General features: G+C 43.1%; 2 protein-coding genes and 1 pseudogene across 2 annotated transcripts; all 3 read right to left on the bottom strand.

Moving 5' to 3' along the window:
* Nucleotides 1-4,363: 4,363 nt before the first annotated feature.
* On the bottom strand, nt 4,364-30,305 carry Bves (blood vessel epicardial substance). The gene is made up of 7 exons (XM_035439097.1): nt 30,080-30,305; nt 27,379-27,503; nt 24,474-24,661; nt 23,591-23,699; nt 17,692-17,859; nt 16,429-16,570; nt 4,364-4,758 (listed from the first exon to the last, which is right to left on the bottom strand). Exons 1-7 carry the CDS (start codon nt 30,303-30,305, stop codon nt 4,631-4,633), a joined length of 1,086 nt encoding a protein of 361 aa, XP_035294988.1. The 3' UTR covers nt 4,364-4,630.
* Nucleotides 28,334-28,452, bottom strand: LOC113834253 (annotated as a pseudogene).
* Nucleotides 30,306-48,000: 17,695 nt separating the features above from the next.
* Nucleotides 48,001-56,070, bottom strand: Popdc3 (popeye domain containing 3). Its single transcript, XM_035439096.1, has 4 exons — nt 56,015-56,070; nt 50,872-51,582; nt 49,846-49,954; nt 48,001-48,733 (listed from the first exon to the last, which is right to left on the bottom strand). The coding sequence occupies exons 2-4, from the start codon at nt 51,354-51,356 to the stop codon at nt 48,452-48,454; spliced, it is 876 nt and encodes a 291-aa protein (XP_035294987.1). The 5' UTR covers nt 51,357-51,582; nt 56,015-56,070; the 3' UTR covers nt 48,001-48,451.
* Nucleotides 56,071-64,180: the final 8,110 nt, after the last annotated feature.

Below are 64,180 nucleotides of genomic sequence, written 5' to 3'. Positions count from 1 at the left end.
CTGACTGGAAAGATGGCTTGAGGTTAAAAAGCACTACTTTTCCAGAGGACCTGGGTTCAAGTCCCAGCACCCACATGGCAGCTCACAACTATCTGTAATCCCAGTCCCAGAGGACCTCTCTGGGACTTCTGACCTCTTCTTCTGACCTCTCAGCAGGCACCAGGTGTGCACATGGTGCAGACATACATGCAGGCCAAACACTCATGCACATAAAAAAAAAAAAGTAATTAAAAAGAAAGCATTAGCTGTTTTCTGCAGGTAAAGAGGTTCCATCAGAACAGGTTTTATGTCAGCTTTCAAATTTTCCAATTACTTTGATACCAGGATCTGCAAGACTCAGGGACTGTCCTGACTGGTATGATGAGGAAGGACAGACGTGTGTACACAGGAGATGAGGTCGGGTAGCCCATGTGCTCTGATGGAGACACAGCAGCAGCAAGCTTGAAGTTTAGCTCATTTACTTTATATATCTGAGTAGGGGAGGTGGATTTACTGTAGTCAGCTGAACAAGGAGGTCTGTGGTGTACATTCAACAAGAAGGAGGCAGCTTTCACTAGTCTCCTCAGGAGGTGCCTATAGGGAAAGAGTCAGGTTGCAGTCATCCAGGAGGAAGCTGTGATTGACAGTTTCTATACACACTGGTCAGTCTTTTCTCAACACTTGTACTTGTACCAGAGAAAGGCTTTGCAAATTTCCATGGGCCTGAAGCGCTGGGGTCCTGACATGCCAACAACATACATGCACTCAGTACTTAATCTGCTCCCCACACTTGGATAGCAACATGGACATTAACTATATGAACCTATGCTTGTTTTGATACAGGAGATGCCAAAGCAGAGAATTAAGGTATTTATTATTTCACTAAAACTAAACTTGGACCTGGAGAGATGGCTCAGTAGTTAAGAGCACTGACTGCTCTTGCAGGGGATCCAAGTTCAGTTCTCTGTGTGCACAAGGCTCAGAAGTGTCTAATTCAGTTCCAGGGGCTCTAACACCCTCTTCTGTCCTCTGTGGGCAGCAGGCGTGCGCATGGTACACAGACATGCAGACCAACACTTACATAATAAACTTTTATAAAACCTTGGAAACACAGTGAAAAAGTGTAGGTTTCTGAGAACAAAATGTCCTCACAGTCCCAGGTCAGGTGCAGGGACCTCTGACTCTTTGGAGAGACCCTTGAATTGCTGGACCTTTTGGAACTAGAAGGGATGTTCAGATGTGACTCTCTGTCCTGGAAGAGAAACTGCAAAGGCTTTGGAGTTGTGTCCAGTCAACTCTTGGAATTGCCTTGCAGCATTCTCTTGTCCTGGCAAAAAGGAGTCAAGACAGCAGACCCTGGAGTCACTTAACAAAACAAAACCAACGCATAGCACTACCTCCCAAGGCTGCTTAGCAGAGTGGCTCCCTTGCCCTCCTAGTTAACCAGGCCAACCCATGTTCATAGACATCGAGTTAAGACCAAGCCCTAAATACAGGAGGCGTGACACAGAAAATACACACATTGTTCTAAGTAGAAATTTATTTGGTAGAATGACAATGTATGAAGTGAATTTGAACAGTAACACTATACTCAGACATACACCTTCAATATAAAGTAAATGTTAATGAAAATGGCACCTGAAAAGTTTCTTCCAATGTGTCTACTTTATGCATTCATGAAATTCAGCTTAAAACTAGATCGAAGATTTACGAGAAAACCTATAAATGGCACTTATAATCAGTTTCCTTACATTATAACACCTACACTATGTCATCACACCCAAGGCATTTTGAGCAGCCGTGAAATAAAAACATAGGTGTGTTTTCCTATAGGTGTGAATTCCAATCACTCTGCTTTGATGACAGACAAGTAGGGAACCAGGAAGGAAAGGGAAGAAAAGCAAAGAGACCCAGTAGGGTCAAAGGTCTCCACAGAGCAGTTGTAGAGATGACCAAAGTGGATTTCAATAAAAATTGAATACTAAGAGCGGCACCCTCGGAGGGGGGGCTCTGGGGGGGGCAACCAAGCCCTAAAGGAGGGACTGGGAGACTGAGAGCCACCACCTTCTAGCCTGGGACCTTTCTTGGAGGACATGCCTCAACCTAAGTGCACTAGGGACATAGAAGTATGCAGGTCCCAACAGCTCTTCCTAAAGACATTTCCAGCATCCAAATGCATGTTTAGGACCTTAATGGGAGCAGGAAGCAGAAACTGATGGCTCTGAGATAAAAAATCAAACAGAAAAAAACCACACAAACTCTTCTGACACACTGAAGAACCTCTGACACACAGGGACTAGCTGAGGACAAGCAGTGCCCGACAGTTAGTGTAAGAGAGTGAAGGAGAAATGGGACTTCAGAAAATACGAGAAAGGTAGCATAGCACCCATTATGCCTAGTGTAAGATAGAGAAATAGAACTGTGGACCTGTATTATATCATGCTATCTGTTTTATAAATATAAATGATCTGAGGGCTTTCAAAATATTTTAAATGACAAACACATTTTGGTATAGATACCATATTAGGTCATACAACTGACTTGATGTTACATTTATACATAGATCAGGGATATAGATAAAATTTCTGCAGAGCATTTTCCGAACACTGATCTCAGTGCTAACTGAACGCTAAAAGCAGAGGGAGACTGGCACAAATATCCTTTAATCTATTAACCTATGCTTTGTGCAGAAATACATTTGCTCATCTGTGTAAGTGAATCTAAAGTTGTTCATAGACCTAACACTTAGAGCTCGTCTTGTTTTCTTCTCTGCTCTCCTGCAGTCAAGGCTACGTGGGAGGCCTAGTCAACAGCTTAGGGCTCCTGTTCTCACAGTCTCTTTGTCCTCTTTGGAAGTATGTCTTTAAAAATAGTTTCGAGTTTCTTACTCAGACTAAGTGGCTCTCTGAAGAGTCCTCACCATGAGATTATGATCTTGGTTATCGGTGACACTGATACACACACATTTCCATGAGAAGAGTAAATGATTCTAAATTCCCCACTTTTAACAGTGTGCTTTTGAAACAGCTTCTTTCCTAGCACTCCAGATACCTCAACTAGATCCAAGCCTATCAATAGAGGTCACCTTTTCTACCACCTGGGGTTGAAAAGTCTGTGGAGTCACCACACACGAAGACTGTGGCCACAGTGGAATCTGATATTCCTGTCTTCACAGGGGGTGTCATTTCCTGAGTGATTGTAAATTAGCCTTATGTGTGGGTGAGCTAAGTAGTTTCATGGAAACTGAGATCCACACTGTCACATCTGTCATGTGCTAATGGAGAAAGTGTCCCCTGGTTGGCAGCCACAGCCTTGAAGCCGAGGCTGACACACCACTGTCTTCATTTTTCCAGAATTAAGAGCTCACTTAGTGAAGCTATTCTGCCTTTTCACTTTGGCTTAGTTCACACCACCACCCAAGAATATTCTCAGAGCTTTTCATGCTGGAGGCTGGCTCAAGTTGGTTTTAGTAGATGAGAAAATCATGAGTCGGCACAGCCAACCAGTGGCCGTGGCTGAGTGTGCCACTGCTGGAGGAATCGAATGATTTTGGCAAAGCCAAGTCTATTGTGACTAAGAATGTGACTTTCTGGAAAGAAGACACACAGCAAGGCCCTCTCAGCATGGCCAAGTTAGATGCCTATGGTCTCAGGTGAGGACTCTGTTCCCAGGGATGTGCTCTAGACCACAGCTATCTGGCCTTTAAAATAATTATTACTGTGAGACAAAGTCTCACTAGGTGACCCCAGGAGGACCTCAAACTCGGTCCTCCTGCCTCAGCCTCCCAACTGCTGACATTACAGGTGTAAGCCACTGTGTCTGGCTCAGTACATCTGCTTCTAGAGGAACAGTCTGGGGTTACAAAAACAGACTGAAGGGCAAGGCTGACTTTCAGTGTGATACTTGCTCAGCCCATCTCCTGTTACTTCCTCCAACATGAGGCCCTTCCCACATCTGAGTATGTGGCCAAGATGGCTCCAAATGACAAGGCTGAAAGTTGAGTTTAGCTGCAAGTTGGCATTGAGCTCAGAAATGCTTACACGCACTCTTACTGCAGGTCCAGGTTTCAGTGTCACTGATAATGGCAGGCAGGGATAAGGGTCATCCAAGGACACTTAGATGAGGGTAGTCACTACCAACCATCTGCAAACCCAAACAAGGACAATGACCTAGTGGGGCAGGGGGCACTTGTGGTCTCAGGACAGGAAAAAGAACCAGACAAATCACACTTTCTCTAAAATTTGTCATAAAAAAAAAATCAACTGAACAAAAGGTAAAATTTTTAATGTGATACCACCCTCAGTTTTTACTTACATTGTTAAATGATCAAAAGAGCAGCTTTTCAAAATTACCAAGACAGAGAAAAAAAATACTTGTGAGACAAAGAGGCACACTTAGAAAAGTGAAAAGGCATTTGTGTTGATAGCTCTAAGATTAATTAAAATAATATTAATATATCTACTGAGAAAATAGAGCAAGGCTAAGTCAGAGTGTTCGCTAACTTAAGGAGCTGACAGGACAGGCAGCACACACCTTCCGGCTGTGGCCCTCCCTCACTTCCCGTCTGACAGGACTGAAGCAACCACCTAAAAGTCACGGCCCAGTGTGGTACTTCTCATCAGGACAGCTTCCATCTTGGTCACATAAATGCTCATCGATGCAGCTGGTGGACTTTAAGTGTATCAGCAGACCCTTGTACAAAAACCTCGTCGTCGTCTTCCACCCCTTCCTCTATTGGCTTCATCTTGGCAGAGGCTCGCTGCTGCGGGGAGGCCACAGCTGTAAAGAAGCACAAAGGGCAAACTGTTGAATGCACATGATGCCCAGCACCTGGGAGATCAATCCACGTGGGGATTCAGGGTTCGTTCTTAGCCCGTTGAGGAAATGCAGCACCCTTGCATGTCGTAATCAAGTGGTTCACTGAGCAACTAAGTCAAGAGTGAGACTCTCAGGCTAAGGACCAGATCCTGCTCCATGTGCTTGGGGAGTACGAGCCTCATGAACGTGCAGAATTACCAGGGCGCTGCTCCAAGGTCTGTGTCTGAATACATATTCCATGTTAGTATCCTCCATGTGACTAATTAATACTGGCCTTGGAAAGCTGTTTTAACTCATATTTCCTTACAAACAAGTTCTGCTTCCAAACTACAGACTTTAACCTAAAAGTACTTTTCCTGCCACCACAAGTTAAGCTACTTCCAGGAAGGAAGTGAGAGAGGAAGCATGGGCATAGAAGAGGAAGGTGTCAGGTGGATGAAACACAACCTGGGGTTGGGAAAGGGGCATCCACAGGTCTTTACAGATGCTAGTCAACCCAAAAGACAATTTATTCACTCACTCATTTACATCCACAGGTCTTTACAGATGCTAGTCAACCCAAGAGACAATTCATTCACTCACTCATTTACCCAAGACTCATGGTACATTCTCCCTATAATGAATTCATGCCTGACAGCATACCAATGACAAACAAACCAAAATTTTAATTGTATGTAGTGTGTGTGTGTGTGTGTGTGTGCATTTGTGCGTGGCATGAATGGAAGTCAGAGGACAACCTTCAAGAGCTTGTACTCTCTCCTAGGACCCTCCCATGAGTAGCAGGGATTGAACTCAGGTTATTGGAGAAAGTGCCTTTGATCTGCTGCGACATCTTGCGGGCCCTAAAGTAAGTTTTTATAAAGTAGACTTAAGATGTGTGATCATCTGTTCACATAACATCAGCCAGAAGTCCCTCTTCCCATCACCACCTTCCCTGGCAAGATCCATCCTATATATAAATGAGTCTCCACCTGCCTTGCCCTACCGTGCTCCTGTGTATCCCTTTGTGCCTAGCCACAGGACTGGTGGCATCCAGTCAGCTACTGCTGAACTGTGTTGGGGAAGAACAAAGGATAACACTTAACTCTTCAAATACTTGGTGACAACAAAGGTGCACAGATAGATCTTAGATGTGAAGCAGACTGGCCACACTGACACTTGCTGACAAGAGTCAGAAACAGCACTGGGGACAACTGTAGCTATCAAGGAGGATGGCAGGCATGTCTCAGGCTTCTCCAGGAAGAACAAAGTAAGGTGTTCTGCACTCAGCCACAACATACAGCTTTGTAAACCACAGAGGCTGCACATATGGTGGCCAATAGCAGACCAGCTGAGGAAGCACTTCCAGGGTCTGAATTCCCACCAAGCTGCCCACAGACTGTGTGACTAGGTAGGGCCCTTCACTTCTTTGTGCCTGGTTCCTTCACTGTGACACCAGACTAGTAAGGACCATGCTTACTGGGCCAGTTCTTAGGAGGCTTCTGTGATTTCTAAGTTCTTAGATTAGTATAGCAAACAGAATGATCACCTTGTTAATGTTTGTGAGAACACTAATCAATATAGTCTTTGGAGGCCAGTGGTCTAAAAGAAAACAACAACAACAAAATTATCAAAACTTATCACTGCCTCATCAGAAATGGGGTATGTTTTCAAACAGCAGTTTGTGTTTCTGAATACCAACTGCCTTGAGTATAGCAAAGTCTTTGCCATGGCTTCCATCATAGCTTCTAGTTATGATTGAATCTCATAAAATATTAACTCAGTCTGAGAATTCATAATCTCATAAAACCCGGAGGACAGCATGCCTAAGAGCATTACACCCGATCAATATCGCACAACATTCAGTCGTGGCTGTCTAAACACATAACAAACACACCCAGTTCGTTTTGATAGAAGCAGGACTACTTGGTCTGTAGTTTTCAAGGCCATTTATCAAACCAGGGATGACAGTCTCTGGTCTATGAGACTTGGTTCTACCTTAGAGCCCAAATGGATGAGTCAACCAGATCTGCTATCTTTTCAGAGAGAAAACAATAGTAACTTCCAATGTTCGAATATAACTGGAAATGGTCATGGAAAACCTTTCAAGAACTTTCAGCTCTTCAGAGAAAGAGTTTTATTCTGTCCCCATGGTATCTTCCTGGAAAAAACAGTTGCAATACTTACTGTGTAGCATTAAAAGGATGAGGAGTGGGCATCTACAACCTTAGGGCAACACACACAGGGCTCTCCAGTGGGTCCAAAGGAGGCTGAGCTCCTAGGAACTCACTGCTTTCCAAGTCCAGCCTAGCCTTTGCCCCGCCTCTCTATCTGGAATGTCCATTCCTGCCCCACCACTGCACCCTCCCCTGGGGCAAACTTCTACCCATTCTTTGTAGAATTCCTTAGCATTCAATGAAAAAAAGAAAAAGAAATAAGAAGGAAAGTAAAGGATATGACTACTCCTAGGTTGGTGGAGGAGAAAGTTTATTATAGATTTGTGTGAGAACAGTGTCAGAGTCAGGGACAGGGACATCTGGGACAGACCAGAGTGGACATGGCCAGACGGAACTCCATGGCCATGTGGAGAGAGGGGAGGGAGAAGGTGCAGCAGCCAGGAGGCCAAAGGTCCAAACGGGCTGGGTAGCCAAAATGTCTGGATTATATAGAGAAGGGCAGTTGGGGAAGGACAGCCCAGCCCTGGGCTGGAGAGTTCAGGGGAGGGGGAGGGGTATGCCAGTCATACCCTGTGGCGGGTAGGGACTGAGGGATGCTGGGAGAACCTGGCAGCCAGGTCTGCTTTGATTTGTTAAGTCGGCATCCCAGCTGTCTGTCCCATCTTGAAACTTCACAAGTGTACTCCTCCCTAATTCCTTATGCAGTCCTCATCTCAGTTCTGCATCACGCTATGGGGTGATGTGAGCCCCTCCCTTACTGGAAACCAAGCATCGCTGAGAGCTGTACCCACCACCTCCTATCCCCGTTGGCCTACCGCAGAATCAGGATGGGCCCCTCACATTTAAATGTATGGTGATTCCCTCTGTGAAGCACTCCACAGAAGCTGTGGGAAACACGGTCACCACACTAAATCCCAATCAAGCCCAGCCCTGGGACTGGGGTAGGTACAACAACCTTCCCAGAAATAAGTAAGTCTGATGCTGGTGAAATCTCACTAGGGCACAGGGACTCCAGCATTCCTCAGCACCCATGGATTTCAACTCTAAAAACATTTCTTAAGTATCTGGTCTTGACCACTACATATGTGGTCTGTTTTGTATCGATGGCAGGGAACAGGCTGTACCTTTGCGGATGGGTGCTTAAGCCTTACCCTCACTGCTGGGTGTTCAGGCCTCACCCTCACATCTGGATGCTTAGGCCTCACTCTCAGGGCTGCTGGAAGACTAATACAACACTACTCAGCACATGGCCAAGAACTGTCTGCTTAGAACCATCAACTGTTAAAGCTTTCCTATCCTCTCAGCAAGAACAACAGCCTGGAAGGGTTTGGGTGCTGGGCTGGGCATGGTGATGCTGGGCTGGGGCATGGTGATGCATGCCTGAAATTGCAGCACCTGGGAGGCTGAGGCAGAGGATGGCAGTGAGTGCAAGGTCAGCCTGAACTACACGAAGAGGATGGGATCAACCACCATAAACACACGGAGAATCTGACTTAGCTGCTACTTGGGAACTCAAACCACCCTTCGGGGCTATGCAACACCAGCACACTGGTGTTTCTACCTTTCCCTCAGACAAGTGAACACAACCTAAGAAAGCCAGGAGAGGCAGCAGAGGACTCCATTCCTCACCCAGGAAGGAACCTTTGGACAGACATCCTAGGAGGACAAACCAGATACCCTGACAGCCTGGCGGGGTTCAGTGTGTGTTCGTTCACTGTGATACGGACTTATTTGTCCTCAAGTTCTGTGGCTGAGTTTGGGAGCTGCTGTGGCTCAGCCCTCCAGCAATGCCACCTCCCTATCTATGTCTCCTCCAGGGTAGACAAGCACAGGGAAGGAATGAGCCAATTACTGCTGCCAACAACTGCCCAGTGCCTCTTGGCTGCCTGACTCTTGGCTAGGAATCAAAGCCACAGAGTGCCCAGTCTGGACAACCATCTCAGTTAGCCCAGGCTTCCCATGCCACTGAGGCTCAAAGTAGATGTCACAGTCAGCAATCTGACAGGGTCATCTGGCCAGGCGTAAGAATCTACCCCTGTCAACACTTGCAAGGAAGCTGGCTTTGAAGAGTAAGGATAGGCCCTGATCCCTAGATGGACTCTCAAACCCCCTGGGAACCTCCAGGCTAGGGAAGACATGATCACACAGCTATGAATTACTCTGTCATATTCTCCTACCAGCTTGCCCAGCATCACATGAAGTCTATGCACTGGCAGACATCTGCCCACAAGTCCCGCCTGCCTCATATGCACGTGAAAGCAGGAGAAGCTGAGGGGAAAGTGGGGCTTCTCCTCATTCAAGTGCCTTTTCCAGTTCCCTAGCCTTCAAGGGCGTGACTCCGAGGTTCAGGCCATCTTTATGATGCTTTTCTGTTCCAAATCAGAAGAGGGCAAATAATTCTTCCATTAATTTTCTAGAAAACAGATTCTTGCATTTTTCTTATTAAACTGCATTCATAGTTGGGAGACAGATAGCTTAATTATGTATTATGCCCAGGAAGAAATCATTATAATTATTATTTTTACTATTAGTTAAAATTACCTTCTAATTTGCTATGCTATGGCTACTAGTCAGCAGTTTCTTATAAAGAGTATATGAAATGAATAGTCTCCAACAGAACTGCATCCCAGACAGGGCATAAAACTGTCAGTCACATGAGAAGTTACCTTCATATTACACCCAGCAGCAAAAGACCTCTGTCAAACAGAATTCCACACCCTTTCCCATAAATACCCCATTCGTGAGAAGGTACGGCTGGAGGAGCCCTTTCTTCTGAGCTGGACTCCAGGTTCACAGATGCCTGGTGACAGAAGAGAATGACACACTGGGTTGTACTCTCAGTGCACTACAGCAAATATGGAAGACAGACTCAGTCACACCCTGAATCCAACAGTGGGCACCTCCACGTGTGCCAGACATCAGAGTGACAGCAACATCTTGGTAGAGCTGTTGAGTCTGTGACTCCTGCCTGCCAACAGATCAGAGCACACCATGAGGTCCCAGTAGGTCCCTATATGTCCTTGCCTGCTCCACAAATAGACACTGGCTGTGGAGATAGGCTGGGCCCTTCACAGACCCCTCTCTGTCTTCCTAAAGTCCTGGGTTAGAGCCACAGGGGCTTTTAGTGTATGGACCAGAGGGATCAGATGTGGCAGTGAAAACTGATGCACAGTGGAGGGGAAAGTCAGCCAGGGAAATTCCATTTGTCAGAACTCCCTGCCTATTAAGCTCATTTCTATTTCTGTGAGCTTATAATTACACCAGGGCCTAAGGGCCTTCCCTAGGAGGAGGGTAAACAGATGATTAGCTGTTTTTAGATCGAGAGTGAAGGTCATCCTGCTGCTTGGCTTGAGGAGGCAGCCTTAAGTTTAAACTGCAAGGAAATGATGCTCTGCAAAAGGAAGTTTTTCTGGTGACTCCTCTTGGCTTGAGAAAGAGGTTTTTTAAGTCATGACACTTTTGTCATCTGTCTGATGATGCTCTTGGGTGTTTTCCTTCCCCTTCTCACGACGTTTTTCCTCCTTCTTTTCAAAGTTATTATGTTTAACCATCTGGCTAACTACTTTAGCAAGTAAAGTAATTAAAAAACTTTAGAAGGCTTAAGACTTTAAGTAAATTATACAATTTTGGATGAATAGTGATGAGGAAGGAATTAAAGGATTTTTGTAAGAATTATCATCCATTTCCTGCCCTATTATTGATAAACACTGCATCCCTTTGTCCTCCCTCAGTTTCCCCTGCCTTTTCTGTCCCCTTCCTTTCCTCCCTGCCTCTTTTGGTTGGGGATCAAACCCTGGGTCTGGTGTTAGACAAGTTCTCTACCACTGAGGTATATCCTCAGCCCCACACAATTTCTTGTGATTGAGGAAGGTGAGTTTGAATTGAAGCTTTCTGAACAATAATACTGAAATGTAGTTGTGGCCTTTACACCCAATTTTCCCTAAAATGATTCAATACTAACACCAGGAAAATAAAGCCAAGACTAGGGGGTAGTAGCGAGGACAGTACAGGCTCATGGCTCTCAGGAAAACTTTCTGTGGCCCACAGCGTCCTTCTCAGGATATTGCCTGACCAGCCAGATGGGTGATCAGATCCTTAGCCACATGGCCCCTAGGTGAGCATCAGGAACCCCACAGCCCCTTTCTGCCTACTAGGAGGAAGCTGAGGAGATGAGAGACCAACCTGGGAGGACAGAGAAGGCAGACTCCAGGATGACAGCCCTGTCACAGCTCTGAGCACAGCCTGTCCTAGAGGAGGCTGGAGGAAGGCTCTGTGACAAGGTCTCTGAGAAAAAGGTCAAGATAAAAGGTGCAGAACTGCCACGTTTGGATGGCTCCCATCTAGAGGCTGAGAGAAGCACAAGCCGTTTCCACAGAAGCAACAGATGATGGAGAAGCCGGGGAACACTGGAGACTTATGTACATTTCCTCCTGTCACCATCAGGCTGGAGGGAGTGGTTCTCAAGTGACATTGCGCCCTTCCTTTTGGCCCATAGACCATGGAGACATTGGACACTGAGAAATTGGACTTTTTCTAGAGATGGCGTGCTGGAAAAGGAAAAGGCTGTGGCCCTGCTATCTACAGAAAAGAGACTTCACACACACATTTGACCATTTGTCAGAACATCCTGCAGGGGAAACTAGAGTGAAGACAACAATGATGATTATCCCACACTCTGACCTAGGCTGGTAGCTATGCATGCTTCTTGCCCTCTCTTTAAACCTAAACCTCCTGTCAATGGCCCCACTTCACTCCTCTTCCCAATGTGGCCGCACTGAAGAAATCCCTGCTTTTCAGTATTGTCTCTAACTGGCCCAGAGGGCAGAGATGTGAGCCTCTCTTGTTCCACGCCATGTGAGCTGGAGCATGGCAGGTGCCGAGAGGCAGGAGGAATGGGGTTCAGATGTGCCTGCACAGAAGAGTAACTACAATTACTGGGTACTGCATACTTCAAAGTAGCCAGAAGAGAGGGTGCTTAAGTTCTTAACACAAACACGAGGTAAATACTTAAGGCAGTGTTCTCCACCTTCCTGATGCTGTGACCCTTTAATACAGTTCCTCCTGTGCTGACCCCCAACCTTATAACTAGCATTGCTAATTCATAACTGTAATTTTGCTACTGTAATGAATTGCAATGTAAATATCTGAAGTGCAGGATATCTGATATGCAACCCCAAATGGGTCGTGACCCATGTGGTCACGAGGATTGAGAACTGCTGACTTATGGGGAAAGCTGTTAGCCATTGTGTTACATGTCAATCAAAAATAAATCTTAGATAACGCATACCTATAAAGTCAGCATTTGAGAGGTGGAGGTGGGAGATCAAGAAGTCAACTTCATCAACATGAACGGTTTGAGGCCCGGGTGGGCTATGTGAGACCCTATCTCAAAAAAAACAAACAACCCCCAAATACCTCCACACCATCCAGATGTCTTAAAGCTCATGGGATAGCTTTTATGTTATGTACAAAAGGAAAACAATACATTTGTAGTTAATATTAGGAACAGCATCTTTTAACAACCATGACCCACACTCCAAAATAATACATGCAGGAAGAATCTACTACCCTGTTCTGCATCAGCCATGGTGTCAATGTTCCAAAGCAGGATACATACAGTTACCAAAGAGAAGTACAACAACCACGAGAGTTTCAGAAAAAAATGAGAACCATGACAGTTTGAAAGGAGGGACTAGGAAGGGTTGCTGTGTCAGGTACTTTCTTGTTGTCCTAGCAAAAATACACCACAAAAGCAAAGGAAGGAGAGAAGGCCTTACTTTGGCTCCTGGTTAAGAAGGGGCACAGTCCACTATGGTGCAGATGGCACAGTGGCAGGAGCATAAGGCTGCTGGTCACATTTCGTTCTAAGTCAAGAAGCAGAGAGAAGACAGAAGATGAGACTGAACTAGAGACTCAAGGCCTACCTCCAGTGAAGGTCTCAAGGCCTACCTCCAGTGACACACCTCCTCCAGTGAGGTCCAGCTCTTACAGGCTCTGAGACCTTCCACACCTGAGCACTCTCTGGGGACCATGTGTTCAATCACCTGAACCTCTGGGAGACATTTCATATTGAAACCACAAAAGGTAGGAATGCTAAGGTCTGCATGTTACATTTGTACATGTAAGAGAAGGAAGTTTGAATGTATCACTTGATGTTTCAAAGATGAACATCAAACAATAAAAACTAGTGACATCACCAAGCTGAGCAGAAAGAGGAAGGAGAGTTAGCTGTGAGCCAAATTAGATCAGAAGATGGTTTAAATGAATAAACCAGTAGTAAAAGTACATTATTGAGCACTCTGAACAACTGTTATTTGGGAGAAGAGCTAAAATAAAGCTGGATGAGATCAACTTTTTATCATAATATCTCCTCTCCAGGGTTACTGATGCATGTTGCCAATGCAGGTTTTTTTCTGTGGGTGTTTAGGCCCACACTCAGGTCCTCATGCCTGCACAGTGGGCACTTCACCAGCTGAAACATCTCTCCATCACTCCTTTAAATGCTTTCATTAAAAAGATTAAATGTGTCTAGCTGTGTGAAATCCTACTATTGTCATCCTACAAGTTGAGAAGCTACTGTGTGGTGACAGTAACCAACCACTGGACTGAGGACAGGGGCTATGAGGCCACACCACAGTCCTCGAGGGCTGAGACTCAAACAGAAGAGGTAAATATCATGTGTCTCCATCCTAAAGTGACAATGAACACTTTTTCAAAGAGTACTGTGAGGATTAGACAGCGGTGATTTAAAAAAAAAATGGTCATAATATGTCAGCCAAGGCAGCAGGTAGATGCCCCCATGAAAGTTTATGCTCAGGCTAATCAGGTGACTGTGGGGCCAGAAGCAACACAAGACCATGGCCAGGTGACTTACCCTCCCCAGCTGCACCTCCTGTCTACAAAATGGGGCACTGCTGTAGGGAGCCGTCCCTGCATTCTCCATTACAATGATGGCGCCTGCAGGCACTGAATGTAAACAAGATTATTGCGCAGGCGCTGGGTAATTTTCCATTCCTTGATCTCTGCCTATTCTGTGGCGTCATGGCCTGATGAGCTGCAGCCAATCATAGGGTGACACGTCCCAGGCGGCGGCTGCCAGCCTTTATTAGGGGACGGGATTCTTGGCTCGGGGTCTCCGCTCTGGTAAGCTTATGCTCTCCTCTCAAGATGCATTAAAGCTTTACTGCAGAAGGATCCGAATGTCCTGTGTGGTTCTTGCTGGCGAGACGATTGCGCGGGACACACTGCTCCTCTACACTCATCGAGTGACTGAGAACTGCCAACCAGCTCTTCCTCCAGGTCCCTCTGTCTGGTCACATCTGCTATTTGTCTGTGATTCACAAAGCCCCTGTTTATAAATCTGCTCTTGTTCTTAGTGAGCATGGATACAAATTGAGTTGAACAGATTATTTCATGAAGCCAGCCTTGAAACTAATAATGCTACGCTGGCTTTTGTATCTTTCCAGGTAATAAATTCATAAGCTATCTAAGAGCAGCCTGTTATGACAGGCCTGTGGCTAGTCTCTGCAGACTAGAATACTAACTAATGTGAGCCAAGCATATCTGCACAACTCACCCATGGGTGACATTGCCTGTGGCACCACCCTGACACAAGGCAAAGGCTTCTTCTCAGTAAGAAATCTCTTATTTTAGAATGTCTTTATACCATCATAAATATTAATTCCCTTTCAGAAAAAATGGTTTAAACTAACAAACTCATTCAAACTTGAGCCCCAACTGATGATATCATCTAACTTAACTCATGGTATGAAAAACAGAGAAACCAAGCAACTATTACTTAATCCAATTAAGTTAAAACAAAATTCTGCAACTTTCAGAAAAATATAACAGGCTCTCTCGTTGCCATGACAGTGTCTATGCTTGGCCACACTTACTAGTGACAGAGCTGCCAGAGATAATCAATCTGTGTGAAAGACAAGGGAACGATTGAGCACCTTGGATGTTACTGTAGGGAGCTGCTCAGAAGACAGGATGGCAAGCGTCCCTTACGACGAAGCAATGCTGACCAGGCAATAAAAAGCAGTCAGGTCACCGAGATGGGACAGTATCATTACACACTTTGGCTAGCTTGAGCCCTCTCTTCCATCTCACAGTTACACATAGAAACTTGAAACATGGCCAACGAAGCAATAGGAGACTCAAGAGTTAACTGGATTATGAGCTACTGAATAACTGAACTGAACTTTTCTCAGACTATCTCAATGCCTGCTTCTAAGTGACAGTTTTAAGCAGGACACGGAGTCTGTGGTTAGAGAATCTTGCCTTATGACAGGTATAAAAATAGAGCACAATTTCAATTTCCTTGAAAGCTCACTTAAAGTTCCTCCTCACCTGTTTGTGAACTGCATGTCTGCCTAACTGCACATCAGCTGTATAAGGCTTGCAGACTTACACAGCATCCTGGCCAAGGTCTTTAGAAATAAAGTCTCACAATGCTCCAAGCCAACTCCAAAGTCCAAGGCACTATTAGACATAATCTACAAGACCACTGCAACCACCCCCACATGACATGAATAATAGAATCCCAGAACAAAGGAAGTTCTACAGCTTCTCTATCAAACTGTCTGACAGGATAACCACACAGGCATCACCTGGCAATGTGTTCAAATGTGAACTCCCAAGATGCACTGCGCCATCAGGAGCTATCACCTGATTCCAAGTGAGCCCCAAGAATATTTAAAAATCAATGTCCTAGGGTTAGGAAGTACTTGGTACTGGGTCTGCCTGACATCCACAAAGCCCCAAGTTTATCCTTAGCACTGCATAGAACCAGGTAGGGTGGCATTCATCTATAGCCCCAGAACTGGGGAGCTATGGGAGGCAGAGGCAGCAGGAAGAGGTTCAAGGCCAGCCTAGATACCTGAGAACCTGTCTCAAAAAAAAATGTGAAAAAGAAATCAGTATTCTATAAGTAAAAAAGTTTACCAGAAAAGGAGCAGGGAGTCCATAAACTAAGAGACTGGGCACACACACGCACATGCCCATTGGTTGTCATAGTAACTGCTCTGGCTGGCTCAGATAAACCAATAAAAAAGCACAAGAAATCAGTTCAAAACTGAGCCTGTTTGAAAATGGTGCCTGCTCACTGGGTGCACACTGGGCTGAACAGCCAGCAGCCAGCTGCTTATAAACTCACAAACTCGATATGACTGTCTTTCATTAGAGCTAAAACCATGAGAACCACAATGCCAAGTGGCTAACCAACCACATGGACCCTTGCACATGGTGTCAATGAGCCAGAATATAAGCTGAACAAATGGCAAAAGAAGTGAACAGTTTCAGAAGCAGAAACAAGAGCTCTAAAGCTGAACTTTGGACTGTGTCAAACACAGGGGCAGCAGCTCCTCAAGGCTACCACGTAGTTACTTGCAAGTAATTTATCTGATCTCAATGTCCACGTGGCTGTTCTGGTGACAGCTATCAGAGCAGTGGAGTCAGTGTTGCGGGGACTCACGGAGAGAAGACGTGCTGGGTGAGCTCCGCAGAAAGTGGTGGAGGCCGTCCTCGCCGTCACTGGAGCTAGCGATGCTGTTCCTCATCTCTAGCATGGAAATCTGTGTGCACAGGCTCATCTGTGGCTCCAACTTCTTAACTTTCTACAAAGTAAAGTTACCAGATGCCTGAGGGTTACAGAGGTTGACTCATGCTTTCCCTATAAGGGGCAGGAACTTTCCCTTGATATAAGTTAGTGCTCTATAAATGTCTGTTGTAATTATTATTGGCTGTCACTTTAAATACCTCATTCCAAAACTTATAAATCTGAATAATCTACTCAGTAAACTGAAATAGCAAACACAAGTTTTTCTTTCTCTTTTGTCGTGTGAGGGATCAAATCCAAGGCCTCGTGTAACAGGCAAGCATTTTTCTGCTGAGTGATGGCCCCAGTCCTACCTTATGGTGAGAAACTCCTGGACAAGGTAACCTATTTGGTGTGAAAATTTGGATGCTTGGCCAGTAAGATGAAGTGGAGTTTATTTGGAGAAAATGACTTACACAGGAAACAAGTCACTGTCCCAGACTGTCACTCCAAGGATGCAGACCCTGCCACTGGGATGCTCTCTGAGACCAGAAGAAAGGGCCTTCCCAGCCCCAATTCAATCCTTTTAACTGGTCACATCTGAACCTGTGACCACGCCCAAACAGGCTGGTCAGCACTACCAGTACAGGGTGGGGGGGTGGGGAGTGGGCAGGGGGTGGGAGGTGGGGGTGACTATCTCACTACAGTAACCTAACAGTAACCATACACAGTATACATGTCAAAGGAAGAATGTTTTAAAAGTTCTCATCTGTAATTGGTTTAATTTCCTTCTAAACAAATGCAGAAAACTAAGCTGCTGGAAGCCCTGAAAGGCCATCACCTGTGTTCTCTGGATTCCTGGGACATGGAGGGGACCCCAAAGCTAAATGTCAACTGTGAGTCTTACTTCTTGCAGTTCTGCCTTTCCATGGGCTCTTCACACCCACTCCCCTCCCTTCCTCCTTAGACACTTGGAAGAGTTCTGGGGAGGTCAGCACTCCATCCCATAAATGTGGTCCTTAATAGTTAGGCCAAGCTATGGCAATGGTAGTAATTGCAAAGTACTTCCTTGCCTTAAAGAAAGAACTTGCTAAAAAATCCCTCCATCACAAATATCCCCTGTGAAACTTATGAACACTTGATGAAAATGCAGGGAAACATACATATTTATTTAAGCAAAAGGATCGGAAAAGCACTTACTTTATCGTTTAAGGTAGGATCATTCAGTGAGTAGAGCTTATTCGTTATGTCTTTCCCTATAAGATACCTAAAAATTTCATAGAGAAAAGGCTCTGACTCCAGAAAGTAAGTCAATCTTTCTCTTGACCAACACAAAAACCTGCAGTTGTCATCTGCAACAATGGTGACCTGTTGAGGAAACAAAGAACTAGCAAAAAGTCCATCTGCACACTCGAATTAGGAGTTTATTAAATTGACAGAACATTAATTGGCACTATCATAGATATATTTATTAAATTAATTATAACATAACATACTATATAGAATTATGTTTTAAGACACACAAATTAATTATAACCTAATATATTATATAGAATTATACTTAAAGACATATAGTCTGTAGACTAAATCCAGGCAACTTCTCTGAGTTTTATTGCTTTGGACAAAAGAATGGCCACCCTGTCAATACTGCTATGGAGGTTCCAATGGGATATATTATTTATGGTAAAATATTTCTTTACCTGCTGCTGTTTACAATGAAGTTTAAAGATAGGCTTTCATGCAAATGCACTAAGGATACAGAAAGAGAGTGTGTGCATGCGTGTGTGTCTGGCTCTGGGACTTGAACCCATGCATGTTCTATCACTGAGCTCGCTGCGCTGCTTACATTGAGCCACACCACCAGCAATGGAGGTTAGACTTGTAAAGCAAGTCGTCTAGGAAAACTTTCTACCCAGATGACTCATTAATAAATGTGAGAAAGACTCAAAGGCTCAGATAAGCTACTGATAAGAACAGCTGGTGAGTGACCTTCTGCCACAGGTTCCAAGGCTAGCTCCAAGGTAGTCTACTGAGCTAGGTCCTCAATCTAGGATAGAACTGAGAAACTATACCCTCCTATGTAAGCTGTGCAACATGGAAGCACAGGGGTAGCCACTGACACAGCACTGGAGAACTCAAGCAATTCTCCAACCCCCTTCTTCATGCTTTCAGGGCCCAGGATCTAGAAGCATGCGAACTCTCTTCAACACTCGCTTGTATGCTATCTTTTCCCTCACGATGACACTCATATCCTAAAGACCAAACTTCTTAGCTGACATGTATGTGTGGACTCCTGAGCACACTGATGGTAGGGACCATGTGTCTTCAGGGCTGAATGTCTAGCTTCATCACAGAGTGCTGGTCTGCCCACACTGATATAACAGAGCTGACACAGGCAGACACTGTGGACAGAAAAGTCTATTTTACATCCTCAGCATTAGACCAGTGCTTGCCCAATCTGGAGATTGGTGAAAGCTAATTAAATTGACATGAAGTCTTATCTGGACCCCAGAACAAATATTTCCAAACAAGCTTTCTTTCCAGATGTCAAAGGAGGATTTAGGTCTACCAAGAGGAAAAACAAAAACAAAAACAAAAACAAAAAGCCCCAGCTTCCTGGGACCCTTACACCAACAGGCTGAAGCTGGAGCTTTGGAAAATCAGAGTAATTAGCTATTTCCAAAAGTAGGCCAATGTTCCCAGAGAAATAATGTTTGAATTTATTACATCAGAAGAGGCTTCATAAAAACCAAGCTGGATTTAAGAAATGCAGCTTCTGAGTCTACACAAAACCCTAAGAGATACTCTTCATCAATGTTCTCTATGACAAAGGCACTTCCTGCCAAATACCATCCAAAGCACTGATGTTACAATGTCAATAAGGAAGACAAGATGCAGGGTATAAAGATGTCTTAGTGGTTAAGAAAGCCTGTTGCTCTTCAAAAGCACCTGAGTTCAGTTCCCATGACCCACATCTGTGACTTCAGTTCTGTGGCATTTGATGCCCCTCTGCTAGGCATGGTACCCTCTGGAATCCTAGCACTCAAGAAGCTAAAGCAGGACACTAAGTTTGGAGCCAGCCTGGGCTACACAGTGAGTGCCAGGCTGAGCACCACAATAAGATGCTAATATAGGCAGATGGGGGAGGTGAGGAGCAGCTCAGTGGTAGGAATGCTTGCTGTGTACGCTAAAAACAGAGTTCAAATCCCAATGCCCACATAAAAATCTGGGTGTGGCCCCAGATGCTGGTAACCCTAACACTATCGAGGGCATAAACAGGAGGATCTCTGGGCTTGTGGGCCACCAGCCTAGCTCCAGGTTAAGTGTGAGACCCTGTCCTACAGGAACAAGGCAGAATGACAGGGAAGAACACAATGGAGCCTCTGTGCATACACACAGAGATGCACACCTGCACACATATCCCACACACAGACACACAGGCATGCACACCTGCACACATATCCCACACACAGACACACAGGCATGCACACCTGCACACACATCCCACACACAGACACACAGGCATGCACACCTGCACACATATACCACACACAGACACATAATAAATTAAATTAATATCAAGTTTTTTTCAAAAGACAAGATCCTTGTTTTAAGAATATGGCTGTTTTGCCTGTATGTGTGTCTGTGCACCAGTGTGCCTGCTGCCATGGAAGCCAGAAGAGGGCATCACATCTCTGGAACTTGAGTTCCAGACCGCCTTGAGCTGCCATGTAGGTACTAGGAACTGAACTGAGGTTCTCTGGAAGAGTAGTCAGGGATTTTATCCTCAGTGCCATCTCTCCAGCCCGAAGGTGCTGTTTCCTTTAAATACCAGTGAAAATGTAATGGTCATTTATCTTACAAGGGCATGGACATGATTTCTAAGACCTCTCCCTCAAACTGACTTTCAGGTTTTACAGCACCAGGGCATGTGACTGACCATGGGAGAGCAGCAGCCTGAGATGGAATCAAAAGAAAAATGTTTATCAGAAATGTTCACTCAATAAAAAGAAACCCCAAAACAAAGTACTACTCCTGCTTTGTGATAATGGTACTGAAGATCGTGTCAACAGCTGTAAGTGATAGCCTGATCTGCAAGTCCCACAACAGCAGGAACTAAGGACAGTGAGCTTCAGGGCCCATTTCGGCATTGCCAGTCTGCCTGTAGCATTAGAATTACTACAGTATTTACCAAATAACCATCTGTGCTGCCTTACAGTGCTTGTCTCGTTTCCCCTATGATACAGTTCATCAGCACCCTGACCATAGAATTAATTTAAAGAAGTAACAGCCTAGAGTGGTGGTACCTGCCTAGAATACCAGTACTTGGGACAATGAGGCAAGAGGACTATAAATGGTTTGAGGCCAACCTGGACTACACAGTGAGCTCAAGGCCAGCTTGGGCTACATAATAAGAGCCTGCATCAAAAAAAAAAAAAAAAAAAAAAAAAAAAACGAAGAATAAATAAAGGGTTGAGGGTGAAGCCCAGTGGTGGAAACCTTGTCTAACATGCAAGAAACCCTGGGCTTCATATCCAGCACTACATAATCCCAAAACCCAAGAGGCAGAGGCAGGAAGATTCTAAATCCATGGAGATTCTTGGCTACACAGAGAGTTCAAGGCCAGTCTGAGATACACAAGTCCCTGTCTCAAACAGAGTAATCAAAAGGACATAAGTCCTTAACAGAATGCCCCCTAGGGAAGGGTGGGAATGTGCTTCTGAGAGAGGCCATATGCACACATGCTGGTGTGCAGCTACAAGAACACACATAAAGAACTACTTTTCACTCTTGAGTATCTGCCTACAGAAATGTTCTGTGAACAGTCAAAGCACAATTTCCCCGGGGTTTATTCTGGTGAAGCTGGCTCTGTGATAGGCACAGCCTTGATGGCAGTGTACTTTCTGCCCACTGGCAATCACAAAATACCCCAAACTCAAAAAAATACCACACCCTATGCCAAAGAAAGCTGGCTCCAATGATCAAGGATAAATCCATCTCTCATCCAGCTATGGTACTGCAGTCTCCATCATGTTCTTGGAATCTTCACATTAGTTAAGAACAATTCTCAACTACTAAAGCCCGGTCACCAAGAAGAAGGAAAACTGTTGTTAGTGGCAGTGACTTTTTTGTTAGCTTAATTAGAAATGTAACTTGGAGTCCAGTGGAGAAGATGTAGGTGTTTGTATACCTTGTTCCTCGGGGATTATTTGCTTCTAGAACAAAGGTTTATTTCCACCCCAAACTCAGTGCTCTCTTCAGGATAATAAGAGACTAAGTTATTACATAAAGCCACCTGCTACCACACTGAGGAAAGAGTATAACAGATAGAGGTGGAAGAAACAATTGTATGGAAGTCACAGGAAAAAGAAGTGACGCTGTTCTGCTCATGGGTGGTGGTGGTGGTGGTGGTGGTAAACTCATTGCTTAAATAGAAGCAGACATCCTGGAACACAGACAACCCCCACCCAGTACCAAGGAGACAGAGCAGTTGGACACAGCGCCAGCTTTCTCTTTCTATATGCCAAACATGGCGGCACAGGAACAGAACCGCATCATCGGGTCTTACTCAGTGTTCCATTGCCATGCCAAAGGGAACTCTTACACTGGAAAGCATTTCATTGGGGCTTGCTTACAGTTCCAGAGGCTCAGTCCATCATCGTCATGGCAGGAAGCAGACAGACATGGCACTGGGGCAGTATTTGAGTGCTTTACACCCTGATTCACAAGCAGCTGGGAGAGAGAATGGGGGCAGCTGGGCCTGGCCTGGACTTTTGAGACGTCAAAGCCCACTCCTAGTGATACATCTCCTCAAACAAGGCCACATCTCCTAATCCTTCCCAAACAGTTCCACTAACTGGGGACCAAGCATTCAAACATATGCTCCTATGGGGGCCATTCTCACTGAAACCCCCATAGCCAGTGAGCTTAAACTAGTACTTCTATCAAACATGCCAAGTTTAACAAATTCCTCAACTACCTAGGCCTTTTATGCAAGCGAGTGATAGCAAGACAGGGCTGAAACACCAATGAAATAAACTAAACTGCACTTTCCCTTATCTCCAGCCTAGGGCACCTCAAGTTGAAGGGCATCCCAAACTGAACCTGTAAGGTTCCTCAGCAAGGCACACAGCAGGCCCTCTTTCTTCTGTGATGATATTCTCTTCAGTTCCGTTTCCCACTAAATGCACGCTGTATCAAAGCAGCCCTGTGCCCAGACTATCTCCTTGCTGCTATTCACCCAGAGACTTGGGCTCTTGGCCACATTCCTAAGAACAGCAAACAGAACAGGAGGCCTGGGGACTTAGAAACTATCACAACCAGCAGCAACACAACAGAGAAATTTATAAAAAATAAAAATAATAAAACCGAACATGCAGCATTTGAACTGCTGATACCACGAGGAATTTCCTCTTTGCTTTCAAACATGGTCACTACCTACAAAAGAATGACGTGATTAGAGATTTTTTTTTAAATTAGGTCTCTGGAGTAAAGCTAGCTTTCTGTTTTCCCTAATAAGATAATCAGTGATGTGTTTAGGGACATGAATTACCTACAAGTGATATAATTTTTCTCATAATAAAATTGATTTTTTAAAAAAGATTGCATTTATTGTTACTTTATGCAAATTTGTGTGAATGCCAGAAAGGGGCATCATGGTCCTGAGAAACTGGAGTCACTGATGACTGTGAGCTGTCATGTGGGTGCTAGAAATGAACCCAAGTCCTCTCAAAGAATTGCCCATGCTTTTACCCAAATCCCCAAACAATACGTTTTTTAATGGAAATATTACAAAATTTAAATGACCCCAAATTTTTGAAAAATGAAACAGCAAGCAAGCAATCTCACACCTCAGAAATAACAGTGTAGCACCACAGCTAGATTAGAGGATAGCTTTCTAGGCTCCACCTCCAGGTGGGCACATACAAACACTGTTGCAAGGTAGGGTATGTTGTTGTTTTGTTTTATCTAATTATACTATGTATACCCATGTGGCTCTCTCCTTTTTAAAAAGAAATCACAGTTACTTTCCCATTTCATTTGATTTGGATGAGATAGATACAAAATACTTTTAAACTTCTTCAAAGCCAAATCATACCTGGAATTTTTCCCCCTTGTGCATCTGGGTTGATCTGAATTCTGGAGAATCTACAAAGGCACAGGGGTAAATGTTATGCAGAAAATGTCCTCGGTAGGAGACCTTCATTCTGGTAACAGAAGTCAACATGTTAACAAGCATACAGCGTCTCCCAAAAACAAAATAATTCTTTTTATCACCAAAACATGATAGTGATGTATTTGCACTAGTTTTAAAGATTCTACAAGTAATGGACAACACAGCTAAAACACTCTCAGAAGCAAAATATATTTTTTAAATGACATAAGAAAAAAGAAGCATCATTAATGTAGACCAAGGTTACCATTATTGTCACTCTTACAGTTGGAGTGAATATGTAATTTGTACATTACAGACTTCTGAGGGGAAAGAGGATGCTGTTAATAACTATGTCTCAAGGCAGGCACAGTAACACATATCCACAGATCCAGTTAGCCATCTAAAACTACCACCAAATGAACACAGTAATAACTAGACCCATGCAACAATGATGACTCTCCCCTCAGATCATCCATATGTATTGTGATATTAAAAAAAACAAACAAATCATCTTTGCCACATGCATAAGCTTCTTGAATTTAATTTAAACCCATTTCAATTTTGATTCATTAACTTCAAGCAAAAAGTAAACATGGCTAAAAAATATTCACTGTTGAAAATTTTGGTATCCATATAATTCAGGACCATGGTGTCTACCTAGCTTAGGCACACTACTCCACAGCACCCCAAACATCAGTTGCAAAATGACCTAACACAGTCATTGCTCCCTCCATTAGCTGACAACATTTCCTTGTATGTATTCCTTCCCAGAGTCTATAAAAGATGGAAGGCAACCCAGTGATTGCTATTTCCACGTAACACTTACCTCCCCTTGAGGAGAATACTAAGACGATCATCAACCGAGGTTTTATCCTCTGTGGCATAAATTTGACCCTTTTTCAAGGTCTGGATCATACAAAACTGTCCAGTTAACCTTCTAAACAAATCGGGAGGGACACAGAGTGGTTCAAACAATCGGTGGTAGACACCACCCAGCTCCTTTTCAATTTTGACCTGAAAGACAGCGATGCCAAGATCCTGCAGTTCCCAAACATAGACTCCCAAAGGCAGGATTCAAGAATAAACAAATCTATGATACACACCAGTGACTTGCTGTACATGCTCAGTGGGGTTTTAGAGAGTTAGTAGTAGTGTATTCTATACTCTATTGGGGAAGGGAGGCGACTCTAATGGATCACACCTTGCTACTGATCATGAAGCAACCTTCCTCATCTTCACAGCAGGACATAACACAATGTTTGCTTCAAAAGAAGAAGTTACCTTAACTTCTAATTATGATAATGAGAAAGTAAGAATTAAAGGAAAAACAAATTTACAAAATAATGCATTAAGCATTTTATCTCCATGTAATTATTTAACGCATCAAGGCAGGAAAGCCACCACTCACTGCAATCACTGCCTTGCATTTACATATTTGCAAGCAGAGGAAAAGAGAACATAGAGATCTCTGGTGTGGTGGCCTCATCCCAGCCTTGCAGCACTGAATTCCCCCTGATGAAAAAGGCTGGCTACTGACAGCTGACTGTCTTAATCACTCCTTGTCAAGAGTCTCTGAGGGCCAGGGCATGCAGTGTCTGCAAGCCACAATAATTGGGTGCATGGAAAATTGTACTGCACTGTGAATGAACTCTGTCCCAGTGAAAGCTCAGGTGACACACGACAAGAGCTGCAGATCCAGAGCACAAAAGCTGCTTCTACCTAATGTCACTCTAGTCTGTTCCTGGCTCGTTTTGATGAAGAGTTGGCTTTATTTATTTAAGTGATAGATTAAAAAAAAATAACAGAACTAACAGAAGCCTAGATGCCGGGCATTCCTTCTGGTGCTTCAATCACATGGGTAACTCACAGACTTTGAATTTGGGTTTTCAGAAAAGGTTATGCTATTTAAGAACTGTCATCCTCATCATTAGAGTTTCCACCTTCTCTACTCCACAGCTCTAGTAGTGAGCATTCAGCATTTCCTCACAAATCTATCCCACTTGCAGCCCACATGGTATCCACTGTGGCACAGTGATGAACATAGGACCTCTTGCAATCTAGTAACACACATCCAAGCCCTGGATTTCCTTTACATCTCAGCTCAAGACCCAGATTCTTTATGAGTTTGTCTGAATTATCTTCTTCAGAAGCATCTGTTTGTCATAAGTTTCTATGAGCATCTTCAGTGTGCACAGGGCTACAACGGTGAGTGTGCTTCGCTGTACTGTTGCTTGCAACTGTTGTATTCCTAACTCTGCCCTAACTCCAACATTAGCAGACTTGGCCAATGAAATAATGAGCAGAAGTGACACAGATGTGTTTTAAGAAATGATTATGTGTTTGTTTGCTTTCAAAATTATGTGTATGGATATTTGGTCAGCAGCAAGCGCAATCAGTGCCCATGGAGACAAGAAGAGGGCACTAGGTTCTCTGGAATTGGAGCCTGAGACAACCACCACATAGGTGCTAGGAACTAACCCCAAGTCCTCTGCAGCCGTGCTCTTAACTACCTCACCACCTTCCTGCCCCTTGAGCAGATGGATGTTTTCTAACTTCTGTATGGTCCCCTCTGCCATGAGAATGCACAATCTAAAGAGAACCTGCTGCTTTAACAGAGACCCCAAAACGTAAGAAAGAATCAGTGATGTCCGTCAACAGGTAAGGTGGGCAGAAAGAAAGGCCCCTGTTGTTCTGCATCACTGAGGTCTCATTCATCACATAGCCTAACCCAGAAAAAAAAATGACCAATACAGACAGGCAGCCCAAACTGAGTGGCTGTGTGTGAGGAGGTTACAGAGTAGCATAGTGCCCACAGTGTGTATCATCTGTATTTCTGTGTGAAATATCTGATTTCCTAATAGGTTTCTACATTAAATCCAGAGCTAAGGTGAGCATTAGAGCCTTGGGTGACTGAGTGTTTGTACTTATGACAGCCAGTGACCATGTGTGGAGTGATTTCTATGAACCCAGATACTTTTTACATTGTTTGTTTATGTTCTCGGAGGTTAGGTTTTGTTGGTGGGGTTGGCTATTGTTGTTTTGTTTTCTTCTGTCTTTTTTTTTAAGGGACCTCATTCACAACTCCAAGCTGACTTCAAACTCACTATGTAGACCAGGCTGGCCTTGAACTGTCACCCCACCTGCCCCATAAGTGCTGGGATCACAGGCATGCACCACAGCACTCAGGCTTGCTCTAATTTTGGTTTTGGTATTACTAAGAAGAAATAGTAAGAGAATCAAGAGTTGAAAATAAGAAAGTAAGTTTGGATATTCTGGTTAATATCCCCCAAAAGTGCTGATTTCTTTACATGAATATTTTTGACTCAAGAAAGATTAACAGCCATTATACTAAGAAAATAGAATGGACTATCTGCAAACCATTAGGATGAAATGGAAGTTGCTTATCAGTAATTTTATAATTAACCAAAGATATTCCCAAGTGATAACTGAGTATCAGCAGACCAGGAAATAATCACATAATATGCCTAAAAAAAGACAGTATTAGTCATGTGTTCGTGCTCTAGCAAGTCAAAGTTTGAAAAATTCATTTGTTAAACAAATTTCACAGATTCTCAATGCTTTTCTCTTAAGCATTTACACAGAAAGTTCAATATTCAGAATATGTGAGAGGGACTAAGGCTGTCAGCTGCTCACTTGCAAGTCTGAATGAAATTCTTTTAAAAAGCTTTCATATTTAAAGTCACTTTCTTATTAAGAAATTTAATAATTACCGGTCTTTTCTTGTACAAAAGATATGAAAGATGCAAGATATTGATACCCAAGAATACAGAGTTCCAGATCATTATATCCAAGGCACATCGGTAGAGAGTGGCCCAGACTACATAAAGGGTACATCCTGTTGAGTAACAGAAGTAGCATGTTAGACACTTAGAACAGAGTCAGCAAACAGCTTTAACAGAATCCTCTGTCTAGAACCAAACACATTTAGAAATACTTAAGCTGAATACCACATTTTATTCTAGTTTATTATTTAAAAAAGATATCCCACACCAGATAAAACCTCCCCCCCACACACACACACATACACACACACACACACACACACACACACACACACACACACACACACACACACACCAAACGCCCCTTTGGTTCTCATTGCTGTTTCAATGTATTTCATTCTGCATGATCTCACCTTGAGTGTGGAAACTGCAGGCCGTATTCTATCAACTGAGGACATCCCTAGCCCTAGGATTTAATTTTTTTTTTTTTTGAGACAGTGTCTCCCTTTGTAGACCAGACTATCCTTAACTCTACATCTCTCTCCCTCAGTCCTCTATACACTGGTATTCCAGGCATGCTCTGCCACACCATTTGAGGGTACAATTTTTGGTAACAAAGGCGGCCTATCTTAGGAAAGAATTCTCCATTTTGACTGTTCACTTAGAGGGAACAGATGCCACAGCTTCAGATAACACTGAAGAAATGCTTTCTAGAAGCTCTCTGCAAACTTGCAAGCCTTTTAATTAGAAACACCAGCATGCATTGTCAATGTTATGAAGTCTGAAACTCCTCTCCAGGCTGCAGTGGCACACACCTTTAATCCCAGCCTTTGGGAGGCAGAGGCAGGTGGATCTTTGTGTTAGCTTGAGTCCAGCCTGGTCTAAAGAGCAAGACCCTATTCCCAACCCCCATTTTTTTTTAAAACCTCATTAATTTTTTTAAAGCCTACAGCACCTGGCATTCCCAAGTGGTCTCCCATCCAAGTACTAACCAGGCCCAAGCCTGCTTAGCTTCTGAGATAAGACAAGATTAGGCACATTTAGGGTAGTATGGCCATAGACTAAAACTTCATTATTTGGTAAGGAATATGTACTGCATTTTATTTTCTATTTTCGTGATTAGTTCTGAATTCAAACGTTTTATTTGGCATTTTGGGACAAGGTCTTGTGTAGCACAGGCTAGCTTTGAGTCCTCACTGTGGCTGAGGTTTTCACTGAGCTTCTAATCCTACCTCTTGAGTGCCACTGAAACATTTAGTGACCTGAATTTTCAATTGGTGATTATCCAATCAGCAAATTGCCTCTTCCTGTACATATATAATATAGTTTTAGTTGAAAATGGTCACTAAAATATAGATTTATAGATTCATGGACACATGAAAGCTATTTTTTTCACATTAAAATTCAGACATGCAAATGTCAGACTTCATCACAGTGGAACATCTGTGTAACCCTCATCCCTTTACTTCCTGGGCCTCGGTTTCCCTACTCATAAGTGCTGGGCTAAAAGATGCATTCTGGTACATTTTACCTCCACAACTGTTGTCTTTATATTTATAATTTGGATTATAGGTTCCCTCCATCCGACCACCTGCCTCTGGAATCCCTAACTTAGTAAACATTACACTAGCTAGCCTTTCTGTCTCTTCTTGTCACCTTTTGTATATTCAGGCACAAAAAGCTAGTCTTCTTTGTGCTATGCTAAAAGTTCTTCTCTTCTGTGCCCTTCACCAGGCTACTCCATGCTCACACTTAAGAGAAACTGGTCATTTTCCCAAAGCTATCTGTACTATCATACAGGACTTTGCCTTGCATTACCACTGAGCCTGTTACCTAAGTTTGCTCTGAGCACTGGGTATAGACCTCAGTGCTCATCGGACACCGCATACTGTGACTGCCCATCTGTCTGTCTAGGGGTAGAGACTGCCTTTCTTACTCTTTGTCTGATATATTTGCAAGTGTCATAAATGCACCTGAATAAACGGAGATCAAGAGGAGAAATCATATAAAGAATTTGTCAATAATTACCTGATAAAATAGAAACTCTATTCTTTTGATATTTTGATGTGAATAAACTTAGCATGCTCAGTTAATAGGGCCCAAAATATTCATATTATATACATGTTATAAAAATGCTACACTTGAATTAATATATGTGGTAATTGATTTTGTTCTCAATATAACTTCAATGGCTATAGCAAATTATCTTTTCAAATCATAATGGTTGCGACAACACTGTGCCAGGCACTAGCCTAACATACATTTCCCTAATTCTCACAGTAACCCTACAAGGTAGTTTTATTTTTAATCTTTCTTTGATACAAGGGGAAACTGGAGTGACAGAAAATTGAAGTCATTTGTTCAAGTTACACAGTTAGCAAGCAGTGGTGTTAGGACTGAACCCACACACTCAGGCTCCAACATCCACATCCTTGAACATGAATGAATTTTCTGACATGTAGAACCTGTACAGTATAGAAAGGTATACAGCGCTTACTCAGTAACCCACACAGTATAGAAAGGCATACACTGCCTTTGCAGTTAAGAAAGGAAGACAATGGCTGTGAGGAGGCCCATTTTCTAAGCTGGTGGACAGCCTGCTGACTGGATAACACTCTAGGCTCCCAATACAAAACCCACCCAACACCAGCCCCACAGAAGTTATTCAATCAAGCCCAGGGTGTCTCACCTACAGACAGCATCCCTCTAAGCAGTATCATGTGGAGGCGAAGAGTGGTTGGAATCACCAAGCCAACTGCTAAACAAACATTTGCTACATGAAAAACCAGATGATGAACCTCTCTCCAGTTTTCACAAGTGGTCTCATTGGAAGGCACAGGTGTGATGCTTCCCAACCCAGAGGTAAAACCTACTACAGTTGATTCTGCCAATGGGCTGAACTCTGTGTAATTCATGTTGAAATGTCCTATAAAGACAAATACACAATCAGTTATAAATGGAAACTTCATCTTATCATGCCAAAATTACTTTTACATTACATGCTGGTCAAGAGAGTTTTCCGAGTCTTATCAAGTGCATAGGTTCAAACTCCAGCCCTGTCACAAAGTAAGAATGTCCTCTTTATCTGCCATAATGATCCCCCATTTGCTTTTCGTTGAAATGAAACGTCTCAGAGAGTGCACAACTATTCCAACATATGCACACTTGTGTGTCAGAAATGAATACACACATACTTGAAGAGAGTTGGAATCCACAAGTATAAGAGGCTAACTCCCACATTCATGGGTCACAGCATTTATAGGGTTTAGCAGACCGTTCACACCCAAGCACAGGAAAAAAAAAAACAGTTAAAAAACTGGTTTTCTGAACCTTTTATAAACTGAACACCCTCACATTTATTACTTAAAAGGTTAAAATATGTACAGGGCTCTATTTTATGCCATTGCTAAATCATTGCCACATATCTACCATAATATATGCACATGATACATACCCTTTACTAGCATATACACCCAAATAAAGAATTTAAACAGCATTTAAAGTCTCCTTTATTCTCCAACTTAAGTCTCTATTTTCATTCCTCAAATAATTCTTAATGATAGAATCTCACAAATTAGAAAGTAGTAAATGTACAATTTATATGTGGGATAGTTCATGAATATAATTTTGGGTATTTAATATTAAGTACCATAGCAAATACATTTCAAGTAATATATATTTTACATACATTTATATAAAACAACACAAAGCAACACTCCATTATGTCTGTTATTATCTATTCTTGGTACCTGTTGCACATGTACAAAAAAACCCTTCATTATTAATTACATAAATTTGCTCCTTAACAAAAACCATGTAGGTTTACCAAAGACATGAGTTAATCTATTTCATTTTTAAAGTCAAATGAAGACCCAAAATACCTTTAAATCTAATTTAGAAATATATACATCTTTCAAAATAAAGAAGCTGACATTTTTAATATAGTAAAGCTTTTAAGTGGTATATAATAGGTATGGTTTGGACATCTTGATAGGTTGTTAGACAAGTAAGTACATGTGGATAAATTCTGTATATCTTAAGATGACAAACAAATTTATAAATATGAATGAAGTGAGCCAAAGTTTACTTTTGTGAAACTCATTTTATGGTGCTGAGCGTCACAGGGCTTTAAACATGATAACAAGGGAGAACTCTACCACTGGGCTACATTCCCACCCCAAACAGCTCACAAATAATAAGCTGACTTAAATATTGATTTTCTGCAAAAAGAAAAAAATGAGAATTCAACTACTTTCCAACAGTCTTGAGAAAGATATAAGCTTATTACAATGGGGGCCTGGGGGCTTGTTCTAAGAACCTGAAAGTAAGAGTGTCATCCCGGGTCCTGCTTGCTATAGCTACCCAATGCCTGTGGGAGGCAGGGGTGGTACATATGGAGGCCCTTCCAAGGCCTCCATAGGTAGTGTCACCGAGGAAGGGCCGGCCGAATGGGATGAGAGGGAAACGTAACGGGGACAGACAACCATTTCACTCACACTTTCCTGAGTCAGGATCCATCCCAGAGCCACCAGGGAGCCACATGAGCCAGGGACCGGTGCTTCCCTCCCTTATCTATTTTCCCTTGGACTAGAGACAGCTGAACTACACGCTCTTAAAAACTCTTTCGGGTTTTGATGTTCTAAAACAGATTTATGCACTAAATTAATCAGCACAAACTAGGTTGCCTCCTAGTCCACCGTACTTCACTTTCAGGTTCTTGGAAGTTCTAAAAGTGGCATTAAAAGCTTAAATTTGTGGTCAAAGGAAATTGACGAGGCGACTATAGTCTGCCTGGAAACCAAAAAATATTAATAACCATTAAACTGTATTACACATATTTATTTATTTCTGAGGGGTGGGTGCACAAGTCAGAGGACAGCTTGCGGGTGCATCTCCACTTCCACCACGTGGGTCCTGGGGACACAACTCATGCTGTCAGGCTCGCCTGCTTGTACCTTTTATAGTCCAAGCTTTCTCACCAGCCCCAAAAGCCAGTTTTAAACGTAGGATTATTGTAAAACATATTTTGATGCCTTACACTTGTATAAAGATATACAAATTACAGACACAGCTGTAGGTATATAAATATACAAATAAAAGTGTCTTACTGTGAAATACACCCCTTTAAAAATCAGTTAATTTTTTATATTAAATGACTGATCTAATGGGTTTGGGCTTAATCACTACTTAATGAGTTTGAATGGCCTACACTAGTCTGCCCTTATACAGAGAATAAATGGTGGGTCTTGGGACAAAGGCTAATTGGTGAGTGAATTTGTAAACTGTCAGATTAATTAATTAATTTTGACTAAATCAAAACGATATCTTTCTAATCAGATCCCTAAAGTCTAATTCCCTAAATTACTTACTGTAGGAAAATAGGGCCCATCTATTGGCTTTCAAACAAGCATTTGCAGATCTAAAATGCTGAATGAGGAAGCTAACTTTAACCTTGACCAAATTACAAAAATGAACAGTAGTGAGTAATAACCATGCGAATAGACATAATTTTCACCGTTGCTGTCACGGAATCTCTGCTCATCTCGTGCGGCCAGCGGCGTGGTGGCTAAGTCTTGTCTTCTGAGCCGACCGCTTTGGGGATCAGTCCCGCAAGCCCCCCGTTTCTCTAAGGCTTTGGAACGAGGGTGCCGGCCGGTGGCGAGGACCGGTGGCTCCCCGTCATCTGCACCCCAGCCCGGGGACCCGCTCACCTCCCTTTGGAACGGTGTCAGCGTCCACAGCTCGGCGACCCTGCGCTGTCCAGCCGAGGGCCCCGGGCGCGGGCGGGCGAAGGGCGGCTGCAAGGACGGCGCGGAGTGCGGCGCGCGCCAAGTTACTCCGCCACTCGGGGCCAACTTTCCCGCATGAGCCCGCGCTCGGGTCCCTTACCTGGCGTGTCCCGGCGCCGGGCGCGGGCGGCGCGCGCCAAGTTTGCGACGGTAGCGGGGAGCGGCGGCTCGACGGGCTCGCGGAGGGTCCCCAGGCGGCGCGGCCGGGGCCAGCTCCCCGCTCACGGCCGCTTTGACTAAAATAGGCATCGCGGCGGCTGGCTGGGGCGCACCGCGCACGCGCCGCCTGAGGTGGCCCCGCGGGCGGAGCCCGCGCCCTGCAGACCCGCGCCCCGGCCCTCCGCGTGCGCGCGCCCGGCTCCGCGCTTCCTTGTTTGGGCATGAGTGCCCGGGGAGGCGCGCAGACGGATCGCCCCCCGCAGGAGAGGGAGGGAGACTGGACAGACCCTGGTTCACGCCTGTGTAGAGCTGTGGTGCGGCGACACCAGGCAGCCCAGCGGGACGGGTGATCCGCAGGGACCTCACCTCCAGCCACTGGGCTGCATTTCAAAGAAGCACGCGTAAGTGCTTATCCGAAATTCCCACGCCCGAGGTGAGGCGGGGCCTCTCTCTGGACCAAGCTCCATTTGAATTTGCCACTTAGATTTGGAACCAGAAATGGGAAAATGGGATATGGACGTCTGCTCCAATCAGTATTTACACTGGTCCTTGGTTCTGGGTATGACATGCATAAAGATCACTTAATGATAAGTCGGTGGGACGAGGGTTATAGGATGAATAGGTAGGCTAAATGGGCATCCTTTTCCCACTGTGTAACAGAATTCGCACCGGATATTTGAGAACGAGGTCTTGTGTGATCAGAATACAAAACAGACACCGCTGGGTAAAGGTGCATTATAGAGTACCCCGAGGTGCATATTGGTCCAGGCTCCCTCATTGAGAGGTGCAGTCTACTGTTCCAGAGTAAACTCTGCTCTAGTAAGCTATGGAACGTTCCCCAAAGGCCTCTGTTCATGGCTTGGCTTGATCCTCAGCCTTATTGAACGTAGAACCATTAAGAGGAGATGGCTCAGTAGTAAAGCGCTTACCAACGCTACAAAGTTGCGCAAAGCAGGATGCAATCGCCTGGAATCTGTTATCCCAACGTTCCCATGGGACCAGGGAAGATGCCCCAGCAGCACAGGAGAAAAACTATGTCTCAAACAAGCAGAAGGTGAGGACCACAGGAGAGGTTTCCTCCTTTCTCCAGGTGCAAGCTGAACTTGCGCTCAAATCTCTCCCTCTCCAGGTCTCTCCCTCATCCCCATCCCCACTCTTCCAGTCTCTCCCCTCTTCCTCTCTCCTTGAGTGTATGTGCCCGAGCATGTGGAGGCCAGAGGTCAACCCTAAATTGTCATTCCTTAGGGACCATCAGCCTTGTCTTTTGAGACATGGTCTCTCATTGTCCTGCAAGTCTCTTATTAGGCTAGTCTGGCTGGCCGCTGAGCATCAAGAAACCTGCCTGTCACAGCCTCCCAGTGCTGGGATTACAAACTGCACCACCACACCTGGCTTTTGCTTTATCTTTTCTTCCTTCCTTCCCTTTTTCCTTCCTCCCTCCCTTCCTTCCCTTTTTCCTTCCTCCCTCCCTTCCTTCCCTTTTTCCTTCCTCCCTTCCTTTCTTCTTTTTTCCTTCCTTCCCCCCTCTTTCCCTGCCTCCTGCCTTCCTTTTTCTTCCCTTCCTTTCTCTTCCTTCTTTTCTTTTATCTCCCCCCCCCTTTTGTTTTGAGACAGAGTTTCTTTGTGTAGCCCTGGCTGTCCTGGAACTTGCTCTATAGACCAGGCTGGCCTTGAACTCAGAGATAAGCCCCCCTCTGCCTCCTGAGTGCTGGGATTACAGGTGTGCACTGCCTGGTGACACGCGGCTTTTTTTTTTTTTTTTTTTTTTTTTAAACATGGGTTTGGGGGATTGAACTCTTGTCCTCATGCTTATACAGCAAGGACTTTTCTAACTGAACCACATCTCCAGACCCCTAAGGTTGTGATGAGGACTGAATTCCAGCCCACCTGCAAAAGGTCTTAGAATGAATGGTATTGATGTAAGTTCTGTGGACGTGAATATGTATTGTCTGCTTAATTTCCTTTAAGTTGTCTGAAATTAGTTCTCACTGCTACATATCCAGTGTTAGTTTCTAGATGTTCTCTCTGCCATTTTGGTTGTTGCAGTTAAATACATTTGAGAACTGGAAATAGCCTACATTCTAACCACAGAAGAGGGAGTGTTATTCTACATGGCTATTAAAATAATTCCTGAGACTAGGGAAATGCTGCGGAATAGAATATTTGTTTAACTATGTAAAGATGTGTTGCATTTGTTTGTGTTGCAGAATAATTATGTAAAGATGTGTTGCTATTTCACCTTGTCTGCCTAAGGCACCTGATTGGTTTAATAAAAAGCTGAATGGCCAATAGTTAGGCAGAGGAGGGATAGGCAGGGCTGACAGGCAGAGAGTAAAGGAGAGCCAGCCTGCTAGGGCCCAGGCAGCCTAGGGTTAGCCAACCAAGCTCCGAGGAAGCAGGAAAGCAGGGTGGACAGTTTGTAGATGATGTAAACAAGCCTAGAGGCAGCACATAGATTAATAGAAATGAATTAAGTTTTTAAAAAGCTAGCTAGAAACAAGCCTAAGCTAAGACCAAGAATTCAAAATTAATAATAAGTCTCCTTGTCATGATTTGGGGGCTGGCAGTACAAGAAACCTTGCTACAGGGAAATGGCCTTGAAAGCACTTGCTATACAAATGAGAGAATCCAAGTTCTGATCTGTAGAACCCAAGCAAGGCCTGACTGTATGCCCCGTCTAATTCCACCATCAGAAGGCAGAGATGGGGATCCCCAGAGCAAGCATCTAGTGAGACTAGCCAAATGGGGGAGCTCTGGATTTGCTACCTCTATTTTTAAATGTTTTTATTATTTTTATTTGTGTGTGTGTGCAGGAGCATGTGCTTTGGTCTATGAACCACGTGTGTGCAGGTGCCCTCCACTCAGTGGCTAATGGGTGTTAGTCTTGAGAAAGATTCCTGGGATCAACCTGAGGCCTTATGAGTGCATGCACATTGGTGAGCACACCCCACAAGCATGAAAATACATTAGAGCGTGTATATAGAAAAGTGTCACAGACATCACAGTGATACCTACTGAATATACAAGGCAGTGGTTAACAGACCATTGTCCAGAGGACCAGTGCAGGTTTTTTTGTTTTTTGTGTTTTTTTTTTTTAGCCTATAAACTAGTATATTTTGTTATTGTTTCTCAAAGTTTGAAAAAAGATCTGGAAAAAATGTAATGCTTTGTGAAAATTCTATGAATTTCAAATTCAGTATACAAAATTTTATTGGAAGGCAGTACATTGATTTTCATGACTTTTTTGGTACCTCAACAACAGTATTGAACAGTGGTGACAAGACCTGGATATTGATCATTCAACTCTACAGAAAAAATATACTGACCCCGATACAGATTTGACTTTAGGCCAGTCATTTTTTATTCTTATCTCTATGATTTTATAGATAGGAAGTTGCAGTAACAGGCTGAGAGTTACACAGCTTAGTGAGAAGATGAAGCAGGGTGTGAAGCAGGCAGTCTGATTCCAGAGCCTGCACTCTTGGACACAACTTCTACCATTCTTTCCCTTCAGCTACACTGCCTGCTGCAGAAGGATGTAAGGCAGGAAGTGGGAAAGGCAGGTGGCAACAGTGTGTCAGGACAGTCTTAGGCATCCTCTCTAGGTCTGGCCACCCACGCTGACATTTCACTGTTGCAGAGCCTGAGCTGATGGGTTGTTTTCTCCCTCCTTCCTCTGCACTGTTTCCTTCTCAGTCCTCTTTTCTTGACTCCTCATTCTGCATTTGCTTCTGCCAAATTTCCCACAGTAATCATATGCTGCTTTTATAATTAAAAATTATTGAAAGATGCACGTAATGGCTTTTGTGGCTCTAAAAGAACCACCTGTTATGGGCCACACCCTTTTACCACCGGATGGGGTCCTTCCAGTGTTCAGATCATGTGGACTGCATACTTCATGCAGAACAATGATTTATGATGACATGACTTGAGTTCCAGGAATCTCTGTTTTCACTGTGTCCTAAGAAAGAGAAGGTTGAAACAAATCAAAACAAACCTCATCCCCTCAGTACAACCCACCTAAGGATTTAAATCATAATTTATCATACTTTACTGAGTTTCAGTTTCTTATCAAAGATAAATGAATGCTGACTATAGTTCAAAACAAGAACTCTAGATGTAAAACCGTGGCTGTGGTAACAATTTTGGCTCCCGCATCTCTCTTCTGTTTTATGTTTTTAAAAGATGATCTCATGTAGCCCCAGTTGGCCTTAGAGTCATTAGACAGCTGAGGATGACCTTGAACTTCTGCCCCTCCTGTTTCTATTCCTCAGTGCTAGGCCGATAGGAATGTGCACTCTACCACAGTCTGCCACCGTATATATCCTTTAAAAAGTTATTTGCATCTGTATTATCATCATTATTTTATGTGTTTGGGTGTTTTGCCTGTGTGTACGTCAACTCACCACATATGTGCCTAGTATCCATGGAGTTCAGTAGAAGTCATCTGATCTCCTGGAACTGGAGTTGCAGGCAGTTGTGGGCTACCCTGTGGGTGGTGGGAGCCAGGTCCTCTGGAAGAGCAGGCAGTGCTCTTAACCACTGAGCCATTGCTCCAGCTCCTACCATTTTCTGATGTTCTTATCATATAGGAGTTGGCCATATATACATGAGTTAACCTCTGAGCTTTTTCTGTTATGTTCAGTAGTCTACATGTCTATTTTATGCCAGGCAAATAGTTTTGATTACTGTTGCTTTGTAACACAATTTGAAATCCTCAAGTAAGATACTTCTAGCTTTGTTCTTTCTCAGGACTATTTGGGGGATTTTCGTGGTTCCCTACACATTTTCAATGTTTTTGTCTCCTTTTGTAAAAAAAAAAAAATGCTATTGGGATTTTGGTATGTTCATTTAAATTAATACTATACTTCGGGTAATCTGATAGTTTGAATGTACTTGGTCCCTATAAGCTTATAGGGAATGGCACTACTATTAGGAGGTGCTGCTTTGTTGGAGGAAGTGTGTCACTGTGGGCTTGAGCTTTGAGGTCTCCTATGCTCAAGCTGTATCCAGTGACACAGACCACTTCCTGCTGCCTATGAATCAAGATGTATTAACTCTTAACTCCTTCTCCAGCACCATGTTCCACCCTGGTGATAATGGACTAAACCTCTGAAACTGTAAGCCGTCTCAATTAAATATGTTCCTTTATAAAAGTTGCTGTGGTCCCAAGATCATGACAGGGAAACCCACAAAGACAGCTGACCTGAGCTTATGGGAGCTCACGGACTCAGGACTGACAGCTAGGAGGCTAGCATGGGACTGGTCCTCTGCATCTAGGTGACAGTTGTGTAGCTTGGTCTTTTGTGGCATTAGGTGATGCAAACCTTATAAGATGAGTTTAGAAGTGTTCTTTCTTCAGTTTTTATGGAATGTTCAAGAGAAATTGTGAAAATTCCTCAGGCATTTGGGAGACTTCACAAGGGAGGTAGGCCATCTGTCCTCTGCTTTTCCGTGTTGGAAGATGTCTTCTTCAAAGTGGCAAAAGGGAACTTTTCTCAAAAACAAAGTGATGGCACCATCAGATTAGGCTGCAAGAGGGCAACAGGTCCTTGACTTAGAATACTTACTGAGAAGATGGGAGGGTGTTTGTTGGTGTGGTGGTTGAGTCAGTCTGCTTACTCACACTGCTCAGTTCAGATTTTCAGTTGCTTCCGTCTTGCTAGGTTGTGGGATTCTAGGAATGTATTTTCTTCTATGATAACCAGTTTTTGGCATATAATTTTTCATGGCAGTCTCTTTTGATACTTTATAGTTTTGTAGTACTGGTTGTATATGCCATTTATTTTAGGGGTGTTAATAGTACATTTCTTTTTATCACAGAATAATATTCCATTATATGACTGCACCACAGTTTGTTTATCCAATCACTGTTTTAAAGGCATTTTGGTTTCTTCCTGTTTTGGGTGGTATGTATATGGATAAACATTCATGTGTAATTTTTCTTCAGGGGGTGGCTTTGAGACAGAGTCTCTCTATCTCCCTATGTAGCCCTTGCTGTCCTGGAACTCACTGTGTATACCAGAGTGGTCCTAAACTCACAAAGGTCCTCCTGCCTCTGCTCCCAGGTGCTGGGATTAAAGGGGTACACCATTATGCTTCACTAATAAATTTTATGTACATGTGTCTTAAGCCCATCTGAGTAACACCCTAAGTTCTTTGGTAAGATTATATTCGCCTTTATAAGAAACTGCCAAACTGTCTTCCAAAATGGCTGTACCACTTTGCCATCCCACTAGTACTGAGTGTATGTTTTCATTGCTCCACTGCTTTGCTAGCATTTGTTATCATCTGTTGTTTCCATTTTACTGTGCCTTTTGCTTTTTAAATGAACTCTTCTGGTGAATTTGTGCAAGATGACCAAATAGCATATGCACTGGACAGATGCTATTTGATGTGATTAGAGAACAGGAAACAATGCCTTAAAGCAAAGGGTGTAAACATTCATGCTATTGTGATTCAATCCCTAGAGTCTAAAAATGGCCAAGTCGATGGCCAAGTATTTCTAATATTAAATTCATGAAGAACCCCCATTAAGAAGGCGAACTACAATTGGTGCATTAGACAAGGCTTTTCTGAGAGACATTGCCTCTGAAGACACAATGCACATAGCTAAAAGTTTAAAAAGCAACTGTGATGAATTATGATGATTTATGAAGGCAATTGAGACCTGAGGCTTTGAAATTAGCAGCTGGGTTTGAGCAATAGTTTCATATTTAACAAGGAAAATATAATTTTAGAATTTGAACTTCAGCTTAGTTGTCTGTAAAACCTGGTGGCCTAACATTTAGGTTTTGTTTGGTGAATGATATATCCAATCCCTCTCCTGCCCACTTCACAGTGGTCAAAAGTCCCTAAACTGAAGAAGTAAACTGCCCAGTTAACACATGAACTGGCTACTGGACATTACATCTTCCATTTGTGTGCCTGTCTCAGACAGGCAGAATATAGCACACAAGATATGCCAAATGAAACTTCTTATAGACTGCAAGACTCTGGCATTCTAAAATTTTCAGTGGTTTGGGATTTCCCAGGATTAGCCAGAAATTAGATATTGGCCTCAAAGACAAACTCATAAAATACACAACAGTAGAGACTGTGAGAACCTGAGCAACTGGCCGAGCTGAGTTACAGTAATTCACCATCTTGCGGGTGTGTGGTGTAACAGTAACTAAAATGTCATTAGAGGAATGATAGTCCCTATCTCCCTACTGGAATAGCTTCCTTTTAAAACAGAAGTGGTAGTTGTGAGTTATTGGTTTTAAATATTAATAATAGCAAAAAAAACTGATGAGGCATTGGATAGGGCTTCCTTGGCCTTTAGGAAATAATTTCAGAAGGAAGGAATTCATTATAAATAAGAGGCAAAACAGGCTCTTTTTTAAAGCTTAAGTTTAAAAAGAAAGACCAGAAAAGTAGCTCTGAGTTGCATTCGACTCTGAAAAAGAAGACTCTGAAGCAGGGAGGCACAGGGGATGGGCTAGGTCTTAAAAACAGTTATTCTGAGACCCAGGAAGATAACACCTTCCCAGAAAGACAGAGGACAGGTGCAAACCTCCGGACAAACCAGTGACAACCACACACACACACACACACACACACACCCTTAAGCCATCTGATGAATCCTAAGTGCCTGTACTTTCAGAAAAGAGAGATGACACAACCATTTAACCCCCGAGGAGGACACTTTTAGAGGCACTGTTCTTTCCCAGCATGTAAACAATATATTTGTAAGGGAATAAGGTATTTAATTGTTAGAAATAAGGATAATGGCTAATTGTCGAAAAATACTTCTTTGAAATTCTTGGTAATAATTCTTAATTTTATGGATTGGTAAGTATGTAATTGGAAGTGAGGCCGCACTCAGGACTTAATCTGTGTCTGCTGAAGGCAGGACTTTGAAACATATGGCTTCTATTGTATAATATCGTCTCATCTCATGAATTAATTATCCCAAAAGATGATTTTGGAGGCAAATGTGAAGTCTGATAATAGCCAGCCAAGTAACTGACATAAGGCTAGAAACACATCCCAAAGCAACACATCGGAAGGATAGAAAGATGGTGGACGTGATGTGCTGCCACCCAGCTCTGACTGATGGACCAGAGCACCAGAGTTTCCCCAGGGAAATGAATTATTTAAATCCAAATTTTTATTATTATTACTATTTAAATTGTTGTAATAAATTCATGAAAATAAGACACCTCTCAAGCTTAATGCATAGATAAAGCCTAATAAAATATTTATGAACCACATACCAGCAGTTTTATCATTTAGCATTAAAAAATGGCAAACACAATGAAACATTTCTTTAATCTCAGTTCAAACATATTTGGTCCAATTTAGAGCTGCACAGAATGGTTACAATGACATTTTGTTTGAAAACTATGGAGAACCTCATGCACTTTCACAGAAGAATAAAAATGTTTGCATTTCCAAGGGGAGATTTGAGAGTAATTGAGTGTGTTTAGAGTGTGGGAAGACCATTCAGGAAAAGTTTCTAGTCCAAAACAAAGCTATTCTTAGGCACTTGGACTGCTACTGTGATTTTTAAAAGCTATTCTTTATAGCAGCTACACTACTTTCTCTCACAAGAAGTGTATGAATATATTATGAGTTAAGAAATTGGCATCTGAAAACAACAGAATATTTAAATATGCCAGGAAATCCCACAGATGTTTTGAAGTTTTTAAATGACTTGATTTAACGAATAACATTTCTAATGCCTAGAAAATTGGGGTGCAGACTGTGAAAACACAGTAGAAAGCATAGCTATTAATCTCTGGGCATCAGAGCTTATGTTACTAATGACTTAGCATGCTGGCATATGTTTCCCATTTGATATTTTTAAAAATATTTTAGCATCTTAGAATTTTTTAATTAACATACAAATGGATTTCACTATGACATTTTCATTACATATGCACATAAACATGTATTTGCACCTTTCTTTCTAACAGTTATGCTGTCATTCCTCTTCGTCACCGCCCCCCCCCTTGGTGGTCCCCTTTCCTCTAGTAGGCCCACTCCTGCTTTCATGTAATATATGTATACATACGTGTTTGAATGTAGATTCTGAATAAGACAAAACCTGTCATATCCCCCCTCACTTTATACTCCTTCCCCCTTTGTAGCTATTTGAATGAGAATGGCTGCATAGGCTCATACATTTGAATGTTTTGTTCCCAGTTGGTGGACTGTTTAGGAAGGATTAGGACTGGAGGAGGTGTGTCACTGGGGGGTGGGCTTTTTGGTTCAAAAGCCCACGCCAGGCCCAGTCTTTCTGTCTCTATCTCTGCCTCCTGCTTGCAGATCAGATGTGAGCTCTCAGTTACTGCTCCAGCACCATGTCTGCATGCCTGCTGCCAGACTCCCTGCCATGATGATAACAGACAAACCCTCTAAAAGGATAAGCAAGGCTTCAATTAAATGCTGTCTTTTATGTTGCCTTGTTCATGTGTCTCTCTCAGCAATACAACAGTGACTAAAACACCCTCAATAGCCTCGTCTTACTTTTGTAACTCATATATATAGTTACATTTGAATCAAGATTCTGTGTATGAGAGACTATGCAATATTTGTCTTTCTGTGTCTGGAGGAATAGAAAAGAATCTGGTTTAATGTGAAGTCAGAGGAGCTCCCCCCAAAACTATTCATTTTTTAGAAAAAAATACAATAAGCAATTACACTATTTAATTATCATTTGAAACAGAAGAATTTGCATAATTCTCTGTTGCCTGTTTCTTTTTGAAAACATTAATTGGGAGGCCATTAGGCAGCTAGTGTGCTAGTATCCTGAGTTCCTTACTGGCAAATCAAAGGCCACTGTACACAATGCAGCCTGAGTGTAACCACAGAAACCACCAGCTAACAGCTAGTAGGGACTTTCCACTGAAATCCTATATCTTTTCCATTTGTCTAATCCACCTCCCTCAGCCCCACCCCTAGGGAGGTGCTGAACTGCTTATGGTCTGGAGTTGCTCAAATCCTCTTGAAAAATTTTAGTGTGCCTATGTTTACTTTTCAGTATTTCCAACACAAAACATAAATCAGTACTCAGGCTTTCCACCAGAGTCATCTTGGAATGCAAGAATAGCCTGGGGGCTCTGCATCCAGAACAATTATTGTTCAAACTACCAACTGTATCAGTGAGGGGGTAAATGGCATTTTCACAGGCCTTCTGAGGTTTGGTGCAAGACTGGATACAATTGCTTTTCTTCATGAGACAGACGGTTGACAAAGTTGCTGTCGTGTGCCAGGTACCTTACTGTGCCTGGAAGGATCAGGGAGGAAACTAAGGGAAGTTCCTTTCTCAGGGACTTAGACATAGATGTGTGTGCATTGGGTAAACTTTTACCTCAAGGGAACCAGCGTCCATCTCCGTTATAACCTGTTTCTTGGAAACCCTTTGCACCATACCAAAAGTACCTGCCCTGTCTTAGAGCCCTTGCCAGCTTCTATTTGAAAAAGCCCCAGCTTACAAAACTATTGAGCCTGAAGCATTACTCCAGAAAACAGTAAGGAATGAGAACCAGGAGAAATCCTGAGATTGTCTCTATGAAGGAAGTGATGGGTGGCATGCAAGGCAGATGGGTGAGATGAGGGAGGCTTCTTAGAAAGCACAAGCCGTGGAAATAGCTGAAGTGAACATGAACCACCCAAAATTTGCAGGCCTTGGAGTGCTCTTTTGTTCTACAAACGGATAGCCAACTCCATAGCATGCTTATGCGTTTTACTTGCAGGCCGGTTTGAGCTGGAGCTAGCTGCGGCTCCTGCTTCAGGACAAAGGCTCCATTCTTCCGACAAGCACCAGCAGACTCAGAAGATGTGGAATTAGCATTTGGCATTGACTTTTTCTTCAGTTTAGATTGGGGACATTTTAATGCTCTCTAAGTCAGGGAAACAGTACTACAGAGGATGCAAGGACTGGAAGAATTGGGCTTGATACCATTTGCTGAGCATCAGACTCTCTGACCTGTACACTAAAATGGGATTCTTCCAAGGAGCAAGCAAATGGAATTACTGTACTTTTGTTGACGTTCTCTGTCAGTCTTCAATATAGATAGTAGGCTTTTAAGGTCATCAAAGCATGATAATAAAACTTGAAATTATGTTCAGATCATGGTGATATATACACTCATACACACACACACACACACACACACACACACACACACTCACACTCTCTCATTAAAATGGTATGGTAGGATGACAAAAAGTATGTTCAATCTTGCTGTGTCTTTTCATACCTGTGGCTTTGGTCTATCCCATTAAATCTGTATTTATTTGTGCTTACTCATGTATTACATTTTAGTAGAATGAAAAAATAGAATTAATTGGACTCAGAATATACCAAAACTATATTTTATAAAAAAGGGGATGGGATAGGGAGTTGGTGGGGGGCAGAGGACGAGGGGAGGGAGAGGGAACTTGGATTGACATGTAAAACAAACTTGTTTCTAATTTAAATGAAAAAATAAAACTGCAAAAAAGTGTTAATTTTGGACTTAATTTCTGGAGGTTTTTGTTTGTTTTAAACAGGATTTCACGATGTAGCCCTGGCTGGCCTGGCTTGCTAGGTAGACCAGGCTGGGCTCTAACTCATGGAGATCTGCATGCCTCTGTCTCTGCTTCCTGAATGCTGGGGGCAAAAGCATGTACCACTGTCCCCAGCTGAAGGTTAACAGTTTAGATAATTCACAATTTATGGGAACATGGAGTCCATTAGAAAACACTGTCAAGTGCCACATGGAGATTTATGTCCCTGATCAAACCAAACTTCTCATATCCCTCATCTTTTTTTTCTGTTTTGCTTTTTTTGTACTGGAAATTGAATTTAGGCAAACACTGAGCTATCTCCCCAAGTAGTGCTGGCTCTCCCAGCAGAGAGAGAGAGAGAGAGAGAGAGAGAGAGAGAGAGAGAGAGAGAGAGAGAGGTTGTTGTTGTTGTTGTTGTTGTTGTTGTTTTGTATGCAAGATCTCACTCAATAGCCGGGGCTGGCCTGAAATCCACTATGTAGCCCAGGCCAGCCTCAAGCTTGTGCTTCTCCTGCCTCAGCCTCTCAACTGCAGGGATTAGGGGCATGAGTCACCACACCAGTCAAGAAAATGTTTAACTCACACTAAAAGGGAAGTAGGGGCAGATGGAAGGGGGACTTCTTTTTGAGTACTTTGTCCAATAGGTTGTGCCCTTCTGTGTGTGTGCAGTGTAACCCTGAGACACCCTGAGTTCATCCTGAGAACAGCACAGGAATTTCCTGTTGAAGAAGTAAGAATATTTCTACAGTGTGCAAGTACTCAGAGACACATCTGCTTCACAGTAGAGTCATCCTGGGAGCAAGCCACCTAAAGCTATGGAGTCCAGCACACAGGGTCAAATCAGCTTCAGTGAATAGCTCTGAAGGATCGGGAATGAAGTAGAGGCCTGTAAGATGGATTTGCAGCCTCAGGAACTTCACTGGAGAGTATAGTGTGGGTGTTTATGGGCTCATTTTGTGATACTATCTCTCCTTTTCCATCTCACTGACCTTCAGAGTTCCTCTTGGCCACAACTAAGGACAGAAAAATCTTAAGGTAGACATACCAATTCTTTAAAGTCAGGGTTAACCCATGGCCAGCGCCAGCTTTCTGAGCATGTGATGTGGGTGATTACAAAGGGTCTCTCTCTTGCAAGCACTCGGACTTGTTTGATGCTCTGTTGATTTGAAATTCTTACTGCTTTTTGAAGAAGGGCTCCATTTATCTGTGAATATGCAGGTCTTCTACCCAAAGCTGTAAAGTGTTTTTTAGCACAGAAACATACCCTGTGTCTCTCATCTTACTGTGCTCTTAGCAATGAGGTGATGATGAGGCTGAGGTGAACCATCCCAGTTTTAATAGAAATTAAATTCTCTATGTACCACGGGGTTGCAGTTCATAGTTTCTGGGATACCCATTTTTGCTTTCATCTGAGCTGACCAGAATATTTTGAGATCGTAAAATATAGGTTTTTGTTTTTGTTTTTTTTGTTTTTGTTTTTTGAGACAGGGTTTCTCTGTGTAGCTTTGGAGCCTATCCTGGCACTCGCTCTGAAGACCAGGCTGGCCTTGAACTCACAGAGATCCACCTGCCTCTGCCTCCCGAGTGCTGGGATTAAAGGCGTATGCCACCAATGCCCGGCATAAAATATAGTGTCCTAGATATTTCCTATTAGACACCAGTGTAGTTACAAGGGGTCAGTGTAGGGTCTTTTGTTTTTTATTTTTACCAGGTTAGAAAACCTGTAAACAAACTAATGTATTGGATCACAGCACACGTGTTAGTACAAGGGTTGGTATCAACCCTTCATGACAGTGGAGATGGTGAGGGTCCCTGCATTGTCCCTCTGTCTCTCTGTTTTCTCTCTTTAACACCCCTTCACCCCACTGCATTTGTGTCCTATCCTACAAACAGTTTTCTGGGAACCTCATCTATAAGCTGTCTCACTCTCTTCCTGCTGTGTGGTCACATTGTGGCTTTGTTCTCAGTGAACTTCATAGTTAGAGAGCTAGCTGAGAATTAACTCCTGCTAAATTGTTACCTGGTATAACTTAAGGTATTACATTGTCACCTGGGGTAAACACAAGATGGGAATTTGTTACTTAACTGCAACAAATCTTAAAGACACAGGGACTGAATTTCCCCCACAGCTGGGGTGGAGGTGTGACCACACCTGAAGATGGCTGCCACAGTGTCTGACTGTTGGCTGTCAGCTTAAGAACTGACATGGCCAAGTGTGGCCGGAGAGGAAAGCGTCCCATTGCTGATCTTTGTTCATGCTGGACTTTTGTTATCCAATAGCTCATTCATACTGGTGACACAGACCTTGCCATGCTGTCCCATTTACAGCAGATGCTGGCACCCCAGAAGTAGTGCACTTTACATCCTCTCCCCGGCCCCTTCCTGGCTTTAGTTTGGAGGTGTGTAAGAAGGTAAAATGTCAAGCTGTGCTCCATCTACTCTACCTCCTGTCTGTCTGTGACAGCAATGGTCCTGTATAAGGTCTCTGGACCTCATCTTCACTCACTTGCTCAAGGGCAGCACTCAAGCCACACACCCCACTTGGATATCATGCCATTTGCATGCTTCTGTGCCTTTTTTCATATCTTCATCAGCAGTAACCATTTCTTTCTCAATCCCACTTCTGGCTCAGCTGACTGACATTTCAGTTTCTCTTCAAATCAGGAAAGCCTGGGAAGCATACCTGCTTTGCTCTCCCGGTGTCTTGCCTCCCATTCCTCTTTGGTCTGTTTTCACCAAGCTCTTATCTGGTATCCCTCTATCAAAATGTTCCTGGTGAAGCTCACCACTATACTTCCTCTTTGCTCAGTTCAGTGGTTTGTTCCAGACCTACTGTCCAATCTTGTCAGCCACATTAATGACACTTCCTTGTTCCTTTCTCACAGTGGCTCTGGGGGACATTTGGGTCTTTGTGTCTTTCATATGTTAACACCAACTAACAATTTTATAGCAGGTGAGATAATAGCAGGGATTCAATTTTGCTTTCTATGACTTGCCTCTTTTGATGGTCATTGTAAAGCATAGACTCAGGACTTGTTTGTAGCAAGAAAGTAGTCTTCAAATTGACATGTTGTCATTTCTTACGTTTATTCTGCTTTTTAGTCACGTCAAAGAACTTCACATGTAAAAGAAATAATTGTTCCCCACACCCAACAGTGGAACTTACATTTGTCAGAGATTGGCAAAAAAAAAAAAAAAGCAGATTCTAGAAATGGGTCTGTGGACAGTGGCCATCCGCCCTCAGGTAGAGAATGTTTCCTAACCACTTCTCCTGGGTCAACAGGACAAGATGGCATGGTTGAGAAAACGTTGGAAAATGCGAAATCACATTCTCCCAGTTCTGATGCAGAAAAACGGCAAACTGCCCATTATTATTTACCTTCCTATCCCATTATAACAGCAAGGAATACAAGAAAATTTGTAAATTTTATTTGCAATGCAGAAGTTAAATTGAATCAAACAGCTGGCAATGCATCTGGACTCTGAATTTAAGTTATAAAAATATCAGTGTGCTAACTTGGCTGGGGAATGATGAAGTCTTTTTCATAGTAATCACACAACTTCGGGTTTTGATGTCATTTGTTACAATGTTGTCTGGAATTCCGAAACTGTTCCATCACGGGTGATCTGGACAGGTCTGGACTTGACATTTGATAGTAGTTGGGTAACCGGATATCATAGTGATGTTTTTTCCCTGTATATACCCTGTCGTTCAGAGCATAAAGTTTATCTGCAATGTCACTGCCAATTAAAACGGAAAACAGGCGGGAGATGTAGCGGTGCTGAGCGAAAAGCAGGTATAATTTTTTTCTCCTCCAAGACACGTACCGACAATCAGTTTCTGCTGTGAGGGTTACCTAAAAACATGAAGACACATAAAACAAACTAGATAGCAAGAGAGTCAAACACAGTTCTTAAAGATTTATTTTTATGTGTATGAGTGTTTGGCCTCCATGTGTGTATGTATACCACATGTGTGCAGTGTCCATAGAGACCAGAAGTGGGTGCCAGATACCCTGGAATTGGAGTTACAGATGGCATGAGCTGCCATGTGGGTGCTTGAACCTAAACCCATGGTCTTTGCAAGAGCAGCCAGTGCTCTTAATCACTGAGCCATCTCTCCACCTCCTTCAATCACATTCTTCTGCCCCAAATTCTAATTAAATTTCTGACTGTCCTCTTAGGCTAAGAAATATTGTAAAAACCTAAGTTATTAAATACTAAAATAAATACATAATTTACTTCTTATCTAATCACAATGCTTGTACACATGCTTCTCTTGATTATGTCTTTCATTTTGCAGAGCTACTTGATATGAGAATGAAAGAGTTAAGCTGGTAAATATCAGAGAAAGATACCAAAAATGAAGATTTTTTTAAACCCTAACATGGCTTCTCTAGTACAATATGGAATACAAATACCACTTTTGCTTGTTTACATGAATTTGAATTTGCAGGTACATGTGTGCTTTGGTTTGTAGGAAACAGTATAATATAATAAATGGGACCAACTGGAATGATTGTCTAATGCTTCCAATACATGACAGACAGAAGTGACAGCAAATTTAAAAGTAACTGAAGTCCATCAAGCATTTTAAATTTTCAAAAGCCATTTATTTTGTAGTAAGTGCAATTTCTTCTCTTGGCACTCTCTAAACTATCACACCCACTGACTGTTTTTAAGGTCAGATCTTAGTTATTACATATTAATCCCCAGATATGAGGCTCAACACAAGAAGTCTAGAGAGTATTCATTATACTCCTTCCTGTCCCCTTCTCTTTGTGATTATGACATCAGTCAGCAGGACTCAGAACTGGGAAGCATGCATGAAGCAAATTGCATCCCAAAGTTAAATATAAATTAAAGCTGTGTTATATATTGTTCCATGTGTATGCTTGCTTGCTTGAAGACTAAGATTCATTTGTTGAGAAGGCTGGGGTGTTAGCCATTTAGCCTATTTAGCCCTCACCTGAAAAATGCCTTCCTCTGTGGGTCGTAGTGAATCCCACTCCGGAGAATCCAGGAACTGAAAAGGGAAGATGTAATGCAGAAATTCGCCATCGACTGTCACTCTGATCCTAGCAAGACACAAGGACATCTTTTATGAGGGGACAGGAAAGTGTGTATACATTTGAGGCTATATTGTGGGGGGATGTCCTTCAGCCTCTGGTGACTTATTCCCTGTTGAATTTTGAAGAACAAAATACTGAGTTCATATACTACCTTAGTGCCCTATGAGATCTGTGCACAGATACTCCTTGCTTAGGCATCTGGAACAGTAGCAGGTGACATTCACCACAGAGTCACATGTATGAGAGGAATCCAGTCCATATGTACACTGTGCTTTGGCATAAGATGGAGTGTCCTCAGTCAGATTTTCTGATTATGTGGAGGGAGTTGAAGAGCATAGTGGAGACCCTCTACAAGCACCTCTGTGACTTTAATCTTTCCAATTACATGAAAAACATATTATTGTTTGTCCCCTCACACTTTGCCAAGTTTAGAGTCTATATATACAGACTCTTGAGCTCTCCACTCCCATTTCACACAAGTAGCAAATGCTAGAATTTACTAAATAAATTTGATAATATAAAATTCAAAGTTCCCAGTTATGCAGAAGAATGCAATAGAGTCTACCTAAAATACTCTGTGTATCAATGAAGGTTCTATTGATTCAAGCTGCCTCAGCCTCCCTGACATTCAATGACTAGCTGCGATGCAGCTACTGCATCCACAGAACTAAATTCATGCATTGGTTTTAAGGCTTGTGAACTTTATTTCAAAGATGGAAGAAGAATCTTGGTTATTTCCTGATTCAAGCAAACAATATCATGTCCTATAAATGCCCACACCTGTGATTCATGTCTCAACCATTTCTCCAAGTCTCAGGGTACTAAATGCCACTCAAGACTATGCTGCACCTAGATGGAAAGACACAGAGCAAAGAAACACACACAGCTACTGTAGAGGAAATATGCGGCACTGGGGTACAAACCTTCCTGAGACAAGCATGGAGAGTCTGTCAATGGAGGTCTTCCCTTGCATGGCATAACAGTGCTCCTTTTCCAAAGTTACCACTTCAGAGCTCAGAGCAATTGTTCTGAAGACAGGCAGAGGGATTCCCAGGGGCTTGAACAGGGAGCTGTACAGCACCTGGAATTCTCGGGCAAATGTTATGCTGTGAACTTGATATGCAGTGTGAACAAACTGCATGAAGCAGATGACAAACAGCACAAAATTCCAGGAAAATATGTCAGCAGCACAGACGTCTACCCACGCCCACACTGCAGAACACAGGAAACCCAGCCCCAGCAAGCTGAAGACATAAAGGAGCCCAAAGAAGCCACTGCCGCCCATAAAACCTACTACAAACAAGATACTGGCGAGCTGGTAAATGGCACCTTCGGCCTCTTGCTTCCAGGCAGTGCAGACTGGGTGTTCACCCACCAGGCTCTTCCACAAACTTGAATTCTTTTCCATGGTTCCACTATCTACTTCTCTTGTCAGTTAACTTCGGATGACACTGAAGCCAGCACAGGAGTCCTTTGCTTTGCCATCACCGAACGTTGCTCCTCACAGGCTAGGAGCTGGCATGACAAGGGGTTTAGTGGGCATGGAGCCAAAAATCTACCAATTCAGCCGTCTCTTTGAGCCCATCTGGGCTCCTGATTTAGACCAAGTCCTCAAAGATGTTGCTATTGCCTGTCTGTGTAAGAGAAAAGAGACAGAGGAGCTAATTCAGCAAAAAGAATGAATGGTGCTTTACTTAATGAATCAACAGCATTACTTATGCAAATTGACTTCCTATTGTTATGAAACCAGGATGTTTTAGGCACAAATATTAATTAAATTTCTAATGACAGCCTATTCACTAGAATTGGCTAGCTATTTCTTTTTTTATTAGTGTATTTTTCTTTTATGTGCATTTTTATGTGTTTTGCCGGCATCTATATCTGTGTGAGGGTGTTGTATCCCATGTAACTGGAGTTGCAGACAGTTGTAAGCTGCCATGTGAGTGCTGGGAATTGAACCTGTATCCTCTGAAAGAGCACACAGTGCTCTTAACCATCTCTCCAGCCCTAGCTAGCTGTTTCTTTTTCAGGGTGTTTAGGTTAGTTTTTAACACAAACTAGAGTCACCTGAGATGGAACCCCAATTGACTAATTGCCTCCATCAGACTGTGTGAGGCAAATTTGTGGGGGCATTTTCTTGGTTAATGATTGATATGGAAGGGTCAAGCCCCTTGTGGATGGTGCCAGCCCTAGGCAGGTTAGTCCAGGGTTGTATGAGAAAGCAAACTCTTTAAGCCATGGAGAGCAAGTCAGTACCATGTTCCTCCATGGCCTTGATTCAGCTCTTGCCTCTCAGTTCCTGCCCTGAGCTCCAGACTTGACATGCTTCCAAGATGGACACTAATCTGTAAGATGCAATAAACACTTTCCTCTCAAGTCAGTTTTAGTCACACAACAGACAGCACTAGGACACAGGGTAACAAAATCCTTTATAGTCAGCTAGTCTCCACAGCAGTGGTACAGTGTAACTCAGAATCACATGACACAATGACTAAAAATGGAGAGCCACAGATTTTCCCCATATTAAATATAATATATCACATATATTAAATAAGGATCCCTGAGGGCAGTTTCCATGGATGTGTTTTTTGAACAAGCTCTCCATGTAATTGTGATGAACCCATGGACCTTCCAAGGTCCTCCTCTCTTGAGAGATACTGTCGGATACTACAGTATTTACAGTTTGTAGATGAAAAAATTGGGGCTCCAAGGAGCAGCCAGGAATATATCCAAGCCACACGACGGTCAAAGCAGACCAGACTTCAGCACCTGTGCTGGATCCAGTCATACCATCTTTCATGGAAGATGGTTTAAACTTGACTTCATAAGGATCCCAAACAAATCAGGAAACAGGAAACACATGGTCAGGAGACAGATCTTTAAGAAAATGTTTACTAAGCTAAATTCAGACAATTTAAGAAAATACAGTATAGTACAGCATAATTTTTCTGTATTAGTGGCCCATCAAATCTATATAAACAATGTACTTATTAATTCCTGTTATAAATTTATCAAATGGTCAACAATATTATTGACTGTGCACCTCTGCTCATATATTCTCTTCTCTTTCAACCGTGTGGCAAAATGCTAGCGAGGGACCTGGGTCTAGAGAGAAGTGGGCATGATGACGGAGGTCCAGGATCAGTGCACCTTTCACCACAGCACGCCTCACTGCCAAGTGTTCTTCAGGTGGAGTCGTAATGAACACTAGCATACAAAGATCTCAAATGTGGATGCTGTATTTACTGTCTTCCAGGACAGCCTGTGTCTCAGAGGGAAAAACAAAGCTCCACACACATTAGTGAGCATGTGTCACTGAGTGGGAAGGCACAGCCATCACACAGAACCAGAAACTGAAATGAGAGTGCTCCTGCTTGGTGCTCTTCAGCCCTTGCTTGATGCTCCTCATTCGTGAACCTTTTCTCAAGCAATGAGAGCCCTGCCAGGTGAATCAGAAAGGAGAAGGAAGGGGAGAAAGAGGAAGGGGGCCTGGAGGGAAGGGACGAAAGGCTCAGATATACAACTTAGCGCGCTACTGTCATTTTTACTTGTTTTAAAAGACACTTCAATCATCTTGCAGATCCCTAACTCCAGTCAGGCTGTGAGACACACAACTCAAGCCAACCAGCATTCTGAGCATGCTCAGTTTCTTCTCTTGGAAAACAACACACAAAATTCTATTCTATGAAACTGCCACAACAAAGAACAGCTCTTACAAATGCAAGGGTGAGTGAGAACTGCAAATACCAGCCCGCAAATGTCACTCCTGCTGTTTTACTTTAAAAAAAAAACTGGGGCAGTTTAGCTAATCAATTCTTCAGAATACTCAGCACAGCCACGAAAACCAATATGAAAAGAATTGCTAGTAGGTCTCTGAATTTTGGTTTGAACTTCCTTAAAAATTTATAATCCTCATGGAAATGTTAAGATGATGCTGATATGAGAAAGGGCCTGTAAAACATTTATGGTGATTCAGAAGGGAGCACAGGGGAACCATCGCTTAAAAACGCTTGATTTGGAGGGTATGTCAGGGCCTCTATGTTTCAGAAGTGTGAACCAGGGCGGTTCTAGGAGGAGCTGTGCTTCTGGCCTACTTCTGTTGCACTGAAGTTGCTCACAGGCCTTCTGTCTGTCCTGGACACAGTACCGCTGAAGCTTCTTGACTGGCCCCAATTGAATTACTCCACACCCCTCCTGGTGTGTTTGTATCCAGTCACCACAACAGATGTGCTTTATTAGAAGAGGAAGGACTGACAGCGCCAGGTGATGGGCAGGAAAGGGCTTCTGCCATGTGTCACGATTGCTCTGATGGCCAAACATGATTCATCTGCCAGCTGCCTGCCTCACAGACCCCCAGGCCTGGTCAGTTTTGTGTGTAAACAACTGCTGAGAAGCCCAAACAGCACAGTCTTCCCCAGGCAGTAGCTGATCTTGCCCACTGAGCTACAAATGGTGGAGACCAACACTAGCAAAATAACACAGCACTTCCATGTTTATCCAGCTTTTCTCCTAACCCTTATTCTAAAGGAATAAGATTCATATGATGATCAAAGCATACTTAGTGGCAGGCGGCATAATTGGTTGCATGCTGATGAAGATTAGCCTAGAACTGTGCTTATCTGCTTCCAGCACTCAGTTATTATCACCCTGCCCAGGCGAGGCAGGATCTAAACCATCATGCAAGCATGGGGAGCTGGGCACAGCCTGGTGAAGCCCCTGGCTACAGGTGAAAGGGTAGTTAGTCACATCTCACAGTACGGATGCTCAAGTGCCCTCTGCTCAGCTCGCCCTACCCAGGACTCAAAGCTTCCGATCAGGTAGTGTGAAGCACTGGGCAACACCTCTCAGTGGACGTTTAAGACCTGCTGTGTCCTCTTGTACTGCTTGGTTCATAACAGTCCACTTCTGACACACAAAAAGCCACTGGTGAAACCATTCACTGTATTATTTGATGCTGACTGATTCTTCCACTAGAATCTGAAATTTGAAAGAGCAGCAGGCCAGAGACAGATGTTATTGCGTGCCTGACCCCAGGCTGTTGGCTGAATATGCTGGGATATTCCACCCCTAACATGCGTTGTTGAAATACCTCTGGGTGCCCTGGAACACAAATGCAGGGAAGAGCCCAACCTTGGAGATACTTCAGCACGGATACTGAGGAGTTGGGGAATCTTCCCCCCAAAAAACATCTGGACAACCACAAATTCACAGGGGAATCCTTGGGCTACAGCCTTGAGGTTCTTAAGAACATTTAATTACTGCTTTGATAAAGACAACAGCTAGTCTGGTACCAGTGCTATTGAGTTAGTTTGGGTTGCCAAGCAACCCACAAATTCAACATTCCAATATTCTACTCATTAATTAAAATCAGATCCCAACTTCAGAATGTGTTCCATATGCTAACTTCTCATCTTCTTTAGCTATCTTTTTTTGTTTCTAATTACCCTCGAGATGGTATATTTACTGAGCACCTATGTGCCAGGCAGATTTTTAAAACTCTCTCACTGAACAGTCCCGAGAGGTAGGTGATTTTATCTCAATCTCATGGATGAGAATTTTGAAATTCAGAGAAGGTAAATAAATTGTCCAAGATCAAACTGCTTAGATGTTACACATATTCTCTACCGAACCAATCTGCTTCCGCTACACACCACCTGGACTTGGAAGCCACTCTGCCCTCTTTTCTTGCTGTACATGGAGAAACATTTAGCCCCCAACAAGCAGGGAAACACCACCTATTCTTGGCACCAGAAACCAGTTAAGGTGGCAACTCCAGAAATCCCAGCACCCAGGAGGCTGAATTAGAAGTCAGCCTAGGCTACATGCACACCCAGACACATACACAGAGTTACACACATGCACACAGAGACAGATACACAGATATACACAAACACGTATACACATGAATGTAAGAGGAGAACTTGTTGGGAAGGAGGGATTCACAGTGGGAGGATAAAAAAGGATATGGGGAATAAATATGGCGTCTTAGAGTTTCTATTTCTGTAACAAGACACCATAACCACAGCAACTCTTATAAAAGAAAACATTTACTTGGGACTGGCTTACAGTTTCAGAGGTTTAGCCCATTATTGTCATGGTGGCATGCAGGCAGACATAGTGCTGGAGAAGGAGCCGAGAGGTCTACATCTGGATGCACAGGCAGCAGGAAGAGAACTGTGACACTGGGTATAGCCTGAGTATATGTGAGACCTCAAAGCCTACCCCCTCAGTGACACACTTCCTCTAAAAAAAGGCCACACCTCCTAATATTGCCACTCCCTAAGGACCAAGTAATCAAACGCATGAGTCAATGGGGGCCATTCCTATTCAAACCACCACATTTGGTCAGAATACATTAGTACATGTAACTGCATAATGTTTTAAATTGCAAATAAATAAACAGTACATGGTTCAAATGAAGAAATCCATTTCCACCCTCATTATTAAAATAATATAGACAGTACCACTGAACTTGTTGCTTGTATTTTACAGAGCTCAACCACTGAGACTACTATAGTTTTTAAATCTACCTTTCTTTAGAGGACTACGACTGAAGACAGGAGTATGTTGGCTGCTGTCCATCATCTTTAATTATAAATGTGAAGTTGGTGTAGTCCTGCCGCAGTGATCTCTTTGCTGTTATCTGTAGTTCTACTCTCATGTCCTTTTTCTTTTTCCAGCTATCTGAAGCACTAGATGGAAATATGGGCCCAACATTAGATGCCAAAATATAGTGAGATGTTTCACTCTTTGGGCTTTTCAAGGGGCCCACCACCCAGCTACCAAATAAATCGTGTACGAAGGCTTACTTTTAGATATAAATGCCAGGCCTCAGGTTGGCTTGTTTCTTGTCAGCATTTCTTAACTTAAATTATCCCATCTACCTTTTGCCTCTGGACCTTTTCTTTTTCTTACTTTTGTTTATCTTACTACATGGCTGGCTGGGTGGCTGGGTAGCTGGCCCCTAACATCCTCCTCTCCTTGTTCTCTCTTGGTTGCTTCTCCTTAAAAACCCTTCTCCCCTGGCTCCTCCCTTCAACCTCCTGTCAGCTATTTGCCGCCCCAGCCACCTGACTGCTGGTGAATTTTATTTGATCAAACATATTTTTGCATAATTAAACAAATGTTCCAGAACATAAATAAAAGTAACACACCTTAAAATAATGTTCTACAAAAGTTATCTTCTCTAATTTGTGAGATGAATTATTCTAGTTATTGTCTTTTTTAAAAATGTTTTTTTAAAAAAAATAGTTGATAGCATTGAAACAGGAAAGCAACAGGGATTTCCTGAGATTAAATATATACCCTACACAACAAGGCTATGCATTTTTATGTTTGAATTTTAAATCTATACACACTTTAACAGTTGATTGGTTAATACTTGACCATTTGAGAAACTGAGAGTAAACTTAGTTGTGGGTAGGGTAGAGGTGTACAGAGCCTTAAAATGCAGTAAGTTTAGAAAATAAAGGTCAAATAAAATAGATGGTTTTGAAGTTCATCAGTAGTCTTCCAGCCTCTCAGGTACCAAATAGTTTATGTTTTGGCATAATAGACAACACAGGAGTCAGAGTAGGAGAACATGTAATAATAGGCTTTGCATCTTAAAGGCAGAGACTTATATCATGCCTTCCTACTGTTTCTAATGTAATGTTTGTATGATATTGGAACCTGTACTCATATGTCATGTAAATAACACTTTATATTTTTCAGAGTCTTTTTTTTAAGCTTTGGGGAATCTTCTGTTGTTAATTTAATAAAAGAATAAAAGAGCTAGAAAAAGAAAAAAAAGTTATCTTCTGCCCTGTGTTCTGCCACCCCCCCCCCCCATTCATCCTATGGACCTAGACCACCCTTCTTTCCAGAGGGCAGAAAGCTCCTCTCTGGAAGCCAGCAACAGTTTTCTGCCTTAGTTCATTATTTCCTAGAAGGTCTTCCCAAGTTAGTCACATCAGAATCACCTTGGTGGCTAAACTGCCCCCTCATTGTCCAGCAGGCACCCTTCTAGCAAGCCTGTCAGATGATTCCTAGGCACCCTAATGTTTGCTGACTAACATCTGAATTACCCTTGCTTATCTGGACCTCAGCTGGGTCATTCCAGGAAGACCCTTGTTGCTGCAATGCTGCCTAATAGGTGGATGCCCTGGGTCCCTAGCTGTGTCTCTGTGGGAGGAGTACTGGTGATCACTCACCTGTCTGTTGACTGGGCTAGCGAGTGCACATTTCTGGTCAGCAGAAGGACCCTTATCTCACTGTGCCCATAAGTACTGTGTGGCGTTAACCTTGTTTTCTCATTGATCAGTCAAGGAACTGGGCAACATATTACAAGTCCCTGTAATCTAAAACAAGAGACTCGGTGTAATATGGAATGAGATCATTGCAAATGCTGGTCAAAACATAGCATTGATTTGCACAGTTGACTCAAGACTCAAGATCTCAATAGGTTTGGTCTTGGGCTAACTCCAAAGACTGTTAATAGGCCTGTCATGTGCTCCAGCTAGGGGCTATTTTCATAAACTTCTTGTAATTTTGATATGTAATGAGAATGAAGGACTACAGTTAACCCAAGGGGAGGAAGAAGGGAACCAGAACATTCTGCAGAGAACAAGCTTTGGATTGTGACCCTCATTTTAAAGGAAGTGCAAGGCACACATTCTTTTATGCTGCTACAATTTGGTTCTGAAATGTCCTTACTAAGTCCAAATCCCAAGCTTGATGCTACTAGGGTGTGGCTGAAACTTCAAGAGGTGGGACTGCTTAGAAGTTCCCAGTCACCAGGGGCATGCACTTGAAAGGGGGATATTGGCATATCAGAACTTTCCTTCCTTCCTTCTTTCTTTCTTTTAAAAATTTTTTTTTCTGCCTGGTTACAAGGAGGTGATCAGATTTGCTTTAGCACATGCCTCCTACCATGTTCTTCACCACAGACCAAACAGCGGCAGAACTGGGGCTAAAGAGATGATCCAACAGTTTACAGTGCTTGTTACTCAACCATAAGGACTACAACCATGGCCAAGGCAACTCATAAAAGAAAATGTTTAATTTGGGCTCATGGTCCCAGAGGGTTAGAATCCATGCCCACTATGGCAGTAAGGATGGCAGCACCCAAGCAGATATGGTGCTGCAGTAGTAGCCAAGAGCTTACATCAGGAGGCACAGAAAGGTAGCTAGGATGGCTTTTAAAACCTGAAAGCCTACCCTGAGCGACATACTTCCTCCAACAAGGCCACTTCTTAATCCTTCCCAAACAGTTCCACCAATTGAGACCAATTATTCAAATATAAAAGCCTATGGGGGCCACTCTCATCCAAACCACCACAGGACCAAGATTTGTATCCTGGAGCCCATATTGCATGTGGGAGTTTGAATGTGACTGGCTCCCATAATCTCATAGGGAGTGGCACTATTAGTGGGAGTAGCTTTGTTGGAGGAAGTGTGTCACTACAGGCTTTGAGGTTTCATATGCTTAGGATACCACCCAGTGTATCAGTCTACTTCCTGTTCCCTGTAAGCCAAGATGTAGCCAGCACCATAACTGCCTGCATGCCACCATGTTCCCTGACATGAAGACTGACCCTCTGAAACTCTAAGTGAGACACCCCAATTAAATGCTTTCTTTACAAGAGTTGCTGTGGTCATGGTGTCTCTTCATCACAATCAAAACCCAAACGAAGACATTGGGTAGCATGCACATACCTGTAACTCTAGATCAAGAGACCTCACAAGCATTTTCAGCTTTCACAGGTACCCCTTCAGGCACACATATGTTCATTCATTCACTCACACAGAGATACATACACAGAGGCATGTGAGCACAGACATAAATAAAATAAATCTTTTTAAAGAAAGAATCTCTCTCTTTTTTTTTTTTGGCTCCGGCTGACCTGGACCTGACCTGACTGTGTAGACTAGCCTAGCCACCAACTCAAATAGCTCTTCCTGCCTCTGCCCTTTGACTGCTGGGATTAAAGGCATGAGCCACCATAACCAACCCCCAAAACACAAATTTAAAAAAAGGATAAGCCAACCTCAGATATAACTCTTCAAAGTTGTGAAAGAACCTCCCCTCTTTGTCAGGTGGTCACTCTTAAAACACCTGTCACAGTAAAAGAAAGCTAGCACAAGTGTTCGCATTTCTCTTCTTAGGAAAGGTGCTATTTTTCTTTCTCACACTAATCATTCTGAAAGAGCTCAAGACTTGTGGATATTTTGTAATTGACAGGCACTTTCTATGTTGTGGCTTTTTAATGGTCTTTTATGTTTTTTATTTTTCATCTTATGTGTATGATTGTATTGCTTGCATGTGTATTTGTTCACTAGGTGCATGCCTGATACCCCTGAAGGTCAGAGGAGGGCCTCAGACCCTCTGAAACTGGAGTTACAGACAGTCATGAGTCTCCATGTGAGTGGTAGGAACTGAGTTCTCTAAATGTTCCTGAGCAGAGTCAGGACTTTAGGAACTGTGCTGTGAAGTGTGGCGACTGTAGCCATGTTGACAATGGGTTCTGAAGACAGGAGAGAAGTGAAAATGTGTTGCTCATCATTCTAACCGATTAAATTTTGAAATGAGAATGCTTTGGAGATAGTGAGTTAAACAAAATCTATCATTAGAGCTATTTCCACCTGTTCTTACTGAAAAACAATGTTGCGCCGGGCATTGGTGGTGCATGCCTTTAATCCCAGCACTCAGGAGTCAGAGGCAGGCAGATCTCTGTGAGTTTGAGGCCAGCCTGGTCTCCAGAGTGAGTGCCAGGATAGGCTCCAAAGCTACACAGAGAAACCCTGCCTCGAAAAACCAAAATAAATAAATAAATAAATAAATAAAAACAATGTTGCCACTGGGAAAATTAAAAATCATGTTCTGGGGGCAGGTGGTGTAGATAGAGATGGTGCAGAGCACTCTGGCTGCTCTTCCAGAGAATACAGGTTCAGTTGCCAGCATGCACATGGTGGCTCATAGTGACTTGTACCTGCAGTTGGAGGGTATCGGATACCTTCTTCTGGCCTCTATGGGGACTGCACACACATGGTGCTCAGACACACATGCAGGCAAAACACATAAGAGTAAAAATAATAAAATCTTTTAAAAATTGCATGTGGCTTGCTATATAGTTCTATTGACCAATATTGGCAGGGAGTCTCTTAGGTAACAAGAGGGAATGTAAAGACTTGGCAAGATTTGGGCAAACAGTGCACATTAAAATGCATTTGCATACAATATGCAAGAATTACCCAAGATTATGAACAGAAATGACACAAATGTAAATGATATTGGCTACAATAGTCACATGACGCAGGCAATCAGTTGCCAAGTCTTTCCAAGGCATTGATGTCACCATCTAGTTTCTGCCTATAGGAATAGTCAACCCTGCCACTATAGGCCCCTCTAATCTACCAAGGGAACATATTTTCTTCTTTTTCGCTTGCCCAGGGAATTATATTACTTGACTTAAGCCTTTCATCACATCTCCTGATGATACTTCACCAAATGCATGAATAGAGTGAAATCAGGTATCTTTGCACACCATTCAGGGCTCTGGAGGGTTCACACCAGAGATGGATGTCAGTCAGGGATGGAGGAGACCCTTTTTTTTGAGACAGGGTTTCTCTATATTGTTTTGGAGCCTGTCTTGGAAATCACTCTGTAGACCAGGCTGGCCTCAAACTCACAGAGATCTGCCTGCTTATGCCTCCCGAGTGCTGGGATTAAAGGCATGTGCCACCAACGCCTGGCAGTGGAGACTCTTTGTGTCCTGTTATTCTACAGACTGGACAGCACCTTTGATCTTACTAAACAGTGTAGAATAGCCTTGAAAACATCACACTTTCTCTGATTCCTACGTCACAGTTGGCATTCATCCCTAATGATCTGAGCCATGACTGTCCTCATATTTTATCACACACTTCAATGATGTTCCTCAGTACTCGGCCTCCCTTCCCTATTCGTATGCTCTATGTAGCCCCATGATGTAAATCCCTCTATATAATCACACTAGGGATGAGAAGAAGTGGTGAGTGGGATGAGATCAATGTCCCTTAATTAGACAGCATTCTATGGAAATGGTGGTGAAACAGTTACTCTTGTGACAGTTAAGTCACATGGGACTCCATTAGAGGACTAGATGTGGGATGCAGTCATAGTTGTGCTCCTGCAGAACCAGAGGAAGGCAACATCCAGTCTGTGACACACCTGAGGATTCTCTAAGGAAAGAAACTGCAAGTGGTCTCTATGAGATAAAAGACATGAACCAACAAGGCAATGTGTAAGATAGTAAGATAGTTCTATAGTTGCAGAGAAACAGAAGCCTCCAATTACTTGAGAGTTTGGAAGACTGCAAACTCCCCATGAGAAATGAAATGAGTTTGCCCTACGAGACTGCAAATCTGTGAGGCTGTGGGCTGAGGATCATGGACTTCTGACACACAGAAAATGAGATAATAAGTGTGTGTTTAAGACAGTAAGTTTCTTGGCATTGGTGGCACACGCCATTAATCCCAGTACTCGGGAGGCAGAGGCAGGCGGATCACTGTGAGTTCGAGGCCAGCCTGGTCTCCAGAGCGAGTGCCGGGATAGGCTCCAAAGCTATCTGTCTCGAAAAACCCTGTCTCGGGGAAAAAAAAAAAGACAGTTTTTTTTCTGGTTTTGTTTACACACACATACACACACACACACACACACACACACACACACACACACACACACACAGCGAGGTGGAGAGGAAAGGGTTTATTCAGTTTATACTTCAACATCACAGTTCATCATCAAAGGAAGTCAGGACAGGAATTCAAGCAGGGCAGGGACCTGGAGGCAGGGGCTGATGCAGAGGGCATGTAGGGGTGTTGCTTACTGACCTGCTCCTCATGGATTGCTCAGTCTGCTTTCTTATAGAACCCAGGACAACCAGCCCAAGGATGGTACTACCCACAACAGGTTGGGCCCTCCCTCATTAGTCACTAATTAAGAAAATGCCCAACACCTGGATCTTATGGAGGCATTTACTTAATTGAGGTTCTCTCCTTTCGGATGACTTTAGCTTGTGGCAAGTCTAGAAATACTGTCTGGCAATATACCCCCCCCCACACACACGTATGTATGTATGTGTGTGTATAGTGATTATATATATATGTATATATGTTATATATATCAACAGAAAGCCAATCACACAGAATTAAGAATTGTCACTATATGTGAGGCCTTTCACTAAAGTAATGGTAGTACTTGTGGCATTTAAAGCGTATGTCAATTAAGCACAGGACACACAATCCCCACTACATTTAAATCAGGAAAATACAATGGTAATCACTTCTCCAAGCATCTGGAAAACAAGGCACTCAGAGACACAAGAATTGCTTTGTAGAGCCAGGAAGCCCCTGCACTGTCAACATACTTGAATACTTGGGCAACTTCTGAAAGAATTGTGACATATGTATACCAATCTTGTGATATATGTATACCATTCAAAACTTGAATTCAGTCAGTTCTTTGTAAAACTCACCCATATAGATAAGGCAAAAATATTTGATGTTCAATACACAACCAGAGACCAACACTCAAAATCTGGCCTATAAGAATACAAAACATAATAGAGGAGAGCAAGAAAAGAGATACCATCATAGAGAGAGCAATTAGGGGTTTAAAGAGAAATCTGGCACTAGGGAAATGTCCAGAGATCTACAAGGATGACCCCAACTAACAATCTAAGCAACAGTGGAGAGGCTACTTTTAATGCTCTTCCATGATAATGAGATTGATTACTATCTTATAAGCCATCCTAGAGCCTTCATCCAGCAGCTGATGGAAGCAGAAGCAGACACCCACAGTTAAACACTGAGCTGATTCCTAGAATCCAGTTGCAGAGAGGGAGGAGTGATGAGCAAAGGGGTCAAGACCAGGCTAGAGAAACTCACAGAAACAGCTGACCTGAACAAAGGGGAGCTCAGGGACCCCAGACTGATATCTGGGAATCCATCATAGGACTGATCCAGACCCCCTGATCGTCAGTGTCAGTTAGGAGGCCTCGGAGATCTATGGGGCCTCTGGTAGTGGATCAGTATTTATCCCTAGCATAGGAATGGACTTTGTGAGTCCATTTCACATAAAGAGATACTCTCAGCCTAGACACAAGGGGGAGGGCCTAGGCCCTGCTCCAAATGATATGACAGACTTTGAAGATTCCCCCATGGAAGGCCTTGCCCTCCCTGGGGAGCAGAAAGAGGAATGGGATAGGGGGT

Source organism: Cricetulus griseus, chromosome 2 (genome assembly GCF_003668045.3).
Source record: "Cricetulus griseus strain 17A/GY chromosome 2, alternate assembly CriGri-PICRH-1.0, whole genome shotgun sequence".
NCBI classification, from domain to species: domain Eukaryota; kingdom Metazoa; phylum Chordata; class Mammalia; order Rodentia; family Cricetidae; genus Cricetulus; species Cricetulus griseus.
This window is presented reverse-complemented; position numbering and strand designations above follow the sequence as displayed.

What these genes read in the sequence shown, in the direction of transcription:
- Popdc3 (XM_035439096.1), bottom strand. Translation starts at nt 51,356, where the DNA reads ATGGAAAAGAATTCAAGTTTGTGGAAGAGCCTGGTGGGTGAACACCCA. An exon ending in TCCATGCTTGTCTCAGGAAG is followed by an intron (nt 49,955 to 50,871) that starts GTTTGTACCCCA and finishes GTGTCTTGCTAG; the next exon opens with GATCAGAGTGACAGTCGATG. An exon ending in CAGAGGAAGGCATTTTTCAG is followed by an intron (nt 48,734 to 49,845) that starts GTGAGGGCTAAA and finishes TCATGTTTTTAG; the next exon opens with GTAACCCTCACAGCAGAAAC.
- Bves (XM_035439097.1), bottom strand. Translation starts at nt 30,305, where the DNA reads ATGAATTACACAGAGTTCAGCCCATTGGCAGAATCAACTGTAGTAGGT. An exon ending in AGTATTCTCCTCAAGGGGAG is followed by an intron (nt 23,700 to 24,473) that starts GTAAGTGTTACG and finishes TTCTGTTACCAG; the next exon opens with AATGAAGGTCTCCTACCGAG. An exon ending in ACAAGGGGGAAAAATTCCAG is followed by an intron (nt 17,860 to 23,590) that starts GTATGATTTGGC and finishes TTTCCTCAACAG; the next exon opens with GTCACCATTGTTGCAGATGA.